We start from the raw sequence: 60,948 nt of genomic DNA on the forward strand, positions 1-60,948 counted from the left end.
GGTGGCCTTCCAGATTATTTACTTTAATAAAATGAGTTATATTATTATTTTTTTTTTTTAATTAACGATTTGCAATTTTCCTCTTTAATTAAATTATTCAACTTCTGACAAATCCACCTGCAAAATCGTTTACTTCTAATACAAATTAGTTTATAGGTCCGATTAGCAATTTTTTTAATTGAATATAAAAATTTCTTAATTAGACAGACTTTTTATTTTTTCTGTGTAGTCGATAGTCAAGTAAAGTTTTTTTGTTCAAAAATTTTTAATAAAACAAAAAAAAATTTAATAACTAGTACAAATAAAAATATCTTGATGTATCATTTACGCCAAAAGGTGTGTTTAAAATATTTTATGGAAAAAAGTAAATTTTCCATAAGTAGCCGTTTTGATAGTAAATCTGCCTGTCTAAACAGATTATTAAAAAAAATTTAAAGCATATTAATGGACAAGCAACAGTTTGTTTCGAATATCTTTTGCGATTATTCTCTTTATTGAAATCACACTCCAGCATCACGATTTTTTTCAAACTTTCATTCCAAACCAGCTTGCCGTGCAAAGATTAATATTAAAAATTTAATTTTAATACGTATTTTGGCAAACATCTACCAAAATTTGTATTCTCAATAAAAAAATCGTCATTATGCACCTTTAAATGCAAATTAATACCGTCGAGTTACGTTTATGTGCGCACAGCCAAATTGAGACCAGTTCTCGCTGTTTTGTTTTCCAATTAAATGGTAAAAACCTCATTTGACATTTTGTTTCTTCCCCCCCTTTAGTCGGAATTTGATTATAAACAAGTTGCGAATAAAATGCAAATTTTTCGGGATTTTTTAATCGTATGAAATTATTTTGGCTTTTTGTTTTTTGGGCATTTTAACGACACTGGTCCCCTTTCTAAATAGAATATTACAGAAATTTAAAAAAGTATCCACCCTAATGTCCATAGGTCTGCAATTACTTTGTATTTATGGCATGGGAATAATCACATTTCTCCCATGATTGGCTTTCGAGTGACATCCGATAGTCGCATTGCATAGCGTGTCAATCCACTTAAATTAGAAGTGCACAACTGATCGTCGTGTGGCAAACTGGCGTCCATAGATCTCAGAGAGCACTCAAGACTAAGACGAAGACGAGGGGCGCAATAGACCCATTACACACTTGAATGACAGTAATTCACTACACAAAAGCATACGCCAGCCATATCTCCATCTTGCAAAGTTGTACGAATGAGCGAAGCAGCAACTCGCCGGCAGCAAGGGTGTGTTTTTGTTGGTGGCGATGCTATTCTGACGATTGCGGTGATTTTTTGTTTATACGCTGCAGACATTCACTCTTTCTACGGTGTCTATACGTCATACATGAGTGCTGCTCAACAGGTGTTTGTGGGATTTCCCCAGTGAAACCACAACATAAGTATGAATCTCAGCTATTTGGTTCGAAAACCGATCCTAATGACTAAAGAAGAAAAATTCTAAAGAAATATCGTCCGCTTGCTCCAGCTCACGAAGTGAAATCAGACTATACCACTTGATAGGGGGAATTTTTCTCAAATTTGTGCAATGCGGTCCGCAAAAAAGTAACACAATTTGAAACTCTTACCCAAAACGAGTCACCACTTGTGGAGTCACAATGTAAGACTACAACTTATGAGGTATTGAGAAAATATTGAAGCTAATAAAATCAAAACGCATTAAAAATTATAAGTAAAAAAAATCAACTTAAACAAGCCATACGGGTTGTAATTACTTTTTGGATGTTTGCCATTGAAAACGAATTTTTTATTTCAAACTATCGCAGTTGTGCAGGTGATATCTTTGCAAGAAATATTTCAAAATGCCAATATCAGATTATCGGAGTTTAGTTCTGTATTCGATCATTTGAAACTCAGCTTAACGGTAAGCATTTGTATTCTAAGCGGCTACTGATACGGATTTTTAGTGATTACAATTGCTTAAGAATAAGGCAATGAATTTTGAATTGATTTTTTTTTTTAAATTGCCAATATTTTCTTTTTTATTTTCGAAATGCCATCACATAGTGGCAGACTATATACATAACAATCTCAAGCAATCCCCATCAGCACGAAGAATTTTTGCAAAATTTTGGCCACCCAGAGTTGGAAAATTTAACATCTTTAGCTCAAATCTTTAAAGATAGGACAAATTTGTGTCAAATGTGTGTTAAAGCAAAGAAGCTGAAGCAAGAACGTGCAAGCACTCATCATTGGTGATAAGAGTTGGAATGGGCCAAGTGTTTGGAAATGTACGGAATAAGGGTTTTGTACTTAATTTCTCGAAAAGAACGATTTTTAGAATAAAGTTTTAGACATAGCACTGTAGCACTCATCATTGGTGGTAAGAGTTGGAATGGGCCAAGTGTTTGGAAATGTATGGAATAAGGGTTTTGTACTTAATTTCTAGAAAAGAACGATTTTAAGAATAAGTTTTAGACATAGCACTGTAGCGGACACGAAGTGTTACCACTTCAAACGACCACATTTTACCGTTTGTAACACCTCGAAATATTCGTCTAAGAGCCCAAAAACTATTAAAAATTGCATTACCCCATAATGTATTTATATTCTTGATCGTCATGACATTTTAAGTCGATCTAGCCATGTCCATCCGTCCGTCTGTCTGTCGAAAGCACGCTAACTTTCGAAGGTGTAAAGCTAGTCGCTTGAAATTTTACACAAATACTTCGTATTAGTGTAGGTCAGTCGATATTGTTAATGGGCCAACTCGGCGCATGTTTTGATATAGCCGCCATATTAACCCAATCCCGAATTGACTTCTTGAGCTTCTAGAGGGCGCAATTCTTATCCGATTTAGCTGAAATTTTGCACAAGATGTTAACTTTCAACAACTGTGTTAAGTGTGATCTAAACGAGACATGTCGTAATCGTACCACTACAACAACACAGAAGAGTCAATTCTGAGTGGTACACAACCATTTTTTTTGCAAGTTGTCTTCCAAGAAATCAGAAAAACCAACCCCCAAAGATGGATCACTTTTCACCACGACAATGCGAGCTCTCACACATCGGCTCAAACAACTGCATTTTTGACCACTCAAAACATCAATTTCATGACTCATCCGCCGTACAGTCCTGATTTATCTCCCAATGACTTCTTTTTATTCCCGTACGTAAACATAAAATGAGAGGTCAACGTTTTTCGACCCCTGAAGAAGCGGATGATGCGTTCAGAATGCATGTTTTGGAGATACCTCAATTAGAGTGGCAAAAGTGATTCGACAATTGGTTCAAACGCATGCAAAAGTGAATAGATCTTAATGGGTAAAAACAATTAATTTTTTAATTAATATCTTTGTTCTCTAATGCCGAAATATAAACGTCAAACCTTACCTTACAAAAAAACACAAAAATTTTTAAATATTTTTTTTTTACATTAAATTGGATGGGAAAAAAATTCTAATTTACAATTTGCCCTTTTTACATAGTGCAAAATAAGACTTGATATACATATGTATGTACCTGCTGCATGTCTTGACAATAATTGTGATTTGTTTTCAATGTTTAGAATGTGCTTGTGCATAAATCATGTTGAACGCCGGCAACCTCTAATTGCAATTGTCATTAAATGACTTTTACAATGACCAAACAAAAGTCGCAGACTATTACGCGGACAAAAAGTGTTCCCACCAGCCAATTAATGATGGAACACCGCATAATCGGCAAGGGTGCCGGTAGGAGGACACCGGGCAGTGGGCGACAATTGCCCTACACAACAGCTGTGGCCCATGCACTTGGGCCACCACAGCCCACCACATGGGGTGAGAGATATAAAAACCAAAAGAGAGTAGAAAAACTGGGCGATTTTGTTTGTTTGAAACATGTTATGCCGTAACACCATAACCCAACAAATAATCGCCAGTGACATAATAACAGTTCGAACATGTTGTTTGATCGGTCTCCCCAAGCCGAGAAATGGGCTCGCCGTCGCGTTGAAACCAGCGATTCATAGCAGTAAATACCTCAACAGCATCTGTGAGTTTAGCTCTGCTCTCTGTTGTGATTCGGCTTGAATCGTACTGAAAGTCTCGTGGCCAAAGAGTACATGAACACAGTAGGCACGGTATGTGCTTAATTTCAATTGCTCACTTGTGTATGAGGCTGTGTGTGGGGATGTCCGAGTAAAAAAAACGAAAACCAAAAACACAGAACGAAAAACACACAAACGAACACGTGCTGCAGTTTTTGCTGTGCGCTTTTTCCCCAGCTTGGACTTTTTGTTCGCATATAAAAGTAACTCTTCGCTCGAGGTTCTGATTAGTCTTTGAAACGCTCTTTTGTCTGTAACGTTTGTTGTGCGAAGATCAGCGAATACCACCTACTGACTCAACGTTTGTTTTTAACTGAAATTTGAATTTTGAAAACCTTAATAAGTCCAACAAAATACCAAAGGAAATATAACAATAAAAAAACGCAGTAAATTAAAAGAAATCAACTATAGCGCAAAAATAAAGTGTAAACAAACAAGTAACACATAAACAAAAACCTAAGAGTGTCAAAAAAAAAACTATAAACCTAAAAAGTATGTACAAAACATCGAAACTTAATGTGAACTGAAAAATTATCTATATCAGAAAAACTGATTTGAAACAATTAATTTCAACTTGGCCCTTCGACTACAACCTAACCAAATATAAAAAAAAATTAAACGTATAAGAAGATATGAGATTTTTCATATCATTTTTGAATATTGGTAATGAGTGGCTGAATCGCTTACTCGATCGTTTTTTTTATTATTATTGTCATTTATATAAAACAATGGTTTCAATTTTGAAACACAGAATGAGTTCCATTGAAGTTCAAAAATTCTAAAATGCGTCGATAAAAAAAATTTTAGAATTGAAGATAACTTGCAAAAGAAATGTACCGAAATTGTTAGTAAAAGACCAAAACAAGGATACCATATTCCCTTAAAATTGATCAAATTTTTACGACGACTGTGGATTTAAACATTGGAACAAAACGAGTGTTTCATTTGTAAAACATATGCTGATTTTCGAAGAATATTTCAATGTTTCTTTTTTTAGAAAACAACGTTTCTGCTACACTTGTTTTGCGCTTTATTAGCAAAATTTGTGCTTTCAACGAGATATTGTCCACCAAAATACTGCATAAACAAATTAACCCAGAAGTGTTCTGCTTTTAAAGCACTTTTCAAAGCTTAGGGCACCGGAAGCTTAAATTTTGACTTTTTATGATATCCCCTAACCACAACAAATACGGTGCCACAAAAAAAGTATTTTGTTAAAGAAAATCAAAAACGAATGAAAAGGAAGCTTGACAAAAAATTTTAAATGTTGGCTGTTTTCTTGATCTTGTTTTTGGGATACAGCTTAGGCCCATATTTTACGATTTTTTTTCTTGTTCAAATTCGCAAAGTAGAACTTGATCCATATAGTTTTTGCTTAATTTGTGACGACTATACATACGAAAAGTATATAATTTTATATCGGTCTTACTAGTCCGACTGGAGCTTGAGCTCCGTGTGGTTTTCTTCGTTATCACGAGAAGCTTAACTGCGCGTCCACACGATGCGGATAGTGAAATGCTCCATACAGAATAGCTGCACCAGCAGTCGCGGACAATCAACGGTATTGAGCGGCAACGGTTCTTGCTTAAATACTGTGTGCCTATGAAGATGACAAGGAGAGTTATTGGCGCCTTTAAATAACCAATGGCCATGATGTTCCCTCGCCGATCGGTCGTATAGACCGGAATGAGCTCTCCAAAGGAGCTTGGCTAGGATTGCCACCAAGCATGCAAAAGTGGCTAAAACAAAAGAATTATGTCACCAGGACATACCCCATATTGTATGTGAGAGATCAAAACTGTTTGCTGTAACCGCAGAAAGACTGCTGAAAATGAGACAGCAATAATTTTTAGCTACAATTGTTGAAAAGTTGAAAATGTAAACAATTTTAATTTAATGTCAGTAGACTAATACTAAATTAATATCAGCAGACTAATTCCTCCGGGTTTGCGTCTACGATTACGGTCAGGTGGAGAAAGATCCACGATTTGGCGAGCACATATGGCATAGCCCGGACAATTTAATAGGATTTCTATATTGCATTAATTTACCCAAAGCGCGTATGATTACTTTTTGATTATTATGTCCACATATGCCATACGACATTCGCTACCTTGATCAAATTATGCATCTTTTAAGCGAGTATCCTTTTGAAATATCCAGAGACCTACATCAACATTTCAATCGGACGCAACAGACGAATAGACAGACGGACACGTCTAAATCGAGTTATGATATCAAGATGGTAAGCTCTGTACTTCTTAGGATCGCAGGCTGATATTTCGAGACATTAGAAACGTAAGAACTTAATTTGCATACCACCTATTTAATGGGGATGGGCATACAAAAATCATTTTTTATTCTAGCACTGGTTACGCAATCCTTTGGGGACAAACATATTTACTATGCTATTCTCAATAGATGTATTGCTTCAGTCGGCCTGACTTAGATGTGAAAAATATATCATGGTAATCCTGGATACATATATACTACAAACACCTGACTCATTCTTCTCTTCAAATAGTCGATTACCTTGGAGTGAAATCTAAATCTCCTTCGCGATGCTGTATTGAGCTCGATACTGGCTACTCAATCCAGGTGGTCAACTGTTTGCGTAACCATTTTAAATAACGTCGAGATATTGGTACGCAGTTATATCTCATGGAATGAAAAGAAAGTTTAATCTCTTAAAAAAAACAATTGACATTCTTTCTTAATGTTAATTTAAATTTCCATAACAATAATGAATTTCAAGGAAAAAATTATATATTGTTATTGTTGCCAAATTCGGGGTTTAACGACAAAACAAAATAAATGCGATGCAATCTTCTTTGTAAACAAGTTTTTAGCGATAACAAGACGACAAAAATAATCGAAAAGATACCCCCTAGTGCCAAACGAAAAAGAGCTCTAAGTGGAAGTTATTTGTATTTCTTTTTAGTGTTTTTTTATCCATTTTGTTATGAGGAGTATTGTACTAGACTATTTCAGTTCAAAGATCAGGGACGACTTTTTGCTGAGTCCCAACGGGCGCTGTCGATACCTCTTTGTAGAATTATTTAAATTGGTTAGAGAAATTTTTTCTGAGGTTCAAACCGGGCTTTGAGCTGACGGTACAACTAAAGGGTGATTTTGTAAGAGCTATAGGAAAGGTTTCAAAAAAAAATCACACACATAAAATTTAGAAATTGCATGAAATCTTTATTTGAATCGCTAGAACGGTCCATATAATTTAATGATTGAAGATTATTTCATGCAAATGTTGACCATGACTGCGTCTCAAATGGTCCATCCGCTTACTCCAATTTTGGCATAATCTTTTCAACATTCCGGCATGTACCTCACGAATAAATGATTCAATGTTGTCTTCCAATGCGTCAATTGAAGCGGACTTGTCTGTATAGACATGAGCTTTAGCATAGCCCCACAAAAAATAGTATAAATTGCACGATCTAAGGGGCCAATTGACCGATCCCGAACGCTAAATAAAATGTTCTCCGAACTCGCCTCTCAAAAAGTCCATTGTTACGCACGCTGTCTGGCATGTGGCACCGTCTTGTTGAATACACATGTCATGCAAGTCAAGCTTTGCATTTTGGGCAAAAAAAAATTGGATACAGTATCACGATAGCGCTCACCATTCACAGTTACGTCACGATTCGCATCATCTTTGAAGAAGTACGGTCCAATGATGCCACCAACCCATAAACCGCACCAAACTGTGACTTTTTCTGGAAGCATTGGTAGCTCTTGCAATTCTTCTGGCTGACCTTCACTTCAAAATCGACAATTCTGCTTATTTACCTACCTATTGAGCCAAAAATGAGATTCGTCCATAAAATGGAAGAAGCGCCCGATAAACTTTCTTAACAGAGAGCATGCATTTTGATAATAAAATTCAATAATTTGCAAACGTTGTTCGTTTCTAAGACGATTCATGATTAAATTATAGACCAAACTGATGATGATTGGCAGTAAAACAAAACACGAAACGTGCATGAGCTGTTTATACCAGTGTTGCCAAAAAGATAATGGCTAAAAAATCACCCTTTAAATCAACAGTTGGACGATCAAAGCGAAAACATTCGATGACGAGGTCCCATTATTTTGTGTCAAATGGTGCACTCGTTGGATTTTCTTGAATTTTTGAGTTAATCCATGAACAATTCTAAAGCAAAACCACGATTTTTCGTTTAAACTATAAGCCTATTTGCAAAATGTTCCAAACATTCGATGTAAGTGATTTTTACTTTTTTACACGAGATTTTACGCTTTTTACTGGTAAATTATTGGCATCACTGGTAGCGACCGACCGAAGCCTCTGTTGCGACAGACCGAAGCCACGATCTGTGTTAATTTGAACTCCCTTCATTAACTTCCTTAACATCATGTACAAAATTATTCTATCAATTTTTCCCAAAGTCTCTGCATAATACGACTTCTAGGTTCTGAAGTTATTGATTAAAACTCGTTATATTCATGCAGACAAGAAACAATGCACACAGTCATTGCATTGATACGAGTATGTGTGTTCCCATGCCCATCACTATAACCATATGGTGGTGGGCATGGGAACTGGTCTTCAGTTTTCTCTACAAATTGCAACGTATGTCATGTTTTAGTCGGAAATCAAAACCGAAGTTGATATTCTTTTATTAGTTTAACAAGTATGATTATATTTTGCAACGATCTAAAAATCTGATATGAGCATCGTGAGCAGCCACAGTGGTTCATCATGCATCGATATGAATCACAAGTTCTTGGTATAGGTCAAAAAAGAACACACAAATGCGTCCCGGCTGCATTGTTATTCCCGGCACAAGTTTTCTTCAGAAAACACTTTAATTATTTTAAATTAAATTCACCAGCTGGAGACATTTCACTTGCCCCCATTACTCACATGACAATTCATTGTCAGATTACACAAAAAAAGATGGCATCAGATGTTGAATAAACATTTAAATTCGCTATTTTGCCTTTCCATTTGTTACGGCGATGTTATTCATAAATTGACATTTACAAGTTAAGTGTTTCAAATCGCATTACTGATGCCGGTTAATTTTCTGATTAAGTCATTAAAGTTGATCGGATCAATTCTATCATCGAGCTACCATTCATTACAGAAAAATACACTGCAGTGCGAATCAAATCAGTCGGCCTCAAAATTAAAAATAAAACAATTAGAAAAAATCACAAATTGCCATAAAACCTAAAACCACTATACATATGTTATTATCCAAATATGTCGTCCAAGAATCGATGACCATGTTGGTCAGAATAGTCGTGGTCAAAGAACGCAACTGCCATGGAAAAATACTGTTGTTTCAAAATAATGCAGATTATGATAATAAGGCTTACATTGTTGCATCAACATATGAAATATCGCTAAGAATAGGCAATAGACAATGATGGTGGGGTCAAATATTTTCGGAAATGTGGTTACTCAAAATTCCTTTGATGTCTTGGCGTAATGGAATCTTATGCAGCATAAATGTCATGGCAGCATTTATTGTGGCTGCTGCAAGGCAGCAGTTCAATGACCCATAAGTCAAACGTAAATGGCATTTTACATTGAAGCTTAGTTTGGTTTGGTGCAAGTATAAGAACTTTTGTTCAATAGCCAGTATTACTTTTGGGCGACAAAAGTCGCCTCAAAAAACTTTTACAGCGACCGGCTTGAAATTGTCCCAAATTTCAATTTTTTGCTACATTTTTCGACCGTTATAAACATTTTTGAGTATTTTTGCTCATAGCAAGTAAATTTCTCGAAACGCATTCGTCTTTTGCGCTTGCTCCCAATGACTTACATCAAGTTTATAGAGGTGGTGGTTCATCGTCTTTGATTCTTACAACATAAACTAGCCAGCGTAGATATTGATTTGTATAACGCCTTACACGTCTATGTGGTCGATAGGTACACTTCGATAAATCCTAAAATTGTTTTTTGAAAATAAAGGGTTATTTTTTTGAGGTTAGGATTTTCATGCATTAGTATTTGACAGATCACGTGGGATTTCAGACATGGTGTCAAAGAGAAAGATGCTCAGTATGCTTTGACATTTCATCATGAATAGACTTACTAACGAGCAACGCTTGCAAATCATTGAATTTTATTACCAAAATCAGTGTTCGGTTCGAAATGTGTTCATTCACCGTAACGTTGCGTCCAACAGCATCTTTGAAAAAATACGGTCCAATGATTCCACCAGCGTACAAACCACACCAAACAGTGCATTTTTCGGGATGCATGGGCAGTTCTTGAACGGCTTCTGGTTGCTCTTCACTCCAAATGCGGCAATTTTGCTTATTTACGTAGCCATTCAACCAGAAATGAGCCTCATCGCTGAACAAAATTTGTCGATAAAAAAGCGGATTTTCTGCCAACTTTCACTGAAAATGATTTGCAAGCGTTGCTCGTTAGTAAGTCTATTCATGATGAAATGTCAAAGCATACTGAGCATCTTTCTCTTTGACACCATGTCTGAAATCCCACGTGATCTGTCAAATACTAATGCATGAAAATCCTAACCTCAAAAAAATCACCCTTTAGATTGCTTTTAAAAATTATCATCAAGGGTCCAGTTCAGATCCATACCAATTGATTTGTTAACTGTATTTGCCATCTACTTCCATAATAATATCACAAAGCTACCACATGGGATACAACATTTTCAACCCAACCATCCAAAGAGCCACTGGTTCTTCCTATGTCAACCCAAGTTGGAGGTAAAATTTGGACATATATGTCTGTTTTGGGGGTCGGGCGGCCAGAGTTGTGTTTTACTTCGAAATACCTTTCATTTGACACCCATTTTGCCTAATTGGGCGATTTAAGATTCTAAGTCTTTAATTAAAATCGATAACATACAACTGTTTCCATCTTCTGTTCAAATTTTGTCAAATAGCGCAACCCGTTATGATTTTACAACAAACATAATTGTTTAATGTAAGAGCCATTTTTAATTTGGTTGATAAATTTTGGATCGACAAAGTGCACTTACATGTTTTTCACAAGTACCTTAAGAAATAACTGCAAAAACATTGTACGTATTTATATAATCATAATCGGACGATTTGGTACAGTACAAGAATACAAATAGGTCGCCGAAGGGATATATTGGTCGACCGGGCAATATTGGACTCAAGTAAATGGTCTTTGGGAGTACTGGCAAATCTAATCTTCAAATTTGGGTCCACCAAATAACCCCACGCGGACAAGGAGAAATATTGGTCGATCGGGACAGTTTGGTAATCAAATTAAGGGACTTTCGAAGTAAAGTATGAAGAACACACTCAAAAAAAACTTCCCTAAACGGAATTATATGTCGATTGAACGATATAGGAATTAAATTAAACGTCTTTGAATGCTACCGTAGCGCTGAGGTTAGCGTGTCCACCTATGACGCTAAACGCCTGGGTTCGGGTTCTCCTGACAAGAACATATGAAAAAAATTTCAGCGGTGGGTATCTCCTCCTAATGCTGGCAACATTCAGGAGGTACTGTACCATTTGGTATAGCAGCCATTCGAAAACTTTTCCACAAAGAGGTGCCGCACTACGACACGCCATTCTGACTCGGCTCCTTAGCATTGAGCTTCAACTTGAATCGGACAGCACTCATTGATATGTGAGAAGTTTGTCCCTGTTCCTTGCTGGAAAGTTTATGAGCAAATTCGCATTTTGCCATTGGGAGAAGAGTACGGATTTGATATCAACATTTGGGATGAATGTCTTTTGGGGGAAAGGAGGAAATGTATTTGAAAGTATATAACAAATTGGCAGAAAAAAGTTAACAATGTGGATACGAGACAAACGATGCTTCAGAAAATCTCTATCTCGCTTACACATAAGAACAAACTCAAAAAACTATTTTGGGGTAAAGAGAAGTATATCGGGCCAGCAAGTACTTGATATTCATGTGTTTGAAACTGGGATTCAAAGCGCACCGGCTCAAATGTGTGTAATATGACTCTCTGTTCCGAATTGCACTCAAGCCGGACTAGAATTCAGCCCTCTGGTTTGCTCTCTAACAATGTTATTGATTGCACTTAGCTCTAAATTACTTAAAACTAGGACATTCATGTCACAGCGACAAAAATTCTGTTATCGATATTTAAATGTAAAAATTTTTCTTGCCACTTAATGCATCAGCTGAAACTCAAATTTTGCACGCACAGTGGGAGAAAATCGAAAAAATACGAGTAAAAAATATGCCGTGTGAAAATGGCTAGAGATATCTCTTTGAAATTTGAAATGGTTAGAGCTAAGGTGTTGGTAGAGGATTTAGAGCACGGAATAATCATCCGATTTGGCTGAAATTTTGCATGATGACTTCGGGTATGACTTTTCAATTTTTCAGCATTTATGCCTAATTTGGTTTAAATCGGTTTATAACGGTATAATAACCAAGTGAAGCAAATGCAATAATTTTACAACCGTTGGCTACCAATGTCCGCTACAAAGGACATGACTCTTTCGGAATACACAACACTCACCTTAAGCTTGATCTGTATTTTCTAATTGAAGAAAAAACGAAAATGTGGTTTTCGTCAATAACGTCACACGTGTTATGCTGTCCACGGTTGATATGTAAATATGAGAACATTGCCGCAAATACGCTGAAACAAAAAAAAAACGAAACAAATTTCATAAGGGGACATCGTTAGTGAAAGGATTAAAGAAGAGCATAAGAGTAATGAGCAGTGAACTTTTAAGGTCATATCCTCTGTAGAGGACATCGCTAGTGAAGGGACTAAAGATGTTACGGCAAGTAGGAAGGTATCGCTCTGTTTTTCCCGAGGATTTTCCAAGATCTTTTGTAGTGAAACTCTCTGGGTTTCCATGCATAAATTAATGGACTGTCATACCAATGGCCATACTGATATAACCAAATTATTTAATTGATTTTTAGCCATACACTTCTGAGAAAACAACTTTTATGTGCGTCCTTTTTGAAATACTCAGCGGTTACGATGAAAATAACCATAATGTTAGCGACTGGTGTTACTTGGCTGTGAAAAATCGTCTTTGCAATATTTGACAAATTTATCTAAAACTGTAGTTCATTGTGGTATGTGGCGGATGATTAACCGCAGCCTCTTTTCAACCTAACGTGGTTAGAAGACAGACACAATACAAGCGTCACCTGCATAGAATTTTTGAACTGGTGATTAATTTGAATCTGATCTCTTCTAAACTATAAAGGAAATGTAATTTATCGATTTCCCTTTATCTTTATTCTTAATATGTCCTCCATCCATACGGAAATCGGGATGTCAAATTCATATTAATAATCGATTCTTTAAAAAAACACACACACATACACAATTTACGTAAATTTGCTGGAATAGAATTCGTTACAATATTCTATGCAACAAATGAACCGTCAATCAGTAATCCTTAAACCGTGCAACCAAATCACACCATGTTGCATAGTCTTGCCGCTTCACTAATTGTTGTTGGCATGCATGAAAATCAAGACAAATATTTATGGCAACAGCGACTGCTATTAATGGAACGACCTTGTGGCATTGATTCAATGAAAATTTATGCAGGACAACAAAACGAAACAATGGGCTGCCACTAGTCGCCTACTGCAAAAACGAAAGAAGAAAAATCAAAACAGCGTCAAATTTGTTTTCACGTTAGATTGTGCTCGTATGTATGTCGTACCATTTAGTTGCATTTCAAATTAAAGTTTGAACACACACACACACACACACACATACGGTCGGCTGGGGTGCACAATTTGAATTATTATTCAAGTCAATGATTGCGGATTACAGTTTCTTTTTAGTGGTACGAGTATCGTTTTGTTTCTTTTTTTTATTAGTTTTAGTTTTAGTTTTTGCTCTTCCATAGTGTCCATTGTTACATTGTCTAAATTGGTTTTACATTTTGTTATAAGTTGTTGCTGCTATTGTTGTTGCTGTTATTTTCCAGCCAGCGGTAACAAATTATAGTTGATTTAATGTACCGCAACGCTTGTAAAATCGAATTTTATTAAATGTTCACCTTCGCGCCACTTTGGATGATTAGGAGAAATCTTTGCTGCAGCCAAACAGGCAGTAGCTTGGCTGCATGGGCATGCAATCTGACTGACAACGGCAATGGTGCTCACCATGCTGGTGCTGGCCACCGAAGGTCAATGATTACAAATCGTTTTTGCTGCTGCTGCTGCTGCTCTTCAAGAACCCAAATGTCTAATTCTAACTCTAAGCTTGGCAAATTTCAAATTGATGCAATTGCAATTATAGCATAGACCCCGAAATACAGGGTGCGCGCACATCTATACTTCGCTCCTTCCCTGCACCATGTTGTTTGGCTTTGTTTCGAGGGAACTAAACTCAGCTGCCTCAATTATAAACGATTTTCAGTATTTTGCGGGGACGGGCAATAATTACAGTGGCTTTGTGACATCAATGACGTTTGTGATGGCTATGGCGATAGTGTTGGCAATGACATGGCATTGCCGATGGTGTATGTTCTGCAGAATTACCAATTAGCCACTGTGCAAAAGTGGAAATCACCATGGCGCCGTTTAAGCAGAACAATTTCCTTTTTTACATTGTTTTTACCAGTTCGTTTGCAATTTAAATCCAGCACCACAACTAAACAAAAGTTGTTTTTATGTATAATAGTGGACAATTTAAAATATGGATTTTTTTCCCCTTATCCTCCAAGAGATTGCTTCGTTTGTTAATAAAATATTGAAAAGGTATAAGTTTTGCTATATAAAAAATGGAGATTTAACTAAAAAATTGGCCTAGAAACCAAGAACAGACCTCAATATCTTATATTGGTCACAGAGGGACGGACAGGCCATTTATGACAATCAAGAAGGAAATTAATATGCTGATGGTCTGGCATACAGAATGACTACTGATTATTAAAATTCAACCTCATTCAAAGCTTAGCAAACTACACTGTTTCTCAGATTGCCAACAACTAAATCTTCATTACATATTTACTTTTGCTTCATAGGTAGTTCCTTAATTGTTAACTTGAATTCAAACCTTTTGTTATAACTTTAATTTATCAAAATATTGTACCAAATCGAAGTAACGAGAATGCGCAACCCCCTCCTGTGGTATTATAAAGAAATCGCCATTAAATGTCTCTTCTCTTTGACATTCCTTCTGCCTGTGAGTACGAGAATGTGTGTGCGTATGTGGTGTACATTCAAATATGGGTCCATTCTCATCTCGAATGAGTAACAAACACATGACTGTGCTTTGAATCCATCAAGGGTCAATTTGGAAATAAATGCAGTCAAAAAGTCCGACTTATGTAGATATGTATGTAACATTGTAATGTTGTTGTTTTTCAAGAAAATGCGGATGTGCAAAGCTTTTGTGGTGGACAATATGGTGGAACTTTTATATCGGCTTCTGGGTTTTTGTGTTTACGGGATGCTTAAATATTTGAATGAAATAAGGAAGCATTTTTCGCATGAAACCAAGAGTTCTTTGTTTGATTGGACAAATTTTGACAAAAAGATGAAATCAGCAATTCGCGAATTATGTCGATTAATTTAACATTTGGTTAAAAAGTTTTGTAAAAACAACAAAACAAAAGGCCAAAATTGTTCTTACGCACAATCTCAGGGATCTTGGCTTTCTAAAGTCTATCTATCTACCAGCTGGCCCGATTTGCTTCGCTACACCCACAAGTGTTTGTGGTCCCCTTTTGACATGGTCTAAATTTAAAAGTTATTTATTTTCGTATTTTGCTCTCAAATAACTTTCATTAGAATCCCGTATTGTCCCGTTTGGTATACATTTTCATTTGGGGTAAAATTTTGCCGAAATTGACCGAAATTTTTAATTAATTTTTGTATTCGTTTGAGTCCCATTTTGTCCCGTTCGGTGTACATGTCCATTTTGTGCATAGTTTTGGGGACTTGAACCCAAATTTGTATGTAAGTTTCGTATTCTTCTTCCAATTACCTTTCATTTGATACCCATATTGCCCCAAAAGGTAAATATGTAATTTTTTGGCGGTTTTTTGGGGTGGGGCGGTACTCCACCACTTGGGTCAAATTGTTATATCAAGTTCGTACTCTAATCTGAAATACCTTTCATAGGGTGTCCCCCAAGTTCTTTGACCCTAAAGTTTTATACCAATTTTGTGTTTTTGGATTGCCATCTCCGACGTTTTTGAAAATTGTGGTTAGGGGGAAAGACCCGCCCCTTCACGGATATCACAAAATAATATTTTCACCATTGGGCTAAACTCTACCATCTGTGAAAATTTCATGAAAATTGGTTCAGTCGTCAGAACAAACAAACAAAGCCCAACATTTTTATTCAATCGATAAAAGTGACAAATTTTTTCACAACATAGTGATTATCTAAGCATTACTAACCACTCTATTATTTTCTAACACAAGATGAGCGCCGAATCCAACAACTGGATAAAATTCGTAAGACTACTCAGAGGAAGACTTCGAATTGTTCAAGCATAAAAGACATTGACAACATTACGATTGCAATATTAGGGTTTTTCATAAATAGTTGTCCTTTTCGAGAAAGGAAGGCAATCAGCTCAAGAAAAAACCTGGATGACCAGGGAGATTCGCAACATTGGGAAAGAGGTTCGCAGACTTCATAACAGAGCACGTCGTAAAAAGCGGCAGTTTATTGGTATTTGTATTACACACGGCTCAAGGAGTACAATAACAAAATCAGAGCGGCTGAATGTACCTCCTGGAAGTTTTTCTGCTAATAGGTCGATAGCGTTAATGTTGCCACCAAGATGAAAAAGTTTCACTCTAAACCCATGTCCAAACTGAAATGTTAGTAGAGGAGGACATCTTGAGGATTTTGATGAAAACAAATTGTCCACAGGATGCGACGAGACTCGCGGAAACACCGGAATCTTGAAATAATGCGATTGACTAAAGACTTATCGTTACAGAGTTTATGGTAAAGGAACCCTTGAAGAGTTCCAATTATTTAATTCACGCGGACCTTATGGCATATTTCCGGTGTTACTACAGAAGGAGGCGTGTTATCTTTCGCTCCATTTAGCTTCTATTTTTACAGAGTCCTTTGGACTTGCATATGCTCCGTAATATGCTGGCATATGCTATCAAGCCAAGTTTAATTATGCGACACCAAAGGCCTATAGACCTATAAGCCTTACGCCCTTTCTGGTCAAAACCATGGAACGTATACCATGATAAAAAGAAGGGCATCCAGCGAACAGCTCAAAAACATTCAGCATGCCTTTGTCGAGGTAAGACCCTACACCAGGTTTTGCATAAAATAGAAGAATCCTTCGATGCCAAGACGTTCACGTTTGCGGTGTGCTTCGAAATCGTGTGGGCTTTTAACTATGTGCGGACCGACACACATATCCAATCCTTACACCACTACCTGGTGGGTCGTGTCCTTAAAGACCTAATAAGCCTAAACACTAAGGAACTGGTGGATAAAGTGTGGGTCCCATGACATAAAAGTAAGTAAAAAAGGGGCACTGGGCACGCCACAAGGGGGCATTTTACCGTCATTTTTATGGGTGGCCACCTATTTCGGATGCTGACTGAGGGGGCATTTGAACGATGTCATATCACTTATAAGGGGTAAGGATCCGAATCAGCTATGCAGGAAGCCCGAAAGAACGATTTCGATATCTGACAACGTCAAGCACTTAGGAGTGATCTTGGACAGGAAACCCAATTGGAAGTGTTATATGGGCACTTTGTTGCAATGGGGCTCTAGAAGAGCGCGATTAGATCAATATTTACTTACACCTCAGTAGTTTGGTGGACTGCAAAGTGGTTTTTACGGATATTAAACAAGCAAACAGGACGGTAAGGTCACGAACAGTCTTGGAGTGCAAGAAGGAGATTAACGCCTACTCCACTTCCACTTCCACTTGAAAACTTGCCATCGTTTTCGTGTGGAAGTGGCGATCCTTGTCAAGCTCTAATAGGCGAGCAAGCTATACAACCGGGTCGTAGCGGGGTAAGGGGGAATGAAAGAGCAAAAGATTTTGCAGTTTATAATCTTGGCTATCCCGAAGCCTTTCTGGTCGACGCGGTGCGAGTTATGGGCGTGGACGACGAAAATCCCGCAGCGAGTGACAGATCGTGGGAAGACGAGCATACTACGGAAAAGAAGTAAGAAGGAGGTCAGTATAGCTTTCGGTATCAGTAACGGCACACATTGGATAGCATGTGTAGATTTTGGGATTATGTTAGTAGCATAAAATCCCTAAATTAGCTTTTCTTCTTCAAAGTTACTTTTTAGTATTGGTCCATATTTGAATTTAGCTCTCATATAAAATGGTCCTACGGTTTGACTTCTAAAGACCCTAAAGCCACAATTATTGTCCGATTGACTGAAATTTTGCGCGTAATGTTTTTTATTATTTCCAACATATGACTTCTGACATAGCTCCAATATGAATCGATCTTCCGATTTAAAACCTTGAGAATCCGTGAGTACCACAATTGTTATGGGATTTGGCTGAAATTTTGTGCGTCCTTCTTTGTTATGCCTTCCAACATCCAGAGTAAGTAAGACCAATATCGGTATATAACTTGATGTGGGTGATGCCTATTCCTCACCAGGACCCTAAACATTAAAGAACAATAGCAAAGAAATATACGCCGATATTATGATCCATTTTCCCACACACACCAACGTAAAGCCACTCTAATATTTGTTTAGTACACACACACAAACACAGGCGATGATGTTCGCCCTCATCAAGCAAGCGAGCAGGCAGACAGGGAGATCACATTTAGTTTATTAAGTGCTGAAATGCAATTTGTTTTGATTTGTTTAATTGAGTCAAACTTTTTGTGATGTCTATGTGCACATTCGGAGGTATTTATGGACTATTTGGAGCAGCCGAGCGACCACAGTCATTCATAACCCCAACAGCTTGTTGTGATGTTTTTGTTTATACCACCACGAACTATAAGCGGGAATGTTCCGTCCATGTCCGTTGTTGTGTTGTTTATTTCTAAATATAAATCAATCACAACAGCAACAGCGACACTGACCTTTGCATATAAAAGGGTTTTCCAATTGGGACTTGATCACATTGAATTTAATTTGTGAACCCACTCTTACGCTATTCGTCAAACTGTCACTGCCGATTTATACAGTCAACTCAACATTTTCATCGTTGTAAAGGACACGAACGAACAACGTCCGCAAATCATAAAAAATTACTACCGAAATTCGGAGTCGGTGACCGCTTTTCTAAGAGAAAATCACTTTCAGTGACGAAACTCATTTTTGGCTTAATGGGTGCGACAATAAACAAAATATGTGTTATTGGTCAGGTGAAAATCGACATGTGCTTCCCGAATCAACACTTCGTCAACGAAAAATAACTGTTTGGTGCTTGCATGCCGGCGGCGTCTTCTTCTCCGTCGACGATGCCAACGCTACCGCACCACTGATCATTTTTGGCCTGAATTGGGAGTTATATGGACCTAGACGACATGTAGTTTGAACTGGACTGTGCCACACATTACAATCGATTTATTGAATAGTAAGTTTGATTAGATTGATATCTCAAGAAATGGCCCAGTCCATTTTCTTTCGGGCTTCGTCAAGTTATTGTTCTATGCCAACAGAGCCAACATTCAACGGGAAATAGCGACCGTTTCGACTAAAATGAGTGGCCGAGTTATTGAAATTTGGGGCCAACGTACTGACAGATCCAAAAGTGGGCAAAAGCGCGGTTGCCAAGTCGAGGACGAAGTCGAGTTCCATTCATAAATGTTTTGATTGTACTTCCACCTTATATAAACGTTTTTTGAGAAATATATATGTTTGTATTAAGTCGGAAATAAACAAAATAACGATTTTCCAAATTTTAAAAGCGGTGCATTGCATTGCAGCTTTGGCTTCAGATCCCTTCGACAAAAAATCAACAACAATTTTGAGCGATGGTTTTGCCCTCACTGCCAATTATTAATCCTTGTAGAACTTATCTACAGTGGACCTCATTCTCTGGTAGATAGTTTGGAGTCTGCCATTAAAGCAAGAAATGTTTCCCTATCGTTGTCTTTTCAAACTGTTTGGGCAAAAACTTAATTAGAAGCTCTTAGCCTGCAGTCTAAATTCCAACTCTTCAAACTGTGGTACAGAATTTTGGTTAAAAAAGGTCCACATCTCACTCATTTTATTTTTATCTTAAAATTTCTGTAACTTGCATTGCTGGTGAGAGGTGTCACCACATTTTTAAAAACAGAGAGTCTGATTGAAAAATTACTACTTGCACTACTCTACTATTTAGTATCGACATTCACATCAACATCAATTACGCAACAGCGTGAGTTTGCGATAATAAATCAAATTTAAATCGACATTTTTAAATGAGTAGATGCAAGTTTTTCATTTTAATTAGAGGCATGCAAATGCTTTAAAGTGTTTTGCATATGCATTAATTTTTTGGCGCACAGGTGAACGCGATCTCGTTTTTTAACCAGATAATTTGCCATCAAAGATTCGAGCATATTTTTAATCTTTTGGTCGAATGAAATTAGTTGACTTACCGTTAAACTCCATCAGCAATGTTGTAGTTATGGTTTAAGATGACGAGGATAACTCCACAAATGGAGAGCCATACACTGAAATCAAAAAAAAAAATTGGCTAATGAAACCGGTAATTGAAAGTTATAGTAGAATTATGCAAAACTATTTAGGCAAAAGCACATGTTTCTGCAAGTATTGACTTTTAATGATCATTACAGCAAAGGCATTCCATTGAAAGAATCTCCTTAACGATAAGAATGTCCTCAAAATGTAATTATTTGTTTAAATAAAACCAACTAGCATTCGATTACTAATTATTTTTTTATTATGTTAATTTTTAGATATCCCCACACAATTGACATATACTGCACATAAATATTGAAGGGTAAGTATCTTTAGCTTCCGTGCACTTTTCAGCTTTAACTGTTGTATATTGGAAATATTAAATCCAACAAAATCTCAGAATTATTATTTTTTATCTAATCGATAATCTAAAAATTATCATTTAAAGTGACAAAATAGTAATGACTTACAAAGGTGTTGCTCTAGATAAAACCGACAGACCCGTATGAAAATCAAGTACAAGTCGAAGTAACTAACCGACCAGGTGTCATGTAAAACTTGATGTTTGTTGAACACATTAAAAATATAATTTTTTAAGTTTCTGACTTTTGGGTAGTTTTGGTAGTAATGTTATTACACTTTATTAAACTCTTTTGACTAATCTTTAGCTCTGGGTGCCACTAAAGCCCATGCCAATTCTCACAAAGTGTAATGAAGACTTTATTTTGTAGTATGTTTGAGCTTATTAAAGCTTAGTAAAAAATATTTTTTTTTTTGTTTCAAAAAGTCTCAGCAGAATTCGGAAGCATTTTGAATGTCGTTGCTACAAACTTGAAATTCGAAATCTCTGCCAAACGAACAAGTAACTAAACATTTCCTATGGCAACGACCAATGCACCACATAGCCATTACTGCAGACTGCAAACTGCAGTACTCACCTATGCTACTGCCTGCAATTAACGCTTTTTTCAGCTTTGTGTGGAAATTTTTTTTGAAATTGCGCAAGAAGCATCTGAACCTCTGTAGAACCAGAAATCTCGCCACACCGACACCAGTTTTTAAAAGAGACAAGTGGTTTTGAGCTGTGGCATGGGGCAATAGTGGCCACGGTTATATTCATCTTTAACTTCAAGCAGCTTGGTTAACCATTTGCTCGGCAATATGAGGCATATTGTTTTAAGTTTCTGATGTTTCTGCGAGTAAATGCAACCAATACAAAAAAAAAACTTAAAACTGGAAGACTTGAAATTAAACAAGTAAAAACGCATAAGTTCGGCCATGCCGAACTTTCGATACCCACCACCAATAAATAAATATTTATTATTCTGTCTTAATTTAACTCTACAATATCGAAATATCCAAGTATAGGCCAATCTTAACCACATTTAGATCAGGTTCCCAGAAACTTTATACTAGAAATAGCTCCAAATTACAGCAAAATCAGGAGATAAATGAGGTTTTTTTTGGGCCTAAAAACCAAAATCGGCAGGTCGGTCTATATGACAACTATATCTAAATATGTTCCGATCTAGACCATATTTGGTTTGGATATCAACGGGTAATAATTACGCCTGTTATAGACTTAAGACCCTAAACCACCAGATTGACCTATATAGCAGCTATAATTAAATATAGTTCAATTTGGCCCATTCAAGAACTTAACCAGCGTATAGAACAATTACGAGTCTGTGCAAAGTTTCATCTCAATTTTTAAAGACTATAGCGTGATTACAACTGACGAACAGGCATATGGATATCGTTAAAACGTCTTAGAATTTTACGATGATCCGAAATATTTGTACTTTGTAGGGTGGAAAATAGATATTTCGATGTGTTGCAAATGAATAAGTAAAAAAGATTTAAAAACAAGTAAAAGCGTACTAAATTCATCCAGGTGTTATACTATGGCTCGCATATGTCAAGTTTTTTTCCTCCATTTCTTTTTATAGGCAAACAAATGATAATGGATAAAAAGTGCCATACTATTGAAACCATATCAGCTTGTAAACCGAATCGGACCAAACTTTGTTTGGATGTTGGTGCCCATAGTACAAGTCATTGAGCAAAAGTTCAGCCAAATTGGATTAGAATTGCGCCCTAAAGGGGCTCAAGAAATAACAATTTATGGACCGATTTGAACCATACTTGGCATAATAGTTAGAAGTCGAAAGAAAAGACTTCATGTAAAATTTCAGCCAAATCGGATAAGAATTGCAACCTCTGGTAGCTTGATAAGTCAAGATCCGAGAACGATTTGTATGGCAGCTATATCAAGTTATGAACCGATTTGAACTATAAATACAAAATTTCAGGCAAATCTGACAAGAATTGCCCTCTAAAGACTCAAGAAGTCAAGATCCAAGATCGGGTTACATGGCAACTATTGGGTTGCCCAAAAAGTAATTGGGGATTTTTTTAAAAGAAAGTAAATGCATTTTTAATAAAGCTTAGAATGAACTTTAATCAAATATACTTTTTTTACACTTTTTTTCTAAAGCAAGCTAAAACTAACAGCTGATAACTGACAGAAGAAAGAATGCAATTACAGAGTCACAAGCTGTGAAAAAATTTGTCAACGCCGACTATATGAAAAATCCGCAATTACTTTTTCGGTCAAAACATGGACCGATATGGCCCACATACAATCCCAACCGACCTACACTTATAAAAAGTATTTGTGTAAAATTTTGACAAACAGGCAGACGAACGGAACGACGGACGGACCTGGCTAAATCGATTTGGAATGTTAAGGCCATCAAGAATATATATATTGTTGGGTTTTAGATGAATATTACGATGTGTTACAAACGGAATGATGAAATAAGTATACCCCCCATCCTATGGTGAAGGGTATACAAATAATACAAATTTGAAATTACTAAAATTAAAACTCTTTACCAACTTCAAAAATAGGTGTAATTAAAGTACGTCTGAACAAATCTGATCATAGACAACACGTTATGTGATGTAATCTGTTATTATCATGGTGCAAATCGAACAAAAAGACTATGTTTGTCTGAAAATTATGGAGTTTTTTTGTCTTCAGGAATCAAAGCTTGCTTTTAGCCTTTCCCATCGCCTAATGATAATACATACTTTTTCACTTGATATTAAAGAAATGTTATCATAAATGATTGTTTAGTATATAGTGACTTACTATTAAAAACAACAATCTTTCAATTTAGGTCAAATTATCGTTTATAGTAAGGAAATTGATTTGGGATAGGAACAACGTTGTACATTGTTTAAAGACAAAGAAACGGTTTCACAAATAGGAGAGTCTTTAAATGTTTAAATTTCTTTAAGTAAAGATACTAACTTCATCTTTACTAAAATGAACTAAATGAGAATGATTCACTGAACCACATTTGAATCGGAAGTTAGAGTCCTTTAGTGTATAACGACTTCAATTTAAAAATATCATTTTTATTTTCGCCTCTTTCGCTGCAATCATTACAAAATTCTTCGATCATAGGTTAGGCTTGGTTGAAAATTGGATGCAGATATTAATCTGCCCTTGTAACGACGTTTCTGAAGTTTTTAGTAAGAGGATTTTAATTGAGACAGAGGGTCTTTTAGTAAATTGGTTTCCTGTTCTCTGTGGTATGGAGGGAAAAAGGGCAATATTTAATTTGACAACCATGATTGCTACATACTTTTGCCCCACAGTGTGCACTTGCAGATATTGTCTATGTTGGACGCATAACAAGAAATCGATATTAGCAGGCCTATTTCATTATTATGCTTCACACTTGCTGGATACTACAGATAGTTATGTACATACATATCTCTGCTCTTCTTTAATGCTCTCTTTGAAGTTTGGCTTTGTCTCTGCCTTCGCCTCTGCTGTTGCCTCTGTCTACATTTGTTTCAATATCATCTTCTGTCTACCTTTTTTTTTCTTTTGCGGAACCAGTCTTTTCTATTGAGCCCATTTGAATGAATATTTCCAACAAACAGATTGGTTTACATTGTTTGGACAAATCAGAAGAATAGTTTCTTCTCATATTTTGCGAAAATCATATTTTTAGACAATTGTGTTAAATTACAGTTTCCTTTATAGAAATAATCGAATTCGATTAGTTGATGTTTAAAGTTTCAAAGTCACCGGTTATTTTTTTTGTTTTGTGTACGGGATAAATTTCGGCAAAGCGGTACCGTACTTAGTACAATTAAAAGAAGCCATTTTGAATTTCCGAAAAAAATGAGGTGTCGTAGGTTTCCTAAAGGAATTTTGCATACAAATAATTCTATTTTGTTCGAGTCCTCAAAGTGAACATAACTAGCTGGAAATTCTGCCTCTGAATTGAGGAAAAAGTGTAGTGATCCAAGTGACATACAAATATATATTTTATTTTGTGACTCCGCCTCTTTCTATAGCCTTTTAGGCTAACGTGAGGAATTGAAACGAGAGAAACGTATACTCCTATATTTTTGTTCAGAAGGTAATTGAAATTTGGCAACGTTGCCTAGATTTGATGTGCGATATTAAGACAAGTGAAATTTTTTTAATAGGCCCATTGCAAAAACGGTGACACGTGACTGCCTTGGATTAAGGCACCGACAAAGTGGACTGTTGAAATGGTAGTTTCGTCCAGACGGTGCAATACTTTACCCAGGTCGCGGCTACCCACAGGGCAGTGGCGGCTTGGGGATTTTTTTTAAGGAAAGCTAGAAATTTTGGTGACTACCTGCTTTTCATCTACAAGAAGTATCACCTTTGACACCATAACCTAATCAATGTACCGTTTTACTTCGTACTGATTGCCCCAGAAAACCACGTGCATTTTTGCTAAAGATGTCGGAAGCCACAATTTTTCTGCCCAATTAAAGTCATCACCGAGGTTTCATTTTAATGTGCCAAACATCAGAGGAACTATGCATCTAATATGTTCATAATAATACATTTTCCCGAAACCGTCAAATTTATATCCACTCAATCCGATGTCACTTTAACCTGCTTTGTCACCCCAAAATCGACCAACCAAGAAGTTTTGGGAAGAATAAATTCGATAAAATGTCATTAAAACCCATATTGTCGAAGTGCATTTAGAAGAAAGAATACCACTTGGTGAAATTTCATAACTCTTCGTTAGTCAATTCGCAGCTTGGATAGGCACATATCTCCTGCCTGGATTAAAGCACACGTTTCTTCCAATATACCTACAATTTACGTAACTATGAAATAAGTTTATTAAAATATTTTTTTTTATATTTTTATTATGTCTTGTTATGCTAACTAAAGATTAATTTTTCTCATAGACATGATAAGGCTTTTGGATAATTTGCCATTTTTCAAAATTTAAATCAATGCAAGATATATCACCCCATTCTTGAACCCCCTTTTTCATATACAGAAAGAAATTGCAACAACAAAACACCATCGACACCGTGGAGGCCTTCATGATATCATGGATTTTTGGTGCTGAGATTATCGTCCATTTTTAAAAAAAAAAAAGTAAGTAAGAAAGAAAATATGTAAAACCTTTCTTTTAATTCCCCAATCACTTGCATCGATTTACTTTTCTCTGCTTAGCCTATGAAGTTTAAGTAAGAGAGATAGAGAGAGAGCAACATGATGATCATTAGCTGGTCTGTGGATCATATCTGAGAGAATGTAATGGATGATGAACATCATTTTGCGCTGCCTTTATTTTGTTTTCATGTCTAACATCCACAATAAGCTCAGCTTTGTTTTTTTTGAAGTCTATCACCCACAATTATTTTTTTTGTTTTGCATATCTTGTCTCTAGACATTTTTTTTTTTCTCTTCAGTTTGATCAAAGCAATTATTGAAAATTGATTTTTTAACCCCTTGAGGGCTACTTTAACATATCTAGATTTAAACTCATAAAATCACTGTTTTATAATGTAGTATTTCTGAAATACGTAATATGACAGGTTATTTACTATAAGGCAAGAGATAAAATTTTCTTTTTTTTTTTTTTCCATGAATTTAATTGAACTAATAATTATCACTTTAGCGGTAGATTTTATTAGAATTTAAGAACCTTATTTTTTTTTATTATGAAAATTTATAATGCCCTGAATAAATTTGTTGTTGGATCTAATATGATGTGGTAAACTGGTTCAGATGTTTTCTTTTCGAGAGATGAGATCGTAAAAAGGAGTCACATAGGCTAAATTAGGGGTTCTTTATGAAAATGTCGTGCTCTAAAGAACGTAGGTTGGCGTGGGTTGTGAAGCACTTTCTCCCAACAAGACCTGGGAGAGTGTTTTAGAAGCACCATAGGAAAATATCTCATAGTACATGCAAACCTTAATAATTTCTAATATTTTTTTTTAGTCGATTTTTTTTAATTTTGATGGTATTTTGATTAAATAAAAAGGGAGTCTGTAGTAATTTTAATTCAAGTAATGAATACGTGGTTTAAAGAGGAAAGGACCCGAACCCCCCACCCGACTAGTGCTAGCGAAGAAAGGCTCCCGCAGTCCTAAGTCTCTTTGAATTCTATGATGCACAAAATCTCAAATTTTCAGAACAGGCATCTCGAAATTATATTCGTGAACATTACAGAATTTGGCGCCCAACGTGGGGCCCGAAAAGATGGTCGTATCTTTTTGGCTCTAAAAATATATATAAATAATGCTCGTAGATTTCATTTGTAAAAAAAAAAAAGTTCGAGGAAATTGATATGCCTATTTGAATTTTTATCCTTAAATAGTTATCAAAGATTTTCTGGATTATTGGTAATCTGATTTTGTTTTTCGGATTGACCAACCGCTTATCATTTGATTACCTTTTTATTGATTTCAAGGACAGTAGTCAAGGAAATTTCAATGAATTTATAGCGGTTGTGAAATTATAATTTTAACTATACGGAACTTAGGAATCAGCACCTGTTAGGTTAGTTGGATTTCGTGGAATTTGCCAGTATATGAGCATTTTCTCGACCCTTACTTGACAGCAGAAGGAAAATATGCTGGTGTGTTTAGTATAGTGGAGATCTTAATTTTATGCCTGCTCCATAAACCAGTTTTGTATCCGGAGATTTTTCTATAAGTGTTTTGTACTCCTTTTTTAATGTGGTCTCATCTCGAGAAAGAAAACTTTCCGATTGATTTAGAAACTCCTCTATATATATAAAAATAGGCTTAACGTCTGTTTAGGTTTAGCTTTTTTTTTGCTCGTTATCTATCAACTGAACGAATTTTCTTTTCCTATTACTTATATCTCGCAATTGATTTTTTTTTTTGATTTGCGGGTTTTAGATTTCACAATGTCTCTGGAGCGTACACCACCTCCACTGACTATGCCCGCATCTTCGAAGGCTCCTATAGGAGGTGAGTCGTCGACTTGTAGTCTTTGTAATCTTTTGATGGCCGAAGGCCAAGACTGCCTCTTGATCAATGTGTGTTCTCACCCCTTTCACAGGACTTGTATCGAAGAGCATTTAGCTTCCTCATTAGATTGTCCTGTTTGTAAAAGACCTTGCCAGCTTAGCGAGTTGAGGACTTTGGATATGTCGCAGAGGTCTTTGGATGCTTCTCGTGGGGTTCTGAATGACGGGAGACCCACCCAGAGGGGTAAAGGGAGGGGGGCGATGACCAAACGTTACAAAACTCGTAGCGTGAATCGCGACTTGTTTCAAGATCTGCCACACGGTTTGGATTCGGGCTCGTGGGGTGTCAATCCTCCCACCCCGGATATTGATAGACAGGACAATCCTCATGCTAATTTTCCCACTGCTACGGATCAAAGGGCTACGGGTGCTGTTGATTACAACGAGGTTAATCGTATGATACAGATGAATCTGTCTCGCCTTCTCCGAGACCTTAATTTGTTACCGGACGCAAACCGTGCTATTGATGCGACTGATTCTCATAGGTCGGTGCAGAATCCCGATACGGATTCGACTAGGCATATTGACCGTGATGCGGTGCGTCAGGATGATCGCCCTCAGTCAACTCGCGGCCAACCCGATAATGGCATACATAATCGTTCACCTAATGCATCTGTGAACTCCCACATATCTTCTGATAAGGCTACATCCATTATACAGAGTTGGGGTTTACGATTTGATGGATCACCCAATGGGATTAGTATCGAGGAGTTTTTATACCGAGTCAGGTCATTGACCAGGGACAATTTTGATGGAGATTTCACTGTGATATTGAGGAACTTGAATACCCTATTGATTGGGAAAGCCAAAGATTGGTACTGGCGGTACCACAAGCAGACTTCTGGCTTGAATTGGGATGATTTCTGCCAGGCCATTCGGGCCCAGTACCGAGATTTCAAGACGTCTTATGACATTAGGGAGGAGATTCGAAATCGAAGGCAACGTCCCAACGAGGCATTCGATACCTTTTTCGAGGCAATTTCTGCCATTATGGATAGGTTGCCTGTCCCCATGATAGATGAAGAGCTTATTGAAATTCTGGTGAGGAATCTCCGGCCAGAAGTTCGGCAAGACTTGTTGTATGTTAGGATACATTCGATTTCTCATCTTAGACAATTGGTACAGACAAGGGAGCATTTTCTCAGTGACGAGTATGTGAGGAAGAACTTGTCGTCTCGTCCTGTTGGCGGTAATGCCATTCCAAGGAAATATGTCGCTGATATAGACCTTGCGGAGGACGGGGAAAGGCAAGATGATGCATTACCGAATGTAGACGCCCTTTACAAGACGAAAAATCTATCGAAGTGCTGGAATTGTGATGGGGTTGGCCATCACTGGCAGGATTGCCTGCAAGACAGGAATATTTTCTGCTATGGCTGCGGAGCCAAAAATGTCTACAAACCGAACTGTGTCGAATGTAAAGCCCGGAAGTCAGTCAATTCAAAAAACCCGAACGGAACGGGTCCACCAATGGATTAATCCATAGAGTGGATTCGACTTTTTCGACCCGAACTGATATTTCAACCCAGACTGATGGAAATTTACCCAGACTTGACATTGATTTTTCACCTGAGACTGATTTTACGAGCGATGATGGAAGGATCACCATATTGAGAAGACCGCGAGAGTTGGAGACATACTGCCACAAAGGTAGATCCGATGTACTCTATCCAAGACTTCCATTGCACGTTCGATATGCTCGTTATATGCAAAGACGGAATGAGATTTTTGGGATTACCTCGGAATTTCAGACGAGTCGGCGACTTCCTAAAAGGTCCACCCAACGTCTGAGATCTTTTTATAGAATACGGAGATTGTGTAAGAAACTCTTGGTTTCGGCTATAATACCCGATTCTAGGGACATGCGATATTATGCGAAAGTTTCATTTTTAGACCTTGACGAGTATGGCCTGTTGGATACTGGGGCCAGCATTAGCTGCATTGGGTCTAACCTTGCTGCTAATGATTTTTCCAGGTACTCCACATTCACGAAATGTAAGTCCTATGCTAGAACCGCAGATGGCAACACTCAACCAGTTTTTGGCTGGCTTGATGTTACTATATGTTTCAAGAATAAGTTTAGACCACTGAGGCTTTTTATTATCCCATCGATATCACAGAGGCTGATTCTAGGAATCGATTTCTGGAGGGCATTCGATTTGATACCCGATATCGTTGGTTCTGTTGATATGTTAGCATCGGATAGTTTTTCGAAGGCTCTGTCGGATTTCAAGCCATTTCTTAACGAAAACGGAACGGATACAGACCCCATGCCAGGTGATCAGGACCTATTTCCTTTGTCTGATGCCGAGAAGGAACATTTGAAGTCGGTTATAGGAATGTTTCCCGATTTCGAAACCCAGGGCTTGGGTAGAACATCTCTGATACGACACAAAATTGATGTGGGAGATGCTTCTCCAGTCAAACAGAGGTTCTATCCCGTATCGCCCGCGGTCGAGAAGTTAATGTTTGAGGAGATAGACCGGATGCTCAAACTGGGAGTGATTGAACCTTCAACCTCAGCTTGGAGCTCTCCAATGCGACTAGTTGTTAAACCGAATAAGGTCAGGTTATGCTTGGACGCAAGGAGGTTGAACTCCGTTACGAAAAAGGACGCATACCCTTTGCCTAATATCGAAGGAATTTTCGCGCGATTGCCGAAGGCGAATCTAATTTCAAAATTAGATTTGAAGGACGCCTTCTGGCAGATTAGCCTAGACAACACATCGAAGCATTTAACGGCTTTTACAGTCCCGGGAAGGCCACTGTATCAGTTTGTGGTAATGCCTTTCGGGCTCTGTAATGCCCCTCAAACGATGTGTAGGCTAATGGACGAGATTATCCCTCCTGACTTGCGCCACTGTGTATTTGGGTATTTGGACGATCTCGTCATCGTGTCTGAAGATTTCCCTTCGCATATTGACGTCCTGGTAAGAATAGCTTCCCGTTTCAGAAAGGCTAATCTTACTTTGAATGTGCCCAAGAGTAGGTTCTGCGTGACAAAGGTCGGCTATCTGGGGTACGTTATCGGCAACGGGGGTATCACCACGGACCCGGAGAAAGTGCTGGCAATAACCAATTGGCCGGTTCCGAAGAACCTACGGCAAGTCCGTGGATTCTTAGGACTTACCGGTTGGTACAGGCGATTTGTTCAGAATTTTTCTAGTGAGACATTTCCGATTACGGAAGTTCTCAAGAGCAAGAAGAAGTTTGTCTGGACTTCGGAGGCACAGACGGCTTTTGAAAGGCTTAAAAGAATTCTGACTACCGCCCCGGTTCTATCGAATCCCGATTTCAGTAAAAAGTTTTACCTCCACTGCGACGCGAGTGATTTTGGCATTGGCGCAGTCCTCGTGCAGTTGGACGAGAACGGACAGGAGAGGCCTATTGCTTTCATGAGCAAGAAGCTTTCAACGGCCCAGCGTAACTATAGCGTTACCGAACGCGAATGCTTGGCTGCCGTTGAAGCGATTCGGAAGTTTAGGTGCTACCTGGAACTCCAGGAGTTCGAGGTAGTCACAGATCATTCCAGCCTCTTGTGGCTGATGCGTCAACCTGACTTGAGTGGCAGACTGGCCCGTTGGGTATTCAAACTCCAGCCATACAAATTCAGCATCAGCCATAGGAAGGGGAAGGATCATGTGGTTCCTGACGCGTTATCCAGGATTCCATACGAGGAGGTTGCTAGCATCGACATAGTGGCACCAGAGATCGACTTGGGTTCTCCGCATTTTAAGGACGAGGACTATAAGGATTTGATAATAAAGGTCGAGCAGAATCAGGCAAAGTTTCCCGATATTCGTGTGGTCGATAATTACGTATATTATAGGACCGAGCACTACTCAGGAGTGGAGGGGCAGGAACAACAGGCTTGGAAGCTCTGGATTCCGTATCGGTTGCGTAATGATGTTATGTCAAGGGCCCACGATTGTGTGACGGTACATGGCGGAATGGCCAAGACGCTTGACTTGGTGAAGAGAAATTTCTATTGGCCTGGAATGGTACGGGATATTAGGGACTATGTCAGGCATTGTGAGGTTTGTAAGACGACCAAGTCACCTAATACGGTGATGAAACCTCCCATGGTGAACCAGGTAGTGTCCGTTCGTCCATTCCAGCGCTTATATATAGACCTTCTGGGTCCTTATCCGAGAAGTAAATCGGGGTACATAGGCATTTTGATAGTTCTTGACCATTTGAGCAAATATCATTGGCTATGTCCTCTACGGAAATTCACGTCGGCGGCCATTAAAGACTACCTTCTGTCACACATTTTCCACATGTATGGCATTCCAGAGACCATAGTTAGTGATAATGGTAGTCAGTTCAAAGCTAATGACTTGAATGCCTTTTTCACTAGCTATGGTATCAATCACCTCTATACGGCGTTATATTCTCCGCAGGCGAACGCCTCGGAGAGGGTTAACCGCTCCCTTATTGCCGGCATTAGAACATTCCTTAGGAACGACCATAAGGAATGGGACCAGAACCTTAGCGCTATTAGTTGCGCCTCGCGCAACTCGATCCACCAATCGATCAATTGCACGCCTTATCACGCCCTATTCGGCTTCGATATGGTGACACATGGGTCCACATATAAGTTGCTTAGGAACCTGGACATGCTTAATGAACCCACGTCCACTTTATGCCGTGATGATCAATTACAGCTGATAAGGACTGACCTTCAGAAGAGGATTAAGGAGGCCTTTAAGAGGAATCAACAGCAGTACAATCTGCGGACGAGGCCAGCGTCTTTTGAGGTAGGGCAAGTCGTTTTCAGACGAAACTTTACTCAGAGCAGTTTTGAAAAGAATTTTAATTCAAAGCTTGCACCTCTTTTCGTCAAGGCGAAAGTTCGCGAAAGGCTTGGAAGTCACTATTATCTATTGGAGGATATCGATGGTAAATTGGTTGGTACCTTCCATGCCAAGGATATCAAATTGTAAACGTCTTGTTTTCCCGTTTATTTACCGTCGATGATTCTCGTAAATAACCCGGTTTTGTAACGACGTTTCTGAAGTTTTTAGTAAGAGGATTTTAATTGAGACAGAGGGTCTTTTAGTAAATTGGTTTCCTGTTCTCTGTGGTATGGAGGGAAAAAGGGCAATATTTAATTTGACAACCATGATTGCTACATACTTTTGCCCCACAGTGTGCACTTGCAGATATTGTCTATGTTGGACGCATAACAAGAAATCGATATTAGCAGGCCTATTTCATTATTATGCTTCACACTTGCTGGATACTACAGATAGTTATGTACATACATATCTCTGCTCTTCTTTAATGCTCTCTTTGAAGTTTGGCTTTGTCTCTGCCTTCGCCTCTGCTGTTGCCTCTGTCTACATTTGTTTCAATATCATCTTCTGTCTACCTTTTTTTTTCTTTTGCGGAACCAGTCTTTTCTATTGAGCCCATTTGAATGAATATTTCCAACAAACAGATTGGTTTACATTGTTTGGACAAATCAGAAGAATAGTTTCTTCTCATATTTTGCGAAAATCATATTTTTAGACAATTGTGTTAAATTACAGTTTCCTTTATAGAAATAATCGAATTCGATTAGTTGATGTTTAAAGTTTCAAAGTCACCGGTTATTTTTTTTGTTTTGTGTACGGGATAAATTTCGGCAAAGCGGTACCGTACTTAGTACAATTAAAAGAAGCCATTTTGAATTTCCGAAAAAAATGAGGTGTCGTAGGTTTCCTAAAGGAATTTTGCATACAAATAATTCTATTTTGTTCGAGTCCTCAAAGTGAACATAACTAGCTGGAAATTCTGCCTCTGAATTGAGGAAAAAGTGTAGTGATCCAAGTGACATACAAATATATATTTTATTTTGTGACTCCGCCTCTTTCTATAGCCTTTTAGGCTAACGTGAGGAATTGAAACGAGAGAAACGTATACTCCTATATTTTTGTTCAGAAGGTAATTGAAATTTGGCAACGTTGCCTAGATTTGATGTGCGATATTAAGACAAGTGAAATTTTTTTAATAGGCCCATTGCAAAAACGGTGACACGTGACTGCCTTGGATTAAGGCACCGACAAAGTGGACTGTTGAAATGGTAGTTTCGTCCAGACGGTGCAATACTTTACCCAGGTCGCGGCTACCCACAGGGCAGTGGCGGCTTGGGGATTTTTTTTAAGGAAAGCTAGAAATTTTGGTGACTACCTGCTTTTCATCTACAAGAAGTATCACCTTTGACACCATAACCTAATCAATGTACCGTTTTACTTCGTACTGATTGCCCCAGAAAACCACGTGCATTTTTGCTAAAGATGTCGGAAGCCACAATTTTTCTGCCCAATTAAAGTCATCACCGAGGTTTCATTTTAATGTGCCAAACATCAGAGGAACTATGCATCTAATATGTTCATAATAATACATTTTCCCGAAACCGTCAAATTTATATCCACTCAATCCGATGTCACTTTAACCTGCTTTGTCACCCCAAAATCGACCAACCAAGAAGTTTTGGGAAGAATAAATTCGATAAAATGTCATTAAAACCCATATTGTCGAAGTGCATTTAGAAGAAAGAATACCACTTGGTGAAATTTCATAACTCTTCGTTAGTCAATTCGCAGCTTGGATAGGCACATATCTCCTGCCTGGATTAAAGCACACGTTTCTTCCAATATACCTACAATTTACGTAACTATGAAATAAGTTTATTAAAATATTTTTTTTTATATTTTTATTATGTCTTGTTATGCTAACTAAAGATTAATTTTTCTCATAGACATGATAAGGCTTTTGGATAATTTGCCATTTTTCAAAATTTAAATCAATGCAAGATATATCACCCCATTCTTGAACCCCCTTTTTCATATACAGAAAGAAATTGCAACAACAAAACACCATCGACACCGTGGAGGCCTTCATGATATCATGGATTTTTGGTGCTGAGATTATCGTCCATTTTTAAAAAAAAAAAAGTAAGTAAGAAAGAAAATATGTAAAACCTTTCTTTTAATTCCCCAATCACTTGCATCGATTTACTTTTCTCTGCTTAGCCTATGAAGTTTAAGTAAGAGAGATAGAGAGAGAGCAACATGATGATCATTAGCTGGTCTGTGGATCATATCTGAGAGAATGTAATGGATGATGAACATCATTTTGCGCTGCCTTTATTTTGTTTTCATGTCTAACATCCACAATAAGCTCAGCTTTGTTTTTTTTGAAGTCTATCACCCACAATTATTTTTTTTGTTTTGCATATCTTGTCTCTAGACATTTTTTTTTTTCTCTTCAGTTTGATCAAAGCAATTATTGAAAATTGATTTTTTAACCCCTTGAGGGCTACTTTAACATATCTAGATTTAAACTCATAAAATCACTGTTTTATAATGTAGTATTTCTGAAATACGTAATATGACAGGTTATTTACTATAAGGCAAGAGATAAAATTTTCTTTTTTTTTTTTTTCCATGAATTTAATTGAACTAATAATTATCACTTTAGCGGTAGATTTTATTAGAATTTAAGAACCTTATTTTTTTTTATTATGAAAATTTATAATGCCCTGAATAAATTTGTTGTTGGATCTAATATGATGTGGTAAACTGGTTCAGATGTTTTCTTTTCGAGAGATGAGATCGTAAAAAGGAGTCACATAGGCTAAATTAGGGGTTCTTTATGAAAATGTCGTGCTCTAAAGAACGTAGGTTGGCGTGGGTTGTGAAGCACTTTCTCCCAACAAGACCTGGGAGAGTGTTTTAGAAGCACCATAGGAAAATATCTCATAGTACATGCAAACCTTAATAATTTCTAATATTTTTTTTTAGTCGATTTTTTTTTAATTTTGATGGTATTTTGATTAAATAAAAAGGGAGTCTGTAGTAATTTTAATTCAAGTAATGAATACGTGGTTTAAAGAGGAAAGGACCCGAACCCCCCACCCGACTAGTGCTAGCGAAGAAAGGCTCCCGCAGTCCTAAGTCTCTTTGAATTCTATGATGCACAAAATCTCAAATTTTCAGAACAGGCATCTCGAAATTATATTCGTGAACATTACACCCTATGCCACTTGAGACATACACCTAAACCAGTTAGGAATTCCATCCTACTTACAAAATCCTTAATTGTTTTCCATACCACTTCCCTAAGTTAGTTCATGTCTGGTATTGTGTCCCCACCTAAGAAAAAATTTTTAATTATCTGTGTTTTTGTGTGTGTGTGTATACTTTAAAGAAAACACAAAGAAGTTTATTGGCATTCCTATGTAGTCATCTGTATTGTAAAATACACTAAAAAAGTGAACCCGAAATGAAAATTGAACTAAAAGCAAGTAAAATTTATCATGATTTGGTGCTTAAGATTTTTTTTGTCACGTTTGTTAAATACAATTCTTGATTTTTGGTATATGCAAGTGACCTAAAATCTAGTTGAAATGTTCAACAAATTGGGATATCTGAACTCAATTTCAGCATGTTTGAACATAATTGTGCGTTCTAATACTAATTTTGGAAAAAGTCTTGTATTTCTTCTTTTCTTCTTCTCTTTTTCCTATTTTATGAAAATTAATTGCAACATATTAAGGTTTTATTTGCATTAGGCAGTAGAAAGCTTTTATATTGAGAAATAAATGGTGGTTTAAAAGTATTGTTGACATAAAATTTTATTATGTTGCTTGCATGTATATAATTGGGTTACCTGTACAATGTTTGCTTAACCAAAAAAGTCAACTTTGAATAATGATTATTATTTTTTAAGTTTCAGTTAAACTAAAAATACCAATTTTGATTGCTCAATAACACTTGTACTTCACTTTTTATTCACATTTATAAATAAATTATCTATAAAACATTTGTTAATTTTAAAGATGAGTTATTATCCGTATTCTGCGACACATTTTTCCTCCAGCCAATTGATTTCCGCATGAATGTCTAAAATGAAAAAAAAAAAGAAAAATAACAATTAGTTGAAGTAAATACAGCGTATAGTAAGAATTTAGATAGAAATTACCTAAAATGATATTCATTTGCTGCAAAAGCCAGGTAGCTCGTGGTTTTAATTTTATTAGCTAGAGTATTACCACAACGAATGCCTAAAACTAAAACCAAAAATAACAACTTATTGAAGTTACTATAATATAATAATACTTACCTAAATAGAATTTAACTCACATAATCTCAAAATTTAGCTAGAAAATTAAATGATATTTTCGTTAGCAAAATAATTAAAATTCTTTCTGAATTTTTCACCGTTAAAAATCAAATCAGACTGCTACAAAATTTTTGTAATTTTTTTCATCTATCCACAGTTTTTTACCGTTTCCATTTATCGAACCGTACTCTATCAAATAATATAGGAAACTGTCAAATGACAAAGCAAACAGCCAACGATCGACACGCCATAACACACACACGCGTGTCCAACAACAAAAATTACACTTTTCTAACAAACACACATTCATACGCCTTCTAACGGACAGATACGCAACAATTTGCAATGAAAGATAACCACATACATCTTCAAAAAAAAAATACTTTAATGAAAATTTATTAAAACGTCATAACAAAACAAGCTGACTGTTTTGTTAATGAGTATATCTATTGCAAGATGCTATTGAAAATCTCTAAAAAGTACATTTACATATTTAAGGGATAATGTAAACCATATTTCATTCCCCACTAACTAAAAAATTTTACTTTAAACTTGCTTTAAAAACGTTGTAAACTTCATTCTGACATGTCCTCAAAATATATGCCAATAAGCTTCAGTAAAAATTTGTTGCAATTTTTTTTTTTTTTTTGTATTTCACAGACTACGAATGAGAATTTAAGTTTTTTAAACTAGTTGAAAAGAAAAATGTTTAGGAGGTTTCCACACTAACTTTAAGTATAAAAACTAATTGCAATTTCTTTAAAAATAGGGTATGTTCCCTTAGTTTAGCAACATTTCTTCATAAAAGGGGGAAAAAAGACTCAACAACGTACAGTTGGAGGAAATACAATATCTCCACAGGTTTCAGGGATATTCGACTTAAAATTTTTGTTGTGCAATTTTGACCGAGATCTGCGTCGTATTTTTCAATTTGCGAAGGCATTTGTGGTTCGAGACATTTTTATGCAAGATTTGGATACGTGACCAAATTTACAACGACTTTGTCGCAACAAGTGTCGACATCTGATTATTCAGTTAAAAGTTATACAGTTTGGAAGTAAAAAAAACAGTGAAAAAGTGTATTTTTGTATTTTTTGGTCAAAAAAAAGTATTTTCATTGATTAGTCTTTTTTGAAAAAAACTTGCCTCAATACCTTAATTTTTTCTATTTTTTTGTAGATGCGCTTTGAGTGAAATTTGAAGTAGATCTGCCAATTTAAACGGATGCTATATGCACTTCAAAATTGGCACTTTTTAATTAAAAAATTGGAAAACCCCTCGAGCTTAATATTTCCAAAGCTCAGATCCGCCAATTGGGTACATGTTTTTTTTTTAATCCATATGTACCCTAAACCAATACAAACTAATTTTGGCGCCTAACCATAATTGTTTGGAGGCCACCGTAGCGCAGAAGTTAGCATGTCCGTCTATGACGCTGAACGCCTGGGTTCGAATCCTGGCGAAACCATCAGAAAAAATTGTCACCGGTGGTTTTCCCCTCCTAATGCTGGCAACATTTGTGAGGTGCTATGCCATGTAAAACTTCTCACCAAAGAGGTGTCGCACTGCGGCATGCCGTTTGGACTCGGCTATAAAAAGGAGGTCCCTTATCATTGAGCTTAAAACTTAAATCGGACTGCACTCATTGATATGTGAGAAGTTTGCCCCTGTTCCTTAGTGAAATGTTCATGGGCAAAATTTGCATTTGCAACCATATTTGTAACCTCCACAGCAAATTTATTAAAAAAAGCTGATTTTGAAACCATTTTTGCTTGAAATGAGTATTTTAGGGATTTTTGAAAAAAAATTCGGGTAGAATTTTTTTTTAGTTTTTTAAGGACACTTTTATTTGCAATATTCAAAAAGAATTATTAAGATATCTTTATTCGTTTTTTTTTCTTAGATTTATAGAGATATCTTTATTTGTTTTTTTTTTTTTTCTTTGAATTTTTTCAATCTGTCTCAGAATTTTTTTTTTAAATCAGAACATAATGAAGATTTGGCAGCCCGAACATTTTTTTGAAATACCAAGGTGACGAATTTTTAGGGCCTGCCAAATGGAGCCCGGACAACCTAGGACCTTGAAATTTTGCACACGATCTTGTTAACACTCTAACCATTTAAAATTTCAAAGAGATATCTCTACCCGTTCTCACACGGCATACTCGATTTTCATGACATTTTCACAGAAAGTAGGGGCCAAAACCCAAGGTGTTAATGTGTATTTCTCGATATCCGAAGGGGCGGATCCTCCTTTATACCATAATTTTCAAAAACTATTTATGTAGGAAATGGAAGCTCAGATTTAAGCGATATTTTGGTTTTCCCATTATATAGCGACGCACCCTCAAAAGTGGCATGTAATACAATTAGGACAATATGGGGGTCAAATAAAACAAACATACTTTTCGATTTGGGCCATATGGAAATTAAATAAAAGGTATTTGGAAGTAAAAAGTGCCAATAATGCCAGAATAGTATGCCCGAAATTGTGATCTGAATGCTTATGAAAACCATGATTTTTTAATTTTTAATTATTTTAATTCGTAATAAATCGTATATATACAAAAATGCAATACAATTTTGCATCTCAATGCTTGCTGTTTCAATTAATAGGCATAATAATATACATAGAATAGAAACAGTAGGAGCCGTTGACACTAAAGTGTTTTAAATATTTGCATATGAGCATAAATTTAAATGTCAACGACCACTAAGCAGCAGCAGCCATGCCGCAGCCATTTAATCTCCACTAACATCTTAATGCCGCTAAGCAATGACCCATAGTTTGCGTTAAAGCCGTCCATTTATCACTACTCATAAAGTGCTACAAGCGTTGTCTGCAGTACACCAACAAGTGCACTCATTTTGCTTTTTTGCACAGTACCCCTTAATTAGCAACGTCTCCCGCCCCGTTTGGAGGCGTTCATACCTCAAAAAACAAAAAAAAAACATTTTATCTTGTTTATAAACTTAAATAAGTTATAATTATAATGAACGTCAAGCATTTGTCCATTTGCAAGTTTGTTGCAATTCTGCGCATATTCCAAACATAGATAGCCATGGATCGGAGCTGCTTTCGGAACTTAACATTGTCGCAGATGTCAATGTTGGGTAGTCATGAAAGTGAGTGGACAACAGAGTCATAATTGCACCAAACAAACCGCAGTGTACTCGTACCAAATAAGGTATTCATTCCGCTGGTGGCAAAGACCCACCTCGAGGTGGCCAATAATTACCATGGGGGATTGTAAATAGCTTGCAAACATTTATTGAACTATTACCACCAGTGAGTGTAAATGATTATTGGAAAATTAATTGCCTTTAATTACTTTGAATTATGTTTATTTTATTCATTTATTTAAGTCCAACACTTTGTTCCCCCTCAATCATACCTACATACACACATATATTGTATATTGGTTCCCTTTCAATTGTATTTTTGTTTTTGTTTTGTTTTCAACGTAGGAACAAACATAGAAATAGAAGGTTGTGTAAATATTTCCTAGGATGTTTCTTAGCAGCGTGTAGTTATCATCCGATGGCGCCAAAACCTGGACGGCAAAAACAACTTTCTATGAATGTAGCATTCTACGAGGTTATGCTCACACCTAAAGTATTTTAAATTTTAAGTAATGTGGAAATATTTTGAAATGTGTATTAGCTTTTTTTTGCTGTACGCATGCGTACGCGTTTAAATAGGAAACTTTTTGCAACCATTATGGGGAATTATGAATGTACGACACATGTGTGCATATGTAAAGATGAGCTCACGATATGCATGCTCAAGGTTTTCTCATCGATAAACGTACTAGGCATTGGGTAACCAATATACTCACATGCTTGTTTAAGCCCTAGGGGAATACCAAGACAAAATCACACTAACGAACCCCAGGCCTGGGGTTCGTTAGTTTTTATATCCTCCAGCATGGGATGGGAGTATACTAATTTCGTCATTCCGTTTGTAACACCTCGAAATATTCGCCTAAAACTCCATGAAGTATATATATTCTTGATCGTCTTGACATTTTAAGTCGATCTAGGCATGTCAATCTGTCCGTCTGTCTATCGAAAGCACGCAAACTTTCGCAGGAGCACAGCAAGGCGCTTAAAATTTTGCAAAAAAAAAAACTTTTTATTAGTGTAATTAGACAGTCAATTAATTATTAGACAGTCATCTATGAAGTAACATAAGAATAAATCAGCGATCAAAATTTGAAATGGATGGTCATGTCCGTATGTAAATAGGAAATTAAACTTAAATATAGAATCGTTATTTTAAAGTAGTGGTCTGACTGTAGTGGCGGGATTGGGTGATAAATGTTACTTTCAGGCGCCCAAATCGTTAAATCGGTCCATACGGAAAGATATGTAGAATTATATGTAACAATTTTTCTCATTAACATTCCATTACAGGGGATGCTTCTATCATATCAATGAATTCAGTCCGTTTAATTTTAGGCTCAATCATTAGGAATTTTTCTGAATTTAATTTTTTTTTTTTTGTTTTTTGAAAAACTTTCCCATAGCTCTGGAAAAATCACCCTTTATATCAGACTATGGCCTAATAACCTTAAATCGGGAGATCGCTACACTATTTTATTTTGTTGCATAACACATTGATCCATTTGACAAATTCCACTGATGCTTGCATGGCGTACCAGAAAATCGCGATACGGATAGCCGGTCAAAGGCTTTTAGCAACACCACACTTTTGCGGACTTTTAAATGTTTTCTTGCTATGCTATCATTTGAATAGAAGATTATTAAACAAAATGGTATAGAGCAGGACAATATTCGACAATGAAAGCTCAATAAGATTTTAAGACCGAAAAAAGAAAGCGCAAACAGACAAAAACTGTTTGTGGAAAAAAGCATTTTATGGCAGTAACCTAGCAAAAAATGTGCAGTAAGGCCAGGCACCAGCATCCATTTAAGGGTTAATGAAAGCAGTTATCAACTATACTAAAAATTGTTTGCCTGTTTTCATATTCTCTCACTATTTAACAGGATATGGAAATGTTATGGCTGTGATATACATTTTCTCTATTGCTGGTGTTTGTAAATCATAACAAAGAGTATTCCGTATAGAGAATTCGTGAAGGATAAATGTTCATGAGCAAAATTTGCAATTTGTATTCTTGTATATACAAATGGTACAAATTGGTACAAATTTTATGGCAAAATCTTAGAAAAAATAGCAATATCTAAATATATGAGTACCGTTATGCTCAACTGAAGTCAACACACCCTTCCAAATTTCAGCGAAATTGTCGGAAAACCACGTTATTTCAAGAATCAAAAATTTTATCGTGAGAAAGTGGCCAAATCTAAGGGCATATTTGAATGTTAATTCAATAAAAAAAAACATTTAATGCCACTGTAGTCGGGTTTACGTACAGAAATCTGTCCATGTTCATACCTCGTCAAGGACTGCCCACCCGCAAATCCGCGATTACGGCAGTTACACACATACACATGAGAACCAGATTAAATTCAATATCTGTACTTTAAAAGTCTCTTCCATTAGAATTGGATAGATATTCAAGTATAGATGAGATATCAAAACATCGATATTGGAAAGGGAACAAAATTAAAAAGTCCATGAGAACCACACATTTGAATTTGTGGTGGAAGTTTCTTTGTTTGTTATCCTCAATGAAACTATTGACCTTTTAATGTATGTATGTACATTCCAAGTAAAACACAATTGTTGTAAATAGGTATTGGTAATTGTATGTCAGCAAATCGATATGTAGACTTTGTCGACACACTTGCAAGCTCACATAAGAATCCACACAAGATTGATAGGCGAACAAAAGTGTCTACTGTCACAGCTAGGTATTCCATCAAGGAGGGGTTTTCCAACACCTAGGCAGGCTGCAGGCGGCAGGTTGTTAGTGTTTAATATTTATGGGCTGGTTAGCACTCATGCAGGGAGACGATGTTTTTTACAAGTATTTGAGCAGCACTAAAATGCTGCTCGAATAGCAAATTGATTGTTTGCTATTCATTAATATGTACGTTAGGGTGATGATTTTTTTGAGTTTTTTCTCAAAAATTATTTCCAGTTGCGCGAATGCATGAACTTTTGCCTACTAATGTTTTCAATTTTGTAATTGTGTAAGACCTTGTTTGGCCTAGTTATTGAATCAATAAATTTATTAAATTAAAATTAATGCCGATGATTTTTTCACTACGTACTTTAGGGTTAAGAACTTTTTTACAACCTCATACCCCTGTGGTACAGGGTATTTTAACTTTGTGCATTTGTTTGCAACGTTAAGGAGAAGAAGAGCTAGATCGACTTAGGATCACTTCCTGATTAGCTCCCATATAAATCTTTCATCCGATATGGAATTTTAAAGCTGTAACAGCCACAATTTTTTTTACATCTCTACAAAATTAAGCATGTGGTGTTTTATTTGTGTGCAAAATTCATGAAAATCGGTCCAGATTTAGATATAGCTCCCATATGTATCTTTCATCCGATATGGCCTTTTATGGGTGTAATAGCCACAATTTTGGTCCGATCTTTACACAATTTTAAACGAGGTGTGTTATTTGATGTCCTAATACTTGTGCAAAATTTTATAAAAATCGGTCCAGATTATGATATAGCTCCCATATATATCGTTTATTTGATATTGACTTTTAAGGCTGCAGAAGCCACAAGTATTTACAAATATTTTTAATAAGATTTGCCTTGGTCTGACAAAGGGACTCTCCAAGAAGTCAAAAAAAAGTTTGTGGAACCATGTATTGCTTCTTTTGAAGACATTTAAATTTCTTTAAATTTCTTTAGTTACAAATTGCCTTGAACGATCTTTCCATATTCCATTGCCGGATCTATGTTATATGTCATTTCTATATCTGAAACACGCGTCGATACATTTTTAGATAATGACATTTAAAACTTCATTTTGCAACCCTAGTCTATTCTAAAAAATATTTGTTAAGTTACCTAAGCCATTTCGGCTTTATCAATAACGGGAGGTTTGTTAAAACTCATTAAAGATCTTTTCCAGTAACTAATGTCTTGCACTTTTTTTTAATCTAGTTTTTGCCATGAAATAAATTTATTAAATTTTCCACAAACTTTTTGGCAGCTGAGGCTTTTTCTCTTTCAGCCTTTTGCTTGTGAATTTCATTTCGCTTTTTAAACTTTTGCAACCAGTCGTTAAAATATTCATATTTCGTAGTATGTAGACTAGGTGGTGTAGGGTATTATATAGTCGGCTCCGCCTTTTTTCTTTTCTTACTGGTTTTAATTTTACCCAATTTTGACCTAATGATTTTTTAGGCCAGTATGAGAGTGCCGCGTTCCCCCTGGTTATTTAAACCCATATTTGTTTAACAACTTCATGTTTTTGGTGTGCCATAAGGATGAAAACGAAATTTTGCCTCAGTTGATCAAATCTGTTAATTTTTTGTAATTGTTGTAAAAGGGGGGCCGCCGCCCACAACGAATATCAAAAACTTTATATAACCCAGAAGTTTGCCCCTGTTCCTTAGTGGAATGTTCATGGGCATCCATCCAGCCCAATTCTGTGATGAGCTTATATGGAACGAATAGTCTAACGGCGTCAAAGCGCTCGACCGAGGCGGTCAATCGACTGGACCACGTTCTCCACACTTGGTTTCCAATAAATTGATTGCGACAATCGGTGTGTGGCTTGTGGCGCCGTCCTGTTGGAACCACATGTCCCCAATTCCATATCATCCAATTGGGGCCATGTTATCATTGAACGGTAGCGATTCCCATTAACAGTAACGCGCCGGCTTGATCACCACGGAGGACGTACGGCCCAATAACGACGCCGGCTTGATCACCACGGAGGACGTACGGCCCAATAACGACGCCGGCCCATAAACCGCATCAAACTGTAATTTTTTCGGGGTGCAATGATGACTCATGGAGTACGTGTGTATTGCTGTCTGACTAATTACGCACATTTTGCTTATTGACGAAGTGGCCTCAACGCTCTTAACGTTGAGGCCACTGACACAACATTTCGGCAGTAAGTTTAAGTAGTTTCGACTCGTATATCTTTCCATAATATATTGGAAAATATAAGTGAAGAGAAATTTCAAAGGAGCGGCAAAAAATATGCCGTCGTTTGCTATCCCTAACTGTCTACTTTTGTAGCGTCCCTGAAAAAAAGACACCCTGTATTAGAAGAAAGTTATTCACGGCGCATGATTAATCCTGAAAACACACAAATCTATACGCCACCCTGCACTGTCACATCGAATTTTTGCACACCGTCTTTCTAAACCTATACAAGACAAAACAAGATCTCAATATCAAATACTTCCAGCTTATAAAGAATCGCCTTATGCTTGTGTACTTAAAAGTATGTCGACTTTTTGCCGACTGGCGGTGAGCAGCACAAGCACCGTTGTCGTTGAGCACCCAGAGCTTCTCGAACCGAACGATTAAGAACAGTCATTAAAACTAAATAAGACATGATTTCAATGTTGAGATAGATTAATGTCACAAAATGGTAATTATCCATTGAGTCAGAGAGCGAGCCGGCATATCTGTCATATGTTGGTAAAAATCTTCGATTCTAAGCTGCTAAAGCCATTCTCTTCGATTTCCACTGTAATTACGAATAAAATATTTTTATTGAAAATAAGAATGAAAAAAACTTTTTGCAATAAATACATTTTAAATTGTTTCTTTTCTATTGCAACCGTCCATAATTGAAGTGTTCCAAAGAAACACACACAAACGCATGCACCACAAATACTGCTGTGGCATTGAGGGCAGCCGCTGACATCCAACAACACCAGCAGCACTCCCGCTGCCAGGTAATAAAAGTTATTGCATGGATCAATCCACTGCTCACAGACAACTTTGGCATATAAGCTTCTTGCATTCAATGCATTTGTCTAAACTGTTGAGAAAGCGGCAGGGGCAGGGAAGGAGGGAGAGAGAGAGAGCAAAGAAAAAAGTGAATTGATAGTAAAGATTTGAACTTTTCTAAATTTAACCCCACAATGGCTAGCGATATTAATCGCTTTTTGTTGATAATTGCAATTCAATCACTGCAAACGCCTTTTGGTTTCTACTATTGCTTTGCTTTACAGAGTTATTGATAGTTTAGTGAGAAGAGATTTATTGCATCACCGCGTCTAAATGTTTTTCCATTCATCCAACCGTAATTGTTCGATTGCATAAGCGAACATTTATAAACAAAAGCAATGCTAACGGTACGTTGAGATTAGTCAAATATTTGACTCAATGCATATAAAGGGTGATTTTTTTGAGGTTAGGATTTTCATGCATTAGTATTTGACAGATCACGTGGGATTTCAGACATGGTGTCAAAGAGAAAGATGCTCAGTATGCTTTGACATTTCATCATGAATAGACTTACTAACGAGCAACGCTTGCAAATCATTGAATTTTATTACCAAAATCAGTGTTCGGTTCGAAATGTGTTCATTCACCGTAACGTTGCGTCCAACAGCATCTTTGAAAAAATACGGTCCAATGATTCCACCAGCGTACAAACCACACCAAACAGTGCATTTTTCGGGATGCATGGGCAGTTCTTGAACGGCTTCTGGTTGCTCTTCACTCCAAATGCGGCAATTTTGCTTATTTACGTAGCCATTCAACCAGAAATGAGCCTCATCGCTGAACAAAATTTGTCAAAATTTGAACACATTTCGAACCGAACACTGATTTTGGTAATAAAATTCAATGATTTGCAAGCGTTGCAATGATTTGCAAGTAAGTCTATTCATGATGAAATGTCAAAGCATACAGAGCATCTTTCTCTTTGACACCATGTCTGAAATCCCACGTGATCTGTCAAATACTAATGCATGAAAATCCTAACCTCAAAAAAATCACCCTTTATAAGGCTGCGTTGGGTTTCTCGCCCCTGCGAGCTTATCGTAGTCTTCGTGAGAGAGACGGTGATTGTCCCATCATCGGCCACTGTTCGGTATTCAATATCCTGCCACTGCACCGCCTGATGGCTCAATATGAGGATATTTGACTATGCTAGTCTTCTCAATCTTGAGAGAGACGGCCTTGGTCCCGTATAGGTGGACCCCCTTCTGAGTTCACCACATGATCAAAAACCCGTTCGTTTACCAGATGCTTCCCTTGGGACCGATGACAGGATACACTGCCGATATCGATGACAGCATAAGTAATCTCATCTTTGTTGTGCTTCCTTGCCACTCTGGCTTAACAAAATGGCTCCTTACATTTTTCAACGACCATCGATGACGTCATAGGTCATCTCATCTTTGTTGTGCTTCCTTGACACTCTGACATAACAAAATGGCTCCTTACCTTTTTCAACGACCATCTTCCCCTTTCGTGATGGCTGTGGCGTCCTTTTGGAAGTCACAGTACCCTATGAAGACTCAGAGGCCGTGCGCGCTTCCCTCGTTCCTGACTTTGTCTCCCTCCGCAGCACGACATTATATTTTATTTTAAAATAGATTGTTCATATTGAAAAGGATACCAAGTTCAATTTAATGTTGTTACATAATTCTAGCTCAAATTTTTACCAATTATAAGCAGGTCGGAGTTGATAATTCAAACTCTTTTAGAGCATAACTGGATTTATTTCGATGTTAGGATACACAATTAAATTAAAACTACCAATGGCGCAATTTCAAAAATTATTAATATCCGAATTTACCATTAGCCCATCACTGGTCGAACCGGACCATATCTTGATATCGCTCTAATAGCAGAGCAAATCTTTTCTTTTATCTTTTTTTTTTTTTTGGCTAAAAAGAGATGCCGGGGAAAGAACTCGACAAATGCGATCCATGTCGGAGGGTATATAAGATTCGGCCCGGCCGAACTTAGCACGCTTTTACTTGCTTATTTTTTAATTGTTTCATAGCGAAGAAAATATAATAGTGGAGCTTCGTTTTTCCGTGTTGTCGGGATGCCTTTTACCATTCCATCGCACTTCGTGTATGGCGGTGATATCGATCATCTTCTTTTCTAGTACATCTACCGGTGTGAAACTGCGCCTTCTCTATAGGGAGTCCATAGTTCTTAGAACTTTGGAGAAATAGTCAGTATTTTTGGACCGCGTGCCTTTTCTCATTGTCAGTTGGCATTACCAGGTGGTTTTCAAATATTTTAATAGATATGAGAGTTTGAATAGCCACCAGGTACGCAGCATATCTGATCTTTTTCCATTTATTGCCAACATGGGTATGTATGTCTGTCGGTCATTTTAACAATCTCTAGCACAGTCACACACATTCTAAATAAAGCGGAAAATGTGAAAGACAACACACATAACAATGTTGATGCATTCATTCATCACACAAACTGCGTGAGAAGAAAGATCAACTTTCCTTTCGCAACAGCTTGTCAAAATGCATCGTACAAATTGTCAACTTTTACCTGACTGCCATTGTAGTAGCAAAAAGTTGCCTTTTGCGCTACAAAACACAAAGGGGATCCATTACAATAGGACAAATTTTTAAATCGTGTAATAATGATTTATAAATATTTACGCTGTTTTTCAAGTTTTTAATTGCAAAAAAGAAAAAAAGTGAAGTAAGCAAATCGATGGGAAGTGAAACATTGTTTACGGCGGTGGAGCTTGGGCCAAGGCAATTGTTTAGCTTAAAAACGTCAATAACCCAGCGTCAATAATCACAATTTATTCATTTCCTATTTTTAATAGATTTGCAAACATAAACATTTAACAAATCAAATACATGATTAAGATCAGCTTACCCGACATGGGATTCATATATGTGCACGGAATAGCAAAAGAGAACAGTTTGAAGACATTAAAATCCACGGAAATGCAAAAATTTTATCAGTCCCATCCAGAGATTTCTAATTGATAATTCTGTCTAAAACAGCTCCAACCAGCCTATTCAGCCCAAGTGTATGATTGTGTTGAGATTGAACTTCTTCATATCTATGGGAAGAAGTTTCCCAACATCGTGGCTAGTTCACCAAACATTTTCGCAGTGAATAAAAATCCCACAACTATGGTACTGAGTACAATCATAATGACTTGCAGTAGAACGTCGTAAAGTTTCAAAGTTGCGCTAACCTCCAAATGCAGCCAATTGTTTCCTAAGATTATTACAAAAATAATTATCATCACAAAGACAGGTTATATGTCTTCTTGTCTTCATTGTTTAAAGTTAGAACGTGGTTTTTGTTGCCGTTTCCGCACTACGAAATATTGCGACATGCAAAGTGAATAAACAAAATTAAATGAAAATTTTAATAAAAATTAAAAAAAAACACACAACCTCCCAATGACGTGTTTAACTACCCTACCCTACTGGCGATAGCCCTACACCAGATATTATTACGTACTACGTACGTAACTACTTACCCAATTAACAAACTTTATTTTATTGTAAACACGGCTATAAAACTTTAACTAAAAACGGTAAAGGTCACTACACACAGAAGTGACCAAGATCCGAGCCAAAATAATTCAATTTCCTACATTTAATTGCAGTTTGCATGGCTTAACACATGGTGGAAGCACAAACCATGAAATGATCTCCATCATATGGACAATTGGTTTTGCTAAACTTACAATGCGTGCAGCACTTTGTATCAATTTCGGTTGTCCTCACACGCAAAAAAAATTAAAAAAACCGATTGGAACATCTTTGCGACAAACAAATATGTTTTATTGGCGATGTACTATTTTTATTAATATACCACCTTTTGATACATATGTAAGTCAATTCGATTATGGTAAAACTTTTTGAAACTTCGTCTGTGGTAGATATGGTTTTTTTTTACCTTTTTTATACGAAAAGATGATACGTTTAATTTTTAACTATGTTCAAAGCAAAAGAAGTAAAAAAGAACATTGCTAAATTAATAGATTTACGATTATTTATACCCTACGCCACAGCTGTGCTCTAGGGTTTTATAACTTAGAACATTTGTTCAAACCAAGAAAGAGAGATATACTTTTGATTGATAAGTTTACGGATAAATCAGTATGACTCTTATTCGATTTCGGTATGTCCGTCTGTCCATTTCAATTTCAATGTACAAAGTACAAATCTTAATTTGCAACCCATCATCTTCCAAGTTGAGACAACCTAGAGGCGAAGCCAATTGTAGCTGGAAGAAGACGGTTCAGATTTAGATAGATTCTATCTGGAAATTGTTGAGACTTTGTATATATTAAAAAACATGCTTATATTTAAAATGAATTGTACATATCCAAAAGGTTACTCAATTCAAATTAATGCGATGTTGCTAAAGGGTTTACAATAAGCAAAGTAACTTACGTTCCATAATTTTGATTAACATCTAAATATTTTTGGAACGAAACATTACCAAGTTACAATAAAAATAAAACTTCGAAATAAAAGTGTTCTTTTTTTCCTTAATACGTCCCAAATGAGTATGTTATTGTATGTAGTATTGCAATAATGTTGTAAATTATTAACCGAAACCTCACGAAATTTGAGATTGGATTCTATTATCATTCATACAACTGGTGCATTTCGTCAAAATCGGTTCAGATTTCGATATAATTCTCATTGCATACATAAATGCAATTTTGTTCATGAACATTCCTTTACGGAACAGGGCAAGTAGAGAAGTTTTTACATGGTCGCCATACCAAATTGTACAGTACCTCACAAATTTTGTATGCAAAATTGCACAAGAACATTCAATTCCGGAACAGAGCATTGAAGGATCCGACAGCAATAATGATAAAGGACCTGTTTTTTATATCCGAGTTCGAACGTCGTGCAGTAGGGCAACACTGCTTTGGGGAAAAGCTTTTACATAGCATGGCACCTCACAAATGTCAGCTGCATTAAGAGGAAATAATCATGGGGGAAAACTTCACTTCTAGAGTTTTTTTGATTCTCAAGAAATAGCATTCTATTGTGACCGTTAAATATTCTAGATGATTTTATTAAAATCGGTTCAGATTATGATATAGCTCGTCCGATTTATACTTATAGTCTTTATTTTAATAATTTTCCATCGATTTGCCCGAAATATTGCTGTTGTTGATTCTCGAAGTTTATTATAACCACTGAATAAAAAATGTATAACTATTGAATTACAAAAGTTACTTAAAGTCTATGGTTGCTATGTCTATATTATGTGCGTATGTTTTGTATAGACCTAAAGTATAATATGACAACTAATACAATGTTTAACAAAGCAACAACAATTGGCTTCGTCAGAAATTCCTGCATGAAAACGATCTCACTATTTTAATCCCAAACGATCTGACAATTTTACTGAAAGCAAAGTCCAATGTTTTTTTAAAAAAGAAAAAAAAACGAAAAATTTCGTTTATGGTCAATGAATTATTTTTTTGCGTGCACCTAAGAAGTGAGTGAGCTTAACAGCCCATCTATCCCTGGCGTCCTAATTGCCTATTAATTAATGTTCATATCTCAACCGTTGTTACCTTGGCCTACCAACGACTACCTACCTTAATATTGACACTACAGACAATCACCGAATTAAAATATTTCAGAAGACTTCAAATTGCACACAAAAAAAGATCACTTATTTTAGTGTGTGATACGTTTAAAAATTAATGATAATTAAATCCCAAAAAAAATACAACCCATTCTTAAGGTTTACCACGTGCATTATTACGATATCGTTGCAAATGCAGTTTATTGCTAAACAAACCTAAAATGGCCACCGAGTTTCTTGCGTTTGTAGTGATCGAAATAATGTTTCTGCCATAAGGCTGGTACTATATTCGTTTTACACAGTTAAAACACACATATTGTTCACGGTTACTTTTTTGAAACACTATAAAAATCTCAATGAAAACATAATATTTTTAAGAAAATTAGTTCGTAAGTAATGAGGGAATGTCCCACTGAATGCAATCAGCAAGATTTTTTGCTTCAAACATAGAAACGAACATAGTACCAGCCAATAACCATTTTTTAACTTAAACAAATGAAAAAAGGAACGGAGGCGACTAGTCTACCGACTACTACTTTCTACGAAGTAGATGAGCGTATAGAAACAAAAAGCTTTAAATGAATGTGATACATTTTGACCAACTTTTGTAAATTAATTAAAATAAAAATGAAAAATTTTAGCCAAATTGTGTATAGATCGTGCTGAATTGTGGCTAATACAGCCTAGAGCGCATATCCGATTGAAGATCTAGATATTTAGATTATGTTTAGATGTATATTTTTTAACTTTATAAAATTAATTTGGAAATGAGATTTTAATTTGTTAAGAAAAATATGCTGATACGCTTTTAAATTATTTCTAACTATTTCTTATTGCCACCATATTAATGATTTTTTTACAAGAACTTTCTAATCGTGAAATGGCAAGACAAGTTCCTGAGCAAGAACACATACTCTAGTCACGAAAGTTCGTTTTTAAATATGAAGGAAAGTTTTTAAAATGAAAATATCCAAAATAATGAATGCGTGGTTGATGGTTTACGATTAAATGTTTCCATTGTAGTGAAGACCAATAATTAACAATAATTGCATGTCTAATGCAATAAAATTTTCGACAGCCAAGTATTCGTTTGCAAACAAACACTCGTGCAAACGCAACGTTGTGGATATTTCCATATACAAAAATGTAGTATGTTTCACCACAGTATTAGTACACTCGAGGAAAACATAGTTTATATGGTAAACACACTATGATCTTTAAAAAACACTTTATGTTCACAATTGCGAAAATCTTAATCACACCCGTTTTCTGCAAGCTAATTGTGTTTTTTTTTTTATTTTTTCTGGTTGCCTATCACTAAATGTTACATTAATTTTTGAACACAGCATATCGAATATTTAAAACGAGATAATTGCTATTAATTACAATGGTAAGGCTACATAAATTATTTGATTTTTCTGTTCCAAAAACTACCATCACCACCACTACCACGTCGTTGTAGTCATATCTGACCAATTAATTTGTAGCGAAAGTGGTTTATGAAGTAAAATAGATTGCAAGATTTGGTTGTGCACAATCTTATTCGAATCTGATATAAGAACTTAAGCAACACCACTACAAGAATTCAGTTAAAGTAAGCCGGGTCGAATGAGAGCAACTCTAGAGCACAGATAGAAAACAATACACAACCGCACATAAAAAACGAACAGTGTAAACAACTTCATGTGCCATCGTTCGGTTCACGCATTATTATTATATTACAATCACTTAGTAGAATATTCGGCTTTTACTGCCCCTCTTACAAACACAATTTTTTATTTTAAACTGTGTCAGTGTGCCCATCACTGCTCCAGAACATTTACTTGGTATTCGTGTGGTTTATGTTTGAAAAACTTTTGGAAATTTGTGATAAAAATATACAATTCAGTCAATGGAGTAGTAACGTTCTTGCCGAAGAGAATACAGGAATACGTAAATTGAGATTTTAATAACTTTTAATGAAAAAAATGGCGATTTTAATATGAGCTTGTGATTAGCAGACGCGGCTTGCAGCAGGCAAAGTTTTAAGCATTTGATATTTAATAATGTTTAATATATTATAAATTTTATTATATAAAAAAATAAAAATTCAACAATATCATTTAATATTGTTTTCTGAATGATTGAATCAATTAATTTTTTAATTGAGAATGACAAAAATTTCAATCGCAATCGTAATTGAAAAAAGTCATGTTCAATTAAAAAAAATAATTGAATGAGTTAATACTTTGATTAAAAATTTCCTAAATTCACGATCGTAATAGAAAAAATCCGGATTCAATTAATGTTTTAATTGAAAACATTTTTATTTTCAATTAAACTTTTAATTGAAAAAGTTTCCGATTTTTTTTTTGTGTACATAAGAACGGCCGCTATTGATTCTCTACTGACATTTAAAAAGGGTAAGAGTGTTAGACGGTAAATCGATCCATGTGATGGGATGAGAAAATTTCCCTCTGTAGAAAATATTTAACGCGGGAAGTAGGTTAGGTAATGATATGGTGGTACACAGAAAAAATAGAAATCGGTTGCAATCACGAAATTAATTGATCCAATTAATTTTTTATTGAAACTGCTTTTATTGATGCAATGATGCCATACGATGTTCTCCGTTATTCAATAGAATTTCGTACATTTTTCCATGTATTTTTGTGGGAAAAGCATTCAGAGGGATATTGCTTTACAATTTCAACAGTGAGATAAGTGCACCAGTAGCGCTTTGTGGCTAGAACTTCATTTAAAAAACTGCTGAAATTCAGCAAGTTTCTTGCTTGTTTGTTTCTCAGTGTTGTGTTTAAGTCAAATACGATTTCCTGTTCCAAATTTCATCGAAATCAGCCCTATATAAACTTAAGAGGGTACATATGACAGCTATATCCGAATATAGTCCAATTGTAAAAGCATTTGGCATGGATATGGATAATGGTTCTAATACACCGATGTTCTAGCCTTTTTATGTCATTGTTGATACTTGAACGAGTGGACATTTTCATGGCTAATGCAAATGTTGCCCATGAACATTCCACTGAGGAACAGGGGCAAACTTCTCACATATCAATGAGTGCAGTTAGATTCAAGTTTAAGCTCAATGATACAGGGCCTCCTTTCATGGCTATATGCATAAATTCTCAGGTTTCATGTAAAACCCAAACCAATGAATCTTTTTTTTTTAAGAGTAGAACAAATATTTAAATTTTTCAATATTATGATTAGAGGGATTTGAAAAAATTAAAGAGTCCATATCACACACACACACATTCTCATTTTGGACATCAATGTTCTGTAATACATTGTCGACATTTTTATTATATATTAATTTTTATATTTAAATTTGAATTCTCATTAGTAATCTCATTGTAATTTTTGTTCTTCAGAAACACACTAAAACATGGGAACCATTGCCAAACTTTCGATTGTGAAGGGACGCCAGCAAGAACTCGTCCCAAGACAACTGCATCGAATTTTTGAAGAAGGCCTATCCCATCGGGCTCAAAAAACGGCGCTCATTCATTATAATGAAGCCAGCAATGCGGGCGACTTTCAGCAGCAATTGCCCAGGCAAACGTCATATCAGGAAATGAACCGAAGAGCCAATCAATGTGCCCGTATCTTAGTGAGGGAGACCACACAGCGATTTCTGCAAGCCAATGCAGATGGAGACTTTATAATTGCCGTTTGCATGCAGCCATCGGATGATTTGGTCACCACCCTTTTGGCCATTTGGAAAGCGGGCGCGGCATATTTGCCCATAGACCCCAGCTTTCCCACAAATCGCATACAACACATCATGAGAGAGTCGAAGCCCATTCTGGTGATAGCAGACGACAATGTGGATAAGTCAAGGTTCGGTCCAGCGGCCACAGTGATGACAATTTCCGAGCTGAGCATGAGCTCTATGCAAGTGGAGAGGGACAACTTAAGGGCAACGGAAATGTTGGCTAGTGGAGCCAGCAACTTGGCCATTGTTTTGTATACTTCGGGAAGTACAGGCGTACCAAAAGGTGTTCGCCTGCCGCATGAGGTAATTCTCAATCGCTTGCAGTGGCAATGGACCACATTCCCCTATGCCCTTAACGAAACAGTGGGGATTTTCAAAACAGCCCTAACATTTGTGGACTCGGTTGCTGAGCTATGGGGTCCCCTTTTGTGCGGTAAGTACTAAGGAGCGAGATTAGAAGAAATTGATTGTGATGTGGCCACCCATTGTCCTTTAGGTTTGGCGATTTTGGTAGTGCCCAAGGTAGTAACTAAGGACCCGGAACGTCTAGTTCAAATGCTGGAGAAATATAAAATTCGACGCCTGGTACTGGTGCCCACTTTATTGCGTTCTCTACTCATGTATCTCAATTTGGACGGCAATCGCGGAAATGCGGAGAACGAGTACAAGCTTCTGTACAATTTACAAATTTGGGTTTGTTCCGGTGAACCCCTACCGCTGGCACTAGCCAGCAATTTTTATGACTACTTCCAGGAGGGCATTCATGCTCTATACAACTTCTATGGTTCCACTGAAGTAATGGGCGATGTAACCTATTTCTGCTGTGAGAACAAAAAACAATTGCAGGAGCTGGACCGGGTACCCATCGGAATTCCGGTCAATAATACCGTTGTTTACTTGCTCGACACGGACTACAGGCCCGTCAAGAATGGTGAGATAGGAGAAATCTTTGTATCTGGCCTTAACCTGGCCGATGGCTATGTCAACGGTCGCGATAAGGAGAAATTCGTGGAGAACCCTTTGGCCGTGGAATTAAGTAGGTACAGCAAAAGGGTGCCAACTACGCAAATAATGCTTTGGTTTATATTTCCAGAATATTCGCGGATTTACCGAACTGGTGACTACGGATCCCTTTCTGATGGCTTCATTTTCTACGAAGGCCGCACCGATTCCCAAATTAAAATTCGCGGCCATCGCGTTGATCTGTCTGAAGTTGAGAAAAATGTTGCAGAACTCCCGCCAGTGGAGAAGGCTATAGTGCTCTGCTACAACGCTGGTCAAATTGACCAAGCCCTGCTGGCATTCGTCAAACTCCGTGACGACTCCCCTCTCTACACGGAATTACAACTAGAGAGCAAATTATCAGATAAATTGGCCGAGTACATGATTCCCCAAGTGGTACTGATCGATCAAGTCCCGCTTTTGGTTAACGGCAAAATCGATCGTCAGGCGCTATTGAAACAGTACGAGACTGCAAACAACAACGAAGGGGACTCCAGCATAGTCCTGGACTTCGATTACTCCCAGGTACCAGACGAGCTGAGACCAGTGGCCCAGGACCTATTCGAGACGGTGGGCAGTGTTATTGGCCGTTCCACTCGGGCAACCCTGGCACCGCACAGCAATTTCTATGAGCTGGGAGGAAACTCTTTGAATTCCATCTTCACTGTGACTGTGTTGCGAGAAAAAGGCTACAGCATTAGCATCTCTGAGTTTATAGCTGCGAAGAATTTGGGTGAAATCTTAAACAGCATGACCAAAGATCGAGAAATTAATATGGTCGAAGATACAGAGGGTTGGATAAGTGCATGTCCCCATTTGGATTTGGAAGCCATTCCATTGCAATACTCCCACAAGGCGGATGTTATACAGTAAGATCATAAATAGTTTTTGGAGACCGTAGGTACTTATGCCTTTCAATTCATTTCAGAATTATAGTGGACAGTTTTTACGGCAAAGCTGATTTGGAGCAATGGCTTAAACCGGACATTTTGCGCACAGACTACAGTGATTTATTATCGGTGAGTATGTGAAGCAGGCAATGACCTGTTCTAAAATGGAATTTTTGTGTGAAAATTAATAAACTATATGTTAAATGAAACAAAAAACTATAAGGCCCCACGGGACAAACAAGGACAGCAAAATTGTGATTTCGATCAACACAACTCAAACTTGCAAAAGGGGGAAAAAGTACTAACTAGAAATGCCAAAGAGTCAACTTGTTGCTTATTTTCGTTTGACACTAGGATGTAACCTTTCGCGTGTTGCGTGACATAAAAACCAGTGCATAAAGCGCCAAGAGGCATCCCTAGTAACAGATTCTATTTCTATTGTTTCAGTATACCACTTGTAGATCTCGAGCATCACAAGTGGGGAAAACTGCATTCTATTCGCTATTTGTTAAATATTTACACTCGCCTTGTTGTTTTACCAGTGCGTTGTGCTCTATCTTTCGTCTGCTTAGTTCTGTTGAATATCTAGACCCGAAACTTTGCACGACTAAGGTGGGGTGCGTCCGGAGGGATCTGGGTCTGAAACGAGTGCGTCTGGCTGGCCAGTTAAACAGATGACATGTGTCGCGTGGTCCCAGTTCACAATCGGGACACATCCTGCTCCTTGACATCTATCCTTGTTCTGTAGGAGTTGAGGTGGCTACATATGCCGGATCGTAATTAAGCCAGAACCACTCTGGTTTGCCGGGGAGGTCAATTTCTTCAGGTGCAATGGCAGACGGTCGTTCTGGTACAATGGCAGGCACATCTGCTACATTGCCTAAATGATTGTTGAAGTGTGTTTGTAACCGGTGCATGAAGTGGGTGCATTTCCAATCTTGCTCCGACCTTAATACGAGAATATAATCGCACTAAATATGTCGCAAGGTGCTGTGCGAACATAGACGGCAGTGGGTCACAAGTCGTCGTCGTCGAACTATGTGACCCCTCCAACCTCTCCCGTGCGGCAATATGCAGCAGCACCACAGCCCGAATATTACCGGGAAATGTATATCGATGGAGAAACGATTGCGACAATCAAGTGTTCCAAAATACTTGGTGTCACATTTGATAGCTCTTAAACATTTTTCCCACATGCCACAGCAATTTGCGATAAAGTGAAGAGAAGTAGAAACAAGGTCCTCAAGTTCACTGGCCGGCAGCACTTGCGGTGCTGACAAAGAAACCTTGTTGGACACGTACAAAGAAATTGGCCGGTCTGTGGTAAGTTATGCAGCGCCAGTGTTGTTGCTCATGTTGTGTGACTTTGTATGACTTTTCTTTTTGTTATGTTATCCAATAGAATGCGGCAAATTTCACAATCAGTTAATCGATAAATTTAAGTACAAGGCATTTGTTTCGAAATTATTAAAGTGGCGAATGGAACAAAATGCTCCAAGTTGCAAAAATTAACTTGGGATCCATTTTTATGACTTTTAGTTCGATTTTGAAAATATTTTCGATATACCCCATTTCAATGTATTTAGCAAACTTCAAATGTATTAACACATTACGCCAAACGATATGCTAAGATAGTGCTCGCTATAAAAAAGATTTAAAATGCAGCGAAAAATTTTCCTGCTTTAACTTACTACGGCTGCTTAATATTCGATATTGAACATACTTTTTTCAAATGTTCCATTTTTATTGGATTATTCTTTGCTGCAATGTCAGGCAATAAGGCGGATAGACTAAATAATGATGCAATGAAAAATGAAGCAAAAACGCGTTTTATGTGCTTGTGACTCTAAACTTGCAGATCGTTCTATGAGGCAGCTATATATTAATATGGTCTAATCTGGACCATATTCGGTTCCGATATGAGAGACGTACTGTAAGTCACCGTTTGCAATTTCAGCGAAATCGGGTAATAATTGTGCATTTTGCGATCAAGAACCCAAATCGAGAGATAGGTCCATATGGCAGCTACACCTAGGTATGGTCCAAAAACTTAACCTGCGTATGGAAGAAATTATATTTGTGTGAAATCTCTGCTCAATATTTCAATATCTTACGACGTTCAAGAATATATATATATATAATTCGTAGGGTCGGAATTGGATACTTCGATGTGTTACAAATGGAATGACTAAATGAAATAACCCCTGTCCTATGGTGGTGGGAATAAATATTTTACAAATTGTTACTTGAAGATCAAACCTTATTTTCTCTTCTTAAAGAACTCTGACTAGCTTCCACATTTTGTTCACCTTTGCAGGACATTTGGAACGATTTGGTTGAAAAGGACTTGAGTTTTGTTGTCAAGGATAAAAACACAAATCGCATTATTGGCACTGCCCTCAACTTTGATGCCCGCAACGAACCTGAAGTAGAGGTTAAATCGAAATTGATAATTGTATTTGAGTTTCTCGAGTTCGTAGAAGGTCCCATAAGGTATGTGCCTGTATAAGTGAAAATGGAAAACTGAATACTAAATATGCATTCTCTCAGGGACACTTATTTGCCGAAGGGTTTAAATAAAATTCTTCACTCCTTCATGATGGGAACCCATGTCGATCTTAACCCACAAGAAAATATTGCATGTATGCACTTCATGGAATACGAGGTTTTGAAAGTGGCCAAAAACAAGGAGTTTGCCGGCATATTGACCACCAACACCAGTCCCCTTACACAGGTATGTAAACAATAAGGATGAAAAACGAAAAGAAATGGCGATTAGCAAAGAAAAAAACCCACATCAAAATCTGTTACGTTTACTTTTTAGCAATTGGGCAATGACGTCTACAACTACAAGACCTTATTGGACTACCAAGTGAATGAATATGTATACACCGATGGCACACAACCATTTGGCAAAGCCCCAGACTCACAAAGGGCCATTGTGCATTGGAAGGAAGTGACCCCCTAAGCATATGGAATATAAGCCAACATTTACTAGTGTGCCCAGTTAATGTCCAGTATTTAATTTAATTATTTTATTTAGTTAGATATGATAATCACTTAAGAAGTCACTTCCTTCTACTGCTGTTCCCGTGTAACTTAGCGTACTCAATTTGCTCATTTCCTCTGATGAGAATCATACAAATAATGTGTACCTGCAAACGTTAAAACACAAAATTCATGCGTTTCTTAGACTTTCATTAAATTCATTCTGTTTATAGTGACGATGAATTCAATGTTAATTATTTTTAAGATTTCTCCCTCTCTCCTCTCTCTCAATCTAAGTCCCTCTATTTGATAAGCTATAGTTAGGATAAGATCTGTAGATAGATATTTACAAGAAAATACAAAATTCCAAATCGTATATAGCTGTTTTTTTTTAGGTACCAATGGGCTGTTGAGTCAAAGGAAGAAGGAATTCGGCCAAATTACGGGGGCAGCGAACAAAAGAAGTAAATGTACAACTTTTGGGCAGAAACATTTTTAATATCGATACACTGCAAAATCAATTCCCGTTATGAAAATTTTGCTCATGCACCGTATTTTCATTTGTTTATCATTTTAAGGATCATACTAGGGCTGCTATATATATTTCTAGCCTAACAATGAAAATCCAGATTCGATCGAACTTCTCCATATACCGAACTTCCACATAACGAATTGTCCTCTATAACGAACAAAAAATTAAAACACGAATGTTTTCAGACATTTTCACCTATTTAAACTTCCCTGTAACGAATTTTTCTACAACAAATACTTCTCTGTAACGAGTTTTTTTAAAAGCG

The 60,948-nt window shown here is 36.8% G+C and overlaps 1 protein-coding gene and 1 long non-coding RNA gene across 3 annotated transcripts; one reads left to right on the forward strand and one right to left on the reverse strand.

The window, feature by feature from the left end:
• The first annotated feature begins 4,286 nt into the window (after positions 1–4,286).
• On the forward strand, positions 4,287–60,527 carry LOC106084362 (beta-alanyl-bioamine nonribosomal peptide synthetase ebony). 2 transcript variants are annotated; one of them, XM_013247986.2, is made up of 9 exons: positions 4,287–4,565; positions 20,917–20,960; positions 54,928–55,704; positions 55,768–56,307; positions 56,365–57,142; positions 57,202–57,292; positions 59,481–59,656; positions 59,714–59,897; positions 59,988–60,527. In XM_013247986.2, exons 3-9 carry the CDS (start codon positions 54,942–54,944, stop codon positions 60,129–60,131), a joined length of 2,676 nt encoding a protein of 891 aa, XP_013103440.2. In that variant the 5' UTR covers positions 4,287–4,565; positions 20,917–20,960; positions 54,928–54,941; the 3' UTR covers positions 60,132–60,527. The 2 variants fall into 2 exon arrangements, with proteins under 2 accessions (XP_013103440.2, XP_059218754.1); XM_059362771.1 differs by having other exon boundaries at positions 55,768–57,142.
• Positions 36,764–37,216, reverse strand: LOC106084363 (uncharacterized). Its single transcript, XR_009397117.1, has 3 exons — positions 37,114–37,216; positions 36,973–37,060; positions 36,764–36,893 (listed from the first exon to the last, which is right to left on the reverse strand). It is a non-coding gene; the product is annotated as an uncharacterized LOC106084363 (long non-coding RNA).
• Positions 60,528–60,948: the final 421 nt, after the last annotated feature.

This window comes from Stomoxys calcitrans, chromosome 2, assembly GCF_963082655.1.
Source record: "Stomoxys calcitrans chromosome 2, idStoCalc2.1, whole genome shotgun sequence".
Taxonomy (NCBI): domain Eukaryota; kingdom Metazoa; phylum Arthropoda; class Insecta; order Diptera; family Muscidae; genus Stomoxys; species Stomoxys calcitrans.

Bases quoted from the DNA above. Each gene is read 5' to 3' on its own strand.
- LOC106084362 (XM_059362771.1), top strand. From the start codon at position 54,942: ATGGGAACCATTGCCAAACTTTCGATTGTGAAGGGACGCCAGCAAGAA. The intron at 57,143-57,201 runs GTAAGATCATAA...AATTCATTTCAG, and splicing joins CACAAGGCGGATGTTATACA to AATTATAGTGGACAGTTTTT. The intron at 59,898-59,987 runs GTATGTAAACAA...TTTACTTTTTAG, and splicing joins ACACCAGTCCCCTTACACAG to CAATTGGGCAATGACGTCTA.